This window comes from Chionomys nivalis, chromosome 18 (assembly GCF_950005125.1).
Source record: "Chionomys nivalis chromosome 18, mChiNiv1.1, whole genome shotgun sequence".
Taxonomy (NCBI): Eukaryota; Metazoa; Chordata; class Mammalia; order Rodentia; family Cricetidae; genus Chionomys; species Chionomys nivalis.
Window position 1 is genome coordinate 46,916,377 of NC_080103.1, and position 64,789 is coordinate 46,981,165.

At 42.2% G+C, this 64,789-nt stretch overlaps 1 protein-coding gene and 1 pseudogene across 2 annotated transcripts; one reads left to right on the forward strand and one right to left on the reverse strand.

Moving 5' to 3' along the window:
- Positions 1 to 565: 565 nt before the first annotated feature.
- Positions 566 to 28,874, reverse strand: Metap1 (methionyl aminopeptidase 1). Of its 2 annotated transcripts, none has more exons than XM_057793847.1 (11): positions 28,686 to 28,874; positions 22,904 to 22,955; positions 20,997 to 21,106; positions 19,529 to 19,589; positions 14,943 to 15,034; positions 13,522 to 13,605; positions 11,644 to 11,782; positions 8,696 to 8,827; positions 7,534 to 7,677; positions 4,501 to 4,566; positions 566 to 2,333 (listed from the first exon to the last, which is right to left on the reverse strand). In XM_057793847.1, the coding sequence occupies exons 1-11, from the start codon at positions 28,797 to 28,799 to the stop codon at positions 2,170 to 2,172; spliced, it is 1,158 nt and encodes a 385-aa protein (XP_057649830.1). In that variant the 5' UTR covers positions 28,800 to 28,874; the 3' UTR covers positions 566 to 2,169. The 2 variants fall into 2 exon arrangements, with proteins under 2 accessions (XP_057649830.1, XP_057649829.1); XM_057793846.1 differs by having other exon boundaries at positions 567 to 2,333; positions 20,997 to 21,109; positions 28,686 to 28,873.
- Positions 28,875 to 37,584: 8,710 nt separating this feature from the next.
- On the forward strand, positions 37,585 to 38,757 carry LOC130889364 (protein SET-like; annotated as a pseudogene).
- Positions 38,758 to 64,789: the final 26,032 nt, after the last annotated feature.

Genomic DNA, 64,789 nt, shown 5'->3' on the forward strand with positions numbered 1-64,789 from the left:
AACATCATGTGGGCTAATGTCCTAGACTGAATACAAAGAGGAAACGGAGAAAGCCAGTGAAGCACCAGCATAATCTCATCTACTTCTTGAGGACACAGGTTGATGCTCTACTGTGACGCCATTCTTCCAGGATGCACCATGTCCCTTTAAACTATAAGCCCAAATAAATATTCCCTTAGGTTGCTTCTGTTGGGAACTGTCAGTGACAAAAAAAGGCACTGATACCAAGGGCAAACATGTTTTCTTCTTTTAAATTGTAGCTACAGGAAATGCAAGACGAACAGGAGGATAAAGAACGGTCATCATACAAGTTAAACTGTGTATGTTGCAGTAGAGGAGAGCGCATGCCTACTATATACAAGGCCACCAGTTCAATCCCAGCGCAGACCAAAAAGGCTAATACATTAACTGTGGTTGTACAAAGTAGATGTTTTGTAAACTAAACCTATTAGCTGGAGATATTATAATTAGACTAGAGCCCACATTGTTTTTCTTTAAAAAAAAAATCAAACCAAGGAAAGCACTCCTACATGCATGTCTAATCTTTCCACAAACTATACCAAGGTTTCGTTCCTGAAGCTTTATTTTCTAATGATATAAGCTTAACACCACCCCACTTACTAATCCTACTGTCAGAATACAAACTGCTCCCCTAAATATACCATATTTTTGACCTTAAGAGCTCTCATAATACAGCTACATCTCAAATGGTGCTGCCTCGCTCCTGGATTAAACAACATGCAATTATGGTACAATATTATACCTGAAAAGGTATGTATGCTCCAATGGTCATGAGTTTATTAGTCTCATCCCATCAATTCCCTCTGAAACAAATGCAACTACAGTAAGTGGGATAATCATTCAAACTTTTAATCTCCCTTTACATATTATATTAACATTCATATTACAAAGCATTCCATTCACAAATATTACAGTTTGATTAAAAACTTTAAACACACACACACCCCCAGAAGTCTACACCAGATTCAATCACTTTACTAAATCATTAAAGTCGTGAAAACATTATCATTCTCTTAAAGCAATAAGGTCTGAGGCACTCTGGAAAAGATGATGTCTTAAAGTATGTGTCACTGGTATCAAATTATATTACAATAAAGTCATGAGATAGCCAGGAATCAAGGATACTCTCATGACAGCTTTATGATCTGGTGTGTCTCCACTGCACACACCAGCACAGGTGATGACTCCCATCTACAGAGTGAGGTACATTGCGACACAGGAGAGCAGCATGCCCATGGGCACTTAGAGTCCTTTCTCACTGCTGCCAGTTACTAAATGCTAAACTCTCAGTCACCGCGACTGTGCGGACACCTGGAGACACTGGAATTCTTCCCCTGTCATCTGCCTGCCACAGGACAACTGTCACTCTTCTCTGAGTACTTCGGAGGGAAACCTTAGAAAAGAAGGGTTCTGAAGAAAAGGGGTTTCTGACCTCTCACTGGCCAGACGGGTCTGAGACAGCAGTGTACTGTGAAATGACGCTGCAACGCAGCTATTTCCCCACGCCAGACCTTACACTCTGACAACCTCCCAAGTGAGCCTTCCATTCACTCACTGAGTCCACACTGCAGGAAGTCTTTCCTACACACACACAACAGTAAATAATTAGCATGAGGGTGAGTGGAGTCCAATTCCCAACCAGGAATTAACCACTAACAAATTATGGATCCACTTATGACAGCAGATATCCTGTCAAAGCAGAATCAACCCAGACCAAAGGTCAGTGTTCAATGATTTCGTATATGAAATTTAAAACGTATGCATATATATTTCCATATATACCAATATATAATTAAAAATCTGGAGCAATGTGTTGCTAGTTTCAAGATTTCTCATCTCCAACACTCTCCTGGAAAGCAGCTCATCTGTGGCAGTGATAAAGCAATGGGAAGCAGATCAGGGTCAAAGAAGACAGAGTACAGAGAACTGAGGGGTGAGGCTAGGGACCGAAGGAAGTAAGCAATGTTTCCTTTATTCTTCTCAGCTCTTTCAGACCCCAAAAAAGCTCTGAGGATGCACACCAAATGCTGCGGTCCCTCAGCCACAGTCAAAACAAACCGAGGGATTTCTAAAAGGCTCTTCATTTCTGTACTTTCAATAAAAAACACAGTACAAGATGGTGTTCAGACATTAGGCATCTTAGGAGGATTAAAACTGGGACATGAAATGAGGCCGAGAGCTATCAAGTCTCCGGGTAAGAATTTCACAGCCAGTGTCCGTGACCAGCAGGGTGTGCTCGAACTGGGCGGATCGCTTCCCGTCCCTCGTCACTGCAGTCCAGCCATCTGGCCAGGTTTCATCCTGCCATCCACCTGAAACAAGCAAAAACAGTTGCTTAGTTTTGTCATTCACTTCGCTCACAGTCTCTAGGTTAGTATGCATCAAGAAAGGAAACAGCCTACGGTGGCACACACCTTTATTCCCAGCACTTGAGAAGCAGGAGCAGGCAGATCTCTGAATGAGGCCAGCCTGATCTACAGAGTGAGTTCCACGACTGTCAAAGCTGCACAGAGAAACTGTCTCAAAAAGCAGAGAGGAAAGAGGCAGCTGAATCCCCCATCGAGATCCTCCTCAACACTGTTTCAGGTAAAGCCTTTCCATTTCATCCCATGTGCAGCACTCACTAAGGATGTAACCATGTCCAGTTTTCTTCAGAGTAACAAATTGACCATTTTTCTATTTCTCAAATCAAGGTGACATTTCCAAAATAAAGACATCAGACTTCCTTTCAGCAAACACAGGGAAACTCCTCCCCGGAGAACTGAGCAGAAACTTGAACTGGCGACTTTGCAGACTAAGGGAGTCAACTACCTCAGTGTGCACAGTGAGCACGAGTTCCCGCACTGCCACAGCATGTCACTCCAACGTGACTGCAAATGGCTGGGGACAGATTATAGTATGAAGTCCTTATAACCAGAGAAAGGAGCAAAGAGAAACAGGGTTTTTGTTTATTTGTTTGTTTCTGGTTTTTTTTTTTTTTTTTTTTTTTTGAGACAGGGTTTGTCTGTGTAACTCTGTTGTCCTGGAACTAGTTCTGTAGACCAGGCTGGCCTCTAACTCAGAGATCTGCCCGCCTCTGCCTCCTGAGTGCTGAGATTAAAAGCGTGCGCCACCACCATCTAGCCTGAGAAACAGGTTTTTTGAGGGCTAAGAAAAATCAGAGGCCTGAAGCGATGGTCCCGTTGGCAAAGCATTGAGGTCCTGAGTTTGATACCCAGCACCCATATAAAATGTTAGGTTCTGAAAGACTTAGACACAGACAGCTCTCCTGGGACTTGCTGGCAGCCAGCTTAGCCTAATTAGCAAGCCCCATGTCCCAATGAGAGACTTATTTCAAAAACAAAGTGGATGGCTCCAGAGAAATGGAGCATGAGTCTGACCTCTGGGCAATGAAGTACACGTGGGTACTCAGAGCTAGAGGGCCTAGGCAGGTGTGCTTCAACAGAGGCTCAGAGAAACCAGTCAACAGCACTGGCATGCTGCACTGCCTAAACCCAATGAAGAACTCGGAGAAGTACTTCCCAGTTACAATCTGCTAAGTGCTGACAACAAAGCTCCCACATGACAGCCCATACTGCCAGAGGAACAGAGAGAAGGGCCACGAGAGACCAGTGTCTGCGATGTGCTTACTTGTGATGCTGCAGGAAACCCCAGCTGTGAATGTTGACTGTGGAGGACTGGATGGCTCATCAGTCTGGCAAATTTTGCAACATAAGCAGCTATGCGTCCTGGGCAAGTTAGACTCTTCAAAGATCTGTTTACTATTCTACTGCCTTCTTCATTAGCTGGAATTAACTTGTGTAACTGTATCTGTCTCCTCTTCCCCTGCTATATCAGGCAAGAACTTCTACAGAGGCTTGATGTAGAATCGCATTTTGAGAACTCATCCTTTGATAAGATCTCCATGAACAGGGACCACAGACACTTACTGACATCAGAATTATAGAAGTATCTTCTTAGAAACCCTTGGATGTTCGAGTTTCTACATCTACCCATCAAGATGCAAGGGGGAGAATGAAGCAAAAGGAGGTAGGCAGAACCAGCTACTGATTTGATGGGTAACAAAAACAAATAAAAATTCAACAAATGTTACAAGGTCTGAAATATCAGCAGATAAGGGTGCTTGCCAACAGCCTGACAACCTAAATTTGGTTCCCAGGCCACACATGGTAGAGAACAAATCTCCACTCATTGCCTGCTCCACATACTATGTGTATACCTGCAAAACTTAAAGACATTCCGGGCAGCGGTGGCACATGCCTTAAATATCAGCACTTGGGGAGGCACAGACAGGTGGATCCCCGTGAGTTCGAGGCTAGCCTAATCTACAATGAGTTCCAGGATAGTCAGGACTGTTATACAGAGAAACTGTGTCTCAAAAAACAAAAATAAATAAATAAATAAATAAATAAATTTTAAAAAAGGCATAAAAATGTAAAAGAAATGTTACAAATAGAGTACAGGAACACACACACTCACCTTCACAAATCATTGGCTCAATTGTAAACACGTGGCCCGACTTCATCACACCAACTGCCTTATTTTCTGAAATTAAAAGAAAGTCTCAAAAGACACCAAAACCCAACAGCACTGAACCGAACAGCTTACAGGAACATGGGACTGACATTTCCAGCAGTTCCCCTCCATTAAATTCTCTCATAGTCTGTCATTCAGCAAAGAGGCCATCACCAGTAACCACCTGTCTGCGGGCAGATTGTATCCCAGCTTGGCTTTCTGTGATAAAAGAGGGATGTTCACAGGCTAGGCTTCAGATACAGTCACCACTGTGGAAAAGCAATCTTTATGTGCAGAGATTAGAAAAGGCAATCACTGCTGGGCGTGGAGGAGCACACTGTAATTCCCAGAACTCCGTAAATGTGGGGGGAAGGGGGTTCAAACAGAATGCCACTGCCCATCACCCATCCACTTAGGGAAGTGTGAGTGATATGTGTCAGATGCCAGAAGCCTCTCAATTCTTTGAGGAAGGGGAGGATGGTTACATAATGGAATACACACTAGGGAACAAATACACTTAGAGAAAGGTCTGTAAGTAGTCTTTTATCTCATTCTCAAAGGGAACTAAAACTGCAGAATAGGCAACTTGTTTAAATGATAAGGAGACATCTCTTTCTATATGAAAGCAAATTGGACTTTACAGTCTACATATTTACTTTGCTTTTTGTCAACTTCACAACTAATATTTTTAGGACCACCGTGAGACATAAGTAAGGCTGCCTGATCCTGCTTCGTCTCCAAAGCCAGAATTTAAAAGTAGGAACAGTCTTTTCAGAAAGGCCTCACCAATATTGAGCACAATTTTAAATTTAAAAAACGAAAGCATAAAAAGTGATCATTTATCAGCTAAATAAGCACGGCATTTACTCAGGTTGGCCACCAGAGGGCAAACATGTCAGTGGCTCCAAGGTTCTTTTGCAATCAAAGGCATCCTTCCCACTGAGTTGCTACTGTACAAATACTAACTTTTTCTACTCCAGCTGGGCAGGCAAGCGACCCACACACACACTTCCATTCCAGCCCCCTCCTGGTGAACAGCCAGCATTACTGCTCCCCACTACTTTAGGCTCTCCAACATACACTCACTGCAGATCTGCTTTTTAAAGTCATGTTAACCCTTGGAAGCAGAAAGCAACTAAGAACTCTAAGAATTAGGTTTTTCATTTCTAATATCATGAACTTGTTCTCAAAATGGCCTGCAACTTCTGATTTACAAGGAGTCATTCCCCTCAGTCTACCAAAAAGAAAATGCTAGGAATTCTTGTATGGTGCCACAGAGAACAAGAGGCATGAAGGGATCTAAAGCTGTGCTGTCGGTTGCTTCCACAGCAACAGAGATGGGTTTTAATGTTTATAAATAAATAAACAAACAAACTACAAAATTAAAAACCAGAACAATAGTTTCTTCCTCTGCGCCCATGTGAGCAGTCACGGTTGCTGTGTGTCCAGGGTTTCAACTGCTATAGCAGTGCTCTCCCAGAAGTATTTCTAAAGATGCTAACATGTGCAGTCAGAAGCTGCGTCTTTTCTTCCTCATACTGTCTGTTCCTTGCCCTCAAAAGAAACCTGCAGGCAAACTCAGAGTGGGTCTCACTTCAAAACATCTATTCAGGACTCCCTCCACCTGTAAAGTAATCTCAGGCATACTGTAGTTACTGTCCAGGGCCCAGCGACCGACTGCTTCAGTCGTTACTGTAAGAAGCACTAGACCCAGGAGAAAGACTGAATCCAGGCAGACAGACCTCAAAAGCATTTGTTCACTACTCATAGTCCCGAGCAAAGGAGCTGCCCGTGAGCATGTAGTCTGCGGAAAACCGGGCTCAAAGACACTGAAGATGGAGCTCGGTGTCAGCGCTTGCCTAGCAGGCACAGTGAACAACAAAGCTGAGGGATGATGTAGAGATGTGACCATCACATGAGATAACGCATATCATGTCACCATCATTCTAAAACAGCAGGTCACGTTTTAGGTAGGAATGTCAGGCAAACTCTAAGTGCTTCCCAGGTATCAACTCAATCCTAACAATTCCTGGATATTATCATTCCCTATTACTGTAGAATGAGAAAAATTGACACAAAGACATTGAGTATTTACATAAAAGTTCAGAGAGAGAAAGAAACGTGTCTAAGTGCATACAGTCACATGCATTAAATTCCTGCAGCTCACTGTTGTGGACAGCTTTTACTTCTAACACCAAATAACAGATGTATCCATTAATGGTTAATCTCCCAGAGAAAAGATCTCTGGAACACAATGTCTTAGACTTCCTTTGTTTTTCTTCCATACTACTCTCGACTTAAAATAACTACCTATTCTCCATTATTAAACCAATAAATAATAAACAAGGAATTAACAGCAAACCAAGTTAGGATGAACTGATCTCACCTAAGGAACCAGAAGGGTGACAGCAAGACTATGTGCGGATCACCACATCCATTTAGGTCTCTCCTAGAGTGCGCAGCCAGGTTACACTCCCTACTTCCCTATGTGCGGATCGCCACATCCATTTAGGTCTCTCCTAGAGTGCGCAGCCAGGTTACACTCCCTACTTCCCTATGTGCGGATCACCACATCCATTTGGTCTCTCCTAGAGTGCGCAGCCAGGTTACACTCCCTACTTCCCTTGCAGTTAGATATAATTAAGAAACTCAATTCCTACAAACTGGAACAAATACAGGTGATTTATGCTCGTTCCCGGCTGGTAGACTACAACTCCCAAGCAAATCCTTCCAAGCATCTCCATCCCCTCCTGACACGTTATCTGTTGACTAGGAGATGATGTCATGGTGACTGGTGACGGGAAAAGATGGGTTGAAGGAAACAGAGCCTGGATCACCCCTTCATGACCAAATACCTCCTATAGACTATCATGTAAGAAAGACTTCAAACTTGTGTTTGAACAGGTAACACTGGACGAGAAAGGGTGTACTCACAGCAAATACATTCCTTCAGTGAATACAAAATAGAAGGTCCTAAAGTATTTGAACAGTACTCACTGGCATAGTGTGGCACATTGGGGGCTGTATGGAAAAGTTTGTGGATTCCATGCCCACAATAGCTTCGAACAACTGAAAATCCATTTGCTTGGGCATGTTTCTGAATGATATTTCCCAGCTCTCTGTATCGAACACCAGGCTTCACTGAAAGAGAAAAAACCATGAGGAAGAGCAGCACTTAACTAAGCAGTTGGTTTCCATGTAGCAAGGACCTTTGTATGTATACATGGTGCCTTCGTGCCTGAATATAGAGATGAGGAAATTCAGGCACAAGAAAATCCAGACAGTCAGTAATGACAAAGCTTATTCAAACACAGAAGCACCACTAACGTAAAACAGGGAAAATGCCATGCAGAATACCAAGGGGTCAAAAAAAGCACCTTCTGTTTTCTCTAAAAACAAACATTAAATAAGAAAATGGAAAACACACTTTTTTATCCTCTTTCCCTAAGGGTATCAGGGTTCTCTAAAGGAACAGAACTTATAGAGAAAAAATGCATTTTTTGAAATACAAAAAAAGTTATATTCAAATAATATATAAAGTTGTCCTCTTAACCCCAAAAGCACAGTAGCTTGTGTGCTATGTGCACACATACATATATGTAATTTTAAATCTGCTTTAAAGAAGGTACATCTGAATACACAGGTAAAAAAACTAATTTGAAAGAATCTTTATGATATTAGCATAAAAATAGTAAATTAGCGATACTGAACAGTCTGATTTTGACCTAATTAAGTACATACACTATCTGTATATGGCTGAATACACAGCAGAGAGAAAAAGACCCTACAAGTACCAAAAACACTATGAAAAGCAAAGAGGGAGGCAAACTAAAGAAGCTCCACCCTCATCCCCCCCTCCCCCCAATCCCTATCCTTGTTTTAATTTCCTATAAGAACACAAGGCAAGTGAAAACAAAAAGCCAAATAAAGAGAAAAATGCAGGGCACTGAGCGGTGGTGCATGACTTTAATCCCAGTACTCCGGAGGTAGAACTCTGTGAGTTCAAAGCTAGCCTGGTCTATAGAGCTAGTTCCAGGACAGCCAAGACTGTTACACAGTGAAACCCGGCCTCGAAAAACCAAGAAATAAATAAGTCATATAAACGTGCATTGAACACTGGTGGTCTGTGGTGCAAGAGGGTGTCACGGCTGAAGCTGACCTGCATCAATGGCTTGCATCAGGCATTCATATGTAGTTTGGACAAGTTTCCGCGCTCCTTCATCCACATCTCCAACAAAAAAGGTCTCATTTAGATCCCCGTGATAACCATTTCGATAAAGAGTGATGTCCACTGGGAGGGGAAAAGGCAAATGTAACCAAATGAAAACAACACTGTGTGCATTGTCTAACTCCGCAGTGAGTGTGGAGCTGCCTAAGGAAAACCCTCGGGGGAAATTCACTCAACTCACTGCAGAGAACAAGAATATAGCTGTGCAGCACAAGACAGATGCGGGCTTTTATGTGAGTAATGAGATCCTTTGTGACAGAAGAAATATTACACAGAAGACAGCTGTGTAAGATAACCAGGTTACCAACACTGAGCTGACGACTTCACTAAGTTCCGAAACTAGACAGGAAACATCTCCACTATCTTTAACTCGCTCTTCCTGGGACACAAGAGCAAAGCTTATCTTATCTAGTTCTAGGTTTTTTTTAATCCCACTGGTCTTTCATCCTTCTTTAAGTATCATCTGTCTTCATCCCAGGCTTCAAATAAAGATTAAACTGTGTCACTACAATAAACTATCTAGAACACACTAGGTGAGTATCTTTACACTGCGGAGCGGACAGGTCATCCCTGAAAGCGCCATCTGCTGTCACAACAGAAAGGTAAGGTCAGTCAGGTGTGTGGTGCACGGCTTTAACCTCACACTGGGGAGGCAGTCAGGTGGAGCTCTTTGAGTTCAAGGCCAGCGAGAGCTACGTAGTGAGACCAGGTTGCAAATATTAACAATAATTAAATACTATGAAAATCAGGGCTGAACTCAGAATTTATGAAATCTTCAAGAACAACCTTAAGAAGTCAGTAACAACTATAATACTGTATTATAGTTATTTTCTTCTAGCTGTAGTCTCTACTTTGGACACTGCAAAGACTAATTTCAGGGGCTGGAGAGATGGCTCAGAGGTTAAGAGCATTGCCTGCTCTTCCAAAGGTCCTGAGTTCAATTCCCAGCAACCACATGGTGGCTCAAAACCATCTGTAATGGTGTTTGGTGTCCACTTCTGACCTTCAGCCATATAGACAGAATATTGTATACATAATAAATAAATATTAAAAAAAAGACTAATTTCATGAAGAATAAAAATGCCATGTAGGGACCTGAAGAGATGGCTCAATGGATAAAGCAGTTAACAGTAACGAGGATCTGAGTTCCTATCCCCAGCATCCACATAAATACAGTCAAGTATGGAACACATGCCTGTGACCAAGACCTGAAGGAGCAGGCACAGGAGGAGCCAGCTGTCTAGTTACAATGGTGACGCGCCAGGCTAAGTGAGAGTGCGGCAGAGGAAAACACCCCAAGTCAGCCTCTAGCTATGCACAGGTAAGCACACACACATACAAGAACACACTCAGACAAGTGCAAGCTTTACATTATACACATTTTAATGTATGGATTGAAATATATAAATATATAATACACACACATACAAGACTACATCTAGGAAGGTCTATCAGTTTTTAATTTTTATTGTTTGAGAACTTAATGCATGAATATAATGTGTTGTAATCAAATTCACCGCATTCCTTCCACTTTTCCATTCCCAACTTTATGCGTTGGTTTTAAACACACCGAGTCCTCTCAGTGCTACCTCTATATACATGGTGTAAGCCACCCACCTCCTGGAGCATGGGTCGCAACCTGACTCTCCCTCCCTCAGAAGCCACTGTTGAACCCGCTCGGCTCCACCCAATGTTAGAATCTTGGCTGGCGTGATCATGTAAAGGTCATGTGTGTCCAGTCACAGGTGCTGTGAATGTCCAGCACACACTGCTTCACTGCAGATGTCCACAGCCTCTGACTCTAAGGATCCTTCCACCCCCTCTTCTAAAATGGTCCCTGAGCCTTGGCAGGGAGTAGGGAGAGAGGATGAGGGTGTGATACAGACGCTCCACTTAGCGCTAACACGCGAGTCTCGTCTATTTCTCTGCATGTCGGCTACTTGTGAGTCCCTGGATTAATCGCCATCTACTACAAAGAGATGGTTCTCTGATCAGAGTTAAGAGCTATACTCCTCTGTGGTGCAAAAATAAGAACCTAGGGTACCATTTAATACTGGGTCCGTTTAGCAGAATAGTAGTATCACATTCTCCCCTGAAGTCTATGACTTAGATGGTTGGCCCAGTTAACAGTATCAGGCTTGAGTTTCTTAAATCAAATCAGAAAGTGTTTGGTTATCCCCATAACAACCATGTTATTATGGCAGCAGGGTCATCTCTTGCCAAGCCAGTTGTTACTGTAGCTCACAGTGTTCACAGCTAGGTAAGACAGTTGACTGCTTTTCTCTAGGGGAGCTAGCTTCCATGCTGTGGCTCAACACATGCAGTGTTTGCAAGACAGCAGAGTACAGAGCTCAAAGCCACTCCTTTAAGAAGCACTTCTATAGAGAGTTTTTCCCTGACATCTCTCCTAAAAACTCTCTTCATAACCATTAGTAAATTTTGGTAGAAGAAAATTATATAAAAAGTCCAATATTAATTTTGCATTGACATTTTTTTGCCTACTTACCAATCATATGAGAAATAGGCTATGAAGAAATAACAGGCTATATAAAACATATACTAAATGTATGCTGAAGACAACACACACGCAATTGTTAAACATAGGTTTCCTGCCAGGTGTGGTGCAGAAAATCCACCAGCAGTGGGAGGCAGAATTTTCTGAGTTCAAGGCCAGCCTGGTCTACATAGTGAATTCCAGGATAGATAGGGTTTGGTAAAGAGACCCTGTCTAAAAATAAGCAAATAAAGTGAGATTCCTTCAATTTTGAGTGAGAGTTTTAAATAGGGAAAAATCAAGTCAAGAAAACAAAAACCACCTAACAGACTCCCAAAACTTGTTTCTTTACTCACAATAAGAAATGTCACACATATTTTCTTACCATTAACAATATCACCTTCTTGCAAAGGCCGTCTGTCCGGAATCCCATGGCAGATGACTTCATTCACTGAGGTACAACAAGACTTTGGGAAATTATAGTAATTCAAGGGAGAAGGATAGCAATTTCTTGCAATGCATGCCTATGGAAATTAAAATACAAAGAAAATCATTTGGAATGGACAAAAGAAAAAAATCTATATACAATTAGTCAGATCATAAAATCTGAAGAATTTTAAGACAGATGCTACTATAAAGAACTGGTATTATATTTTACTTGAAAATAGTAATGGGTGTATAGGTATATGTGCATGTATATATGCATGAATGTGTACTGGCAAATATACACACAGACACACACCCATACTCACTCACTCTCTCTCTCTCTCTCACACACACACACACACACCATGTTTTCTTAGAACTAACAGACCAAGAAACAGTACTATAGACATATGAAGACACCATGCCAGGCCAGTAGATGTTACCTGGTCCAGTGTCTAGTATGCTACATACCAATTAAACATACTGTTTACAAACCAGTTTACTGCTCTTCATGTAAAGGAGGATCAAATTTAATTTTTAAAACATTTTTATAAACTCTGGACACACAGTCCAGTTCTTTCAGGAAGGCTGTTACCACCTACAATACCACCGTCAGTGTAACGGCGGGGGTCAGTTTCATCCTTACAAGCAATGGATGGATAGAGAGATCTTTAGAACCCACTGTCTGAAATACTTAGCACTTTTTTGTGCACAACGCAGGCACACGATGTAGACACTAGTCTACAACTAATAGACTCTAACAAGCAATCTTTATTTTAAAACAAAAGATATTGTCATGTAATATATACTACAAATTTTATCTGATCTGTTTATTGTCTTGAGAATGAGGATTTTGAAGTTATGTCATGGTTTCAATAAGATCCACAAGCTCATCTATTTGAATGCTTAGTCACCAGGGAGTAGAATTCTGGTAGGACAAACCTTTGGCTTACAAGGTTAGAAGGTGTGGCCTTGTTAGAGAAAGCACGTCGGGGGATTGGCTCTCTCCCCTCTCCTCTAACTACTCACTGTCTATCCTCCTCCCACCACCAGCCTGCACGCTGCCAAGCCCCACACCAAGATAGTAATGGACTCTCTGCAACTGTAAGCAAGGACAGATTAAGTGCTTTCTTTGTAAGAGCAACTGTGGCCACGGCATCTCTTCAGAGCAACACAACACTGACTAAGACAGGATTCTCCCATCTCATCTGTTTATTGCCTTTTTCCTGTGTATGAAAGGGAAGCTAATTTCTAGTCTAGTTTCTGCAGTTTATTCTGTATCTCAGAATACCTGGCATATGTAGTGGTATGGTTTATTCTATAAAAGTTGATAAAAGACTGAGGTTTCAGAATAACACTTCTCAAGCATCCCTGGATTTCAGCATCACATACATAGTCATGCCTCAGTACCTGTGGAGGACGGGTTCCTCAATACCCGGCTGGCTACCAAAATGTGTAGACACTCCAATCTTCAGTACAGTGTAGTGTCTATATATATGCTATCCACATCCTCCTCACACTTTAAACCATCAGTCTATTATTTACTATTACACTGTAAATATTCCTATTTAGAGAACAGTAACAAGGAATAAAAGAACACAAACATGTCTGTACAAACCTAAGTTATTTTCTTCCCAAACATTTTCAATTGCTGCTGGCCGAATGCCTAGAGGCCTAAGATCTATAGGTAGGATATACTTACCAATTAATAGCCACAGAATGCTTTCCATATTCAAAACAACACAAAAATAAGCTTTCAAATTCACTTAATAAAGTTATTTTGGACATTATAAAATGAATTTTTGAAACTTCTGATATAAAAAAGTAAAGTTCTTACTAAGTGTACAGCGTGATCAATTTCTTCAGTAGTTACACCTGCTTTAATCATCCCAGCAGCAATATCCAAGACTTCTCTAGCAAGCTGAAAAATAAGTACATTCAAGAAGAAATGAAACAACCTATACTCTACACTAGCTTTGATTTATGAAAAATCAAATAAAATCATTTGTAATTTTGGATGCAATATTTAAAAGTCAGAAACATATAAAAGTATGTAAAAATAAATGTATATAAAAATTGGGATAAACAAGTTTACTAATAACTTTTTGTTTTTGAGACAGGCTTTCTCTGTGTAACAGCTGTGACTATCCTGGAATTTGATTCGTAAACCAGGCTGGCCTTGAACTCGCAGAGATCCACCTGCTGTTGCCTCAGAGTGCTGGGATTAAAGGTATACACCACCACCATCTGGCACTAATAAGTAAGCTTAATGAAGATTTATATCCTAAATTAGGTAAACTATCAACTGACAGTCTTACATTTCTAAAATGGGGGAGCATGAAAGAAAACGTAAGAAAAACCTAATGAATTTCCTCAAAAAAATCATAGTAAGCAAAAATAAGATTCTCCAGACAATAAATAGCATCAAATCACTTTAAAATGCTGCACAAAAGCCTTAAGTGAGCATCTACATGAACAAAATCAGTTATGTTTCTAATCCCACCCATACTCCAAACACAGGTGTCTCACAAGACTTTAGTGTGTGAGCCTTGGACCTTGTCCTGTGCTATAACATTTATAAACATAGAATGATCATAAAAAATTCACTCTTAAAAATAATGCTTGGTAGCCAGGTGGTGGCGCACGCCTTTAATCCCAGCATTCGGGAGGCAGAGGCAGGTGGATCTCTGAGTTTAAGGCCAGCCTGGTCTACAGAGTGAACTGCAGAACAGCCAGGGATACACAGAGACTCTATCTCAGAAAAACAAACAAAATAAGAAGAACAACGCTGCAAAAGCTCTTGAGAAAAGTCATGCTCATCTTCCTGTCTCTGCAATTCAGTAAATATGTTTATGCAAATAAACAAACAATTCAAAACTGATCAAAGAAAATGGCAACGACAGATGAGTCGCTTAGTTTTATTCTAAAATAGATTTTTTTTTTTTTTTTTTTTTTGGTTTTTCGAGACAGGGTTTCTCTGTGGCTTTGGAGCCTGTCCTGGAACTAGCTCTTGTAGACCAGGCTGGTCTCGAACTCACAGAGATCCGCCTGCCTCTGCCTCCCAAGTGCTGGGATTAAAGGCGTGCGCCACCACCGCCCGGCTTAAAATAGATTATTTAAATATAAAAATGTTTTGAAAATAGGTAAAGGAAAGGGATGGTTAGTAAGAGTTTACAATTTACAGCTTCATAAACCGTTAATCACAGACTTCTGGGATTCCTCTTAACCCTGTCCTACGCGTGAAGAAAAACAACTTACCCTACACACAAGTCGCATCCCTTCTATATCTTCAGCTGAGAGTAATTTGATTTGAGAAGTACCTTTGAGAGCCTGTTCAGATTCAGACATTCCTGGAACGGAAAATGAGTGAGTAAAACCACAACCAACAGAAAGACAGAACTCAGTACATTATACCCTGACGACCCGGTAACCGCTGATTCTCCTTATGTACCATACAAAACTATTTCAATTTCAGAGGATCCAAGTAAGCTTTTTTTTTTTTCAAAAATATGTAGTATTTTCAACACTGCAGTGGTATATTATTTGTGTTTTAATAAATAAAGCTTGCCTGTAGATCAGAAGGCAAAGCAGCCATACTAGTCAGCCATACAAGCCAGGGAGTAGTGGCACACACCTTTAATCCCAGGACTTGTGAGACAGAGGCAGGTGGATCTCTGTGAGTTGAAGACTACACAAGATTGAATTTGCTAAAAGAAAAACAGAGCTCACACATAGGTGATCACAGCACTTGGGATCACAAACCTTAATCCCAACATTAGGGAGGCGGAGACAGGAATGATATGGCTGGGTGGAGAGAAGACTATAAGGGGAAGCAACATGAACTCAGTGGAGTATAGAGTGTGGGGTGTAGAATCTTCAGGATTGGCGGAGACAGGATCCCGCCCATTTTCAGACTGAGATAAGAGCCAGTGGCTGGCTGCTTTGCTTTTCTGATCTTCAGGTTGAACCCCAATTGGGCTTTTATTATTCATGCTATACAACACAAAAAGGAAATAAAAGAAACTGAAGAAAAATATCTACAAATTCTACTAGGAACCAGCCAATGCTTACAGAGTACTGACTGTCGTGTACTCATACACACCAGCAACTAATCATCAACTGCCTTATTGCTCTAAAACCAGACCTAAGTAGCTGTCACTCAAAATACAGTTTAGGACCTTGTCTAGGGGATTTTGTTGTTTTGTTGGGTTGGGGGGAGGGGTGTTGTTTTGTTTAAGTTTCATGTGAACTGGTATTCTGTCTGCATGGCCTGTGGTCTTAGAGGCCAGAAAGGGCATCTGGTCCCCTGGAACTGACATTACAGTGACATTACAGTAGGATGTGAGTCATCAGGAAGGTGCTGGGAATTAAACCTGGGTCCTCTTAGAGAGCAGCCAATGCTCTTAAACACTGAGTCATCTCTCCAGACTGGTTTACGACTTTTAGTAGGCTCTAACTAACATCTGAAAAGTGAAAAAGGAGTAGAAAGGACCACATTCTGTATTATAAAGCCCCAGGTAAATATGGCTGTGAAATACCTGATTATTATTTTTATGCACACAGATCATATTATAAAACCCATTTTTAACTCAGGGTCATAATTAAAAGTTTGGGAAATCCTACCCAAATAATCTTCATTAATGAAATTAGTCTAATTCAAGTTTTATATATACTTAAAACAGTCAATATAGAAATTTCAAAATCTTGAGGAGAAAATGAATCCTGTTTTCATTCTCTGAAATGGAAAATGCCCAAACAAACTTTTTTGCAATTTCTTTACATGTGTGCTGGTGTGTGGAGGTCAGTCAGAGTAAGGGACACCTAGGGCAGGAGTCAGAGGCAGCTAGGTCCTCTTAAAGGCAGAAAGTGCTGTTAACCACTGAGCTCTCTGAAGCCCCCTAAATAACTTTTCATTAACATAAATTAAGAAAAGATTCACCTGAAAAGACAGGATTATCAATTCAATATTAGAAAGTAAATGACTGTCCAGAAAGATGATCCTCATAACTTGGGTTGCTATCACCTTAAAATATAAATCTTAAAATATAAATCTCAAGTCAAAAAAAAAAAAAAGAGCATCTGGGACAATGCTACTCCAGCAATACTAGCAGACTAAGTGAAAGAAAGAAAACATAAAACGTAAAAGGAAGAACAAAGAGTTTATCAACCTCAGATTTTACATAGACACAGAACAAAAGAACCATCTGATAAATGGATGAAAATAATTTAGCAAGTTAGCAGTCAAGATGTCAAAAATCAAAAACTCTGCCTACCATAATACAAACAAGCTAAGAACTACTACAATAAAGTACCAGAACAGATGTAACAAAAAAGAGCTTCAAAAAGGAACTCTGAAAACTTCACTTTAAAGATATAAAAGGAAAACATGCCAACAATAACAATAAATAATAAACAAACAATAAATAAACAATGCCAACAAGATATTTTGGGAACCAAGACAAACTTATTATAAACTTAACACAGAAAAAGAAACATGCAGGAACACTCAGCAAATTTCTGAAAAAAACAAACAAACAAAAAACAAAGGTGACAGCAGCAAGGCCTGCAAATATGAAAACATTTCCAGTAGCCAAATTTGGAAATGGCATATGATTACACAAACGGGTCAATGAAACACCAGATCAAAGACATGAGAGTCAAATATAATAATACAAGACACATTTATCTTACTATATACAAATGCTGAAAGTCTGAATAATATAACGACCAAACATTAGTATTCAGCTGAAGAAAAAACATTTTTATCATATAATTCAGAGTGTTAATGTACAAAGAACATTTTAGAAATCAACTCTGAAAAAACTATTAGTCTAATGGGGTTAAGAATATGAACATTCAAAAGGAAAGAAAATACAATTTTTAATACATGAAAAACCTGTTAAACCTTATAATTTAAAAATATAAGCTAAAATAAAATACACAACTTCTCAACCTTTCAGACTTATAAAGGCCACACAAACTCGATAACAAATGATGCTGGCAATGCTGGTGACAATGAAAGAGAAGCAAGGTGTTTCCTCTTAAAGTCTGGACCATTCCCTGAAGTTGTGTGCCATCCCCAAAGAGGACGCTAGTCTTCACTGTGTCGTCCAAATTCAGTGTACGTTCTGTCAGAGCAAGCATGCCCATGTTTTATTTGTTTGTTTTTTGGAGGGGTTTTGTTTGGTTTTTCAAGACAGGGTTTCTCTGTGTGGCTCTGGAGCCTGTCCTGGCTCTAGCTCTGCAGACCAGGCTGGTCTCAAACTCACAGAGATCTGCCTGCCTCTGCCCCCCCAAGGCCTGGGATTAAAGGTCTGCGCACCACCGAGGCTCATGCTCACGTTTTTATGAGAGTAATGATTGGCAAAATACTCTGATATTTCTAATATCTCAAAATAAAAATGAATATATCCTTTGATTCAAACCATTAGACAATTAACCTAAAAAGACATTCCTAATTATGAACAAAGATGAAACTACAAGAATAGAAGCCTATAATCAAATTCACAGAAGCAAAACCCTGCAAATAATCTAATCTAACCATTCATGAGTAGAGGCCTGGTTGATAATTATGATACGCCCACACAATGAAATTAAAATTAGAACTAAAGAACTTATATGAACTCATATAGAGCACATCACAATATATTAACACATTAAGAAAGGACAAAAAGGTGAAGAGATGTATTGGTGTGTGTATTTGTATATAAACTCACGGAATATCTTGGGAATGTTCTTAAACCTCTACAGAGTAGGACTTCTTTTCAATGTAAAACATTCTACTCTGTTAAAAGTATATTTATTTCTTAAAATATTAATACTACATTCAAAGGAGAATAAAATTACATGTTTCCAAGGTATCACTATACTGTATTCCTTAAATTTATTCACAATGAATTTAACTAAATTTTAAAATTACATATAGAAAAGTAATGCCATGGCTCCGCACATCTTAAAAGCAAAGCAGCTATCTAAGCTCCCATTCAGCGGTACAAGCTGTCCACAGAGGCAGCAGACATGGAATCCCACGCTCAGAAGGCTGAGCCAGGAGGACTGTCCAGGAGGCCAATTTGGGCTAGGTAGTTAGATCATGTCAAGAATAAAAAATGTTAAATATTTTAAATTTAAAAATAAACAAATGATGTAAAAACCACTGGTATTCAACCATTGTCATTTTTGACATGCAAAGCCAGTCAACACCTAGTCCAACCTAAATACTGTACAAGTTCAAAGGTCAGAGACTAAGTCCACTGACCTGTGTGGCAAATTACTCATCTTCTCTGCATGTCTCACTATTATTATCTATAAAATAGAGAAGACAACAGAACCTACCTCAGAAATGTTGAAAGTATTAAATGGAGTAACACGCGCAAAGAACTTAGCACAGTGCCTGACACATGCTAAGCAGAAATAAATATCAGTTACTGCCGCAGTCATCCCCGCCATGCTCACAACACTACCTCCAGCACCACCACTGCCATCCTCTGCGCTGCTACAGCCCCGACTGAGTGAGGATTCACTCGGGCCTTCACAATCGACTTTTGCCTTAATTTAGGTTAAGAGCAAAAAGAAAACCAAAGCCTTTCCCTCCCAACTGGCAGTTCATTTAACACAAAATACAACATTTTTCTCAATGTTGTCTTTAATAGCCACATAAACACTGTTTTCAGAACTGGACAGATTCCTAAAGAGGGAGAAAAAAACCTTTATCTTAAATATTCTAATGTGGCTTTTAAAAAAGGAACCATGTTTACATTTACATGTCCAGCACTGAAAACTCTCTACACAGAGCATTCCTTCCTCTGCAGTGATAACCAAGCCCACAAACGGAAAAGTGAACTTACCTAAAGGATGGTCAGCGTAGTCTGGCCTCTGAATGTAACTGGGCACTGGCCTCGTTGGCATCTAAAAACATTAACAAAATCAGTTCAGCACCTACTAACTAGTAACAAAATTAACCTGGGAAGATTGAAGAGTGGGGTTCAGGCAAAAGTTTTTAATAAGTCAATTCTAAACCAGGCTGGTGGTGGCAAACGGCTTTAATCCCATCAGTAGGGAGGCAGAGGCAGGATCTCTGTGCGCTCAAGGTCAGTCTAGTCTACAGAGTGAGTTCTGGGAGAGGTTCCAAAGCTACAGAGAAACTCTATCTCAAAAACCCAAATGAATGAATGAATGAATGAAAAAAATGAAAGAAGTTAATTCTAGTTGACATGTTAATGCTGTAAGACCCCTAGCTCACTCACTGACGCTAAGCTTACTTTCTGTGCCAGTGCCACACATGTCTGAGAAAGGAGAGCTCATATATATGAGGCTGGAGAAACGGCCAGTGTTCATCAGGTGGCTCCAGGGAGACCCGACTCCTCTGGTATCTGCTGGCACACGAACTCATGTGCAAATACCCACACAGAGATAGAAACACAGAATTTAAACAATAAAAGGAGTAAATCTTTAAAAAAAATAAAAATAAAAATCACCAGGCTCTTGCTCCAAACTGGAACAAAGTGGCGTCTCCGAGCTAAAAAGGAACAAGTACACATTCCTAGACACAATCACTGGAAGGGAATACAGAAATGTTCTATGGTTCTGGTAGCTTTCCAAGTTTTATATTAAATACATATTCATTTTATTAAAAGTACAAGACAAGTCAATTTAAATATTCAAGGGTAGCAAATTTCAACTTAAGTGAATTATCATGTTAAAACTCTTGAGTCCAGAAGGTATAGCTGCACATGCCTTTAATCCCAGAATTTGGGAGGCATAGGCAGGTAGATCCCTGTAAATTTGAGGCAAGCCTGGTGTACAGAGGGAGTTCCAGGACAGCCAGAGCTACAAAGGGAAACCCTGTCTTGAAAAACCAAAGCCAGGGGGGCTGGAGAGATGGCTCAGCAGTTAAGAGCACTGACTGCTCTTCCTGAGGACCCGGGTTCAAATCCCAGCACCCACATGGCAGCTCACAACTGTCTGAAAATCCAGTTCCAGGGGATCTGACACCTTCACACCAATGCACATAAAATAAAGCTAAATAAACCATAAAAGAAAAAAAGAAAAACCAAAGCCAGAGAGAGAGAATATTTATCCCATTCTTATTTAAAATTTATAAAGTTTTAGTCTTTATATCTAAAATCTTCTCCACTTCTTCCACAACTGCCAACTGTCCTACTAGCTCCCAAACAAAATACCCTGAGCTTTAGAATGTTCACTGTTCCTTCCTGTTCGTGCCCCACTACTGGAATACAAATTACAAGCATTAATTTCAGGAAATTGAAAACTGGTTAAAGACAGTGATACAACCCAGTTACTTGACATACTCACCAGTGGGTAATGTGGTCTGAGTTTACCAGTGTACCGGTAGCCTGCCCATGGATCAGTGTTCACATCTCCTTCTAGGGTCCAGGAACACACTTCCCGTTTTGCCTTTTCATCTTCTGGGAGAGAGATGGACAGATGTGAAGGACAAACAAGATCCAGGCTTTTGCTGAGCAGAGTGGCGCGCATCTGTCATCCCAGCAGTTGGAAGACTAAGGTAGGAGGGTCATTAAGTTCAGGTCACACAGAGTACTCCATCACTAGGCTCAGGGCTATCCAGATGGCTGGCTCAGTGAATAAAAGAGGCACCAACACCCCACAAGGCAAAAGGAGAAAACTATATCCCCCAAAAGTCCTGACTTCCTTCCAACCGTGTAGCATGTATCTATTCCTGCACATGCAAGCACAAATACAAATAAAATGGTAAATGAAATTTTTAAAAAACCTAGATTCTGTCTCAAAACAAATTCAAAAAGGCTGTGCTTTACCAACCTCCTAAGAAGGGAACAAGGAAAAAGGAAAGGCAGCCTTTCAAATCTCCCTGCTGATCTGCATTCCTGCCCGTCTACAAACAGTATTTTCAAAGAAGAACTGAAAGCAGACCTCAAACAAATAACACAAAAGCTATCAAGACAAACAAAGCTGAAACACAAGTTCTTTTCTAATCTTTATACAGAACTCACTTACTAGAAATTTACACCTGAAAATTTAAGTAAGCTGACATTTCAGGATCCATTTAATCCTCGACAAGTACTAGGTTCCTAATAATCCTGATGAGCTGAGGCTGGTAGCAAAACCTTAAACAGCTGGGAAAGCAAAGGACGCTTATCTATTTTTCAAAAACCACAATGCATTAGGTTCAGATAAGATACAGGCACAGTGCCAAGGAACATCAGACTTCACGTACTATAAGGCCCAAAATATATGATCTCCAAGCTGTACACTTTCATTCAAGGATCAAAACAAAAGCAGCAAATCTCTTCCTTTATGCTTTGGTAAACTTTCACTGACAGTATTTCCCACTGGCAGACTACATTTCCTCCCGTGGATAACCCAACACTCCCATTAAGCACAAATAATCACTTTATACCGCCACAAAAAATTTATCTTTTAAAAATTGTATTCCCTTTTCCTTCAAAGATGGTTTGGTTAACCTCAGATGCTTTGGTAAAGCAATCTAACAAACTTCATTAAGACCAACGACCTCCTAGAAAACAGAGGCAGATGAGTACAAGGTACCAAAATCACCAAGACAGAAAGTTTTCAGCAACTACCACACTACCTGCTTAAACCGTATGCATCAGAGGGCAGTGCTTTATGCATAAAAGTACTTGTCAATTGCCAGGAAACCATGGCAGGTCAGCCACACTAATAACTACATTTACAGGATGAGGAGCTATCTGAAGAACAGCCACACCAGTGTGGCTGACAATGGCTAAGAAACAGTTAATAGTCTGTGGGGTAATACAAGATACCCCCAAAACCAATAGGGTTTGGTAATACATGCCTATAATCCAGCACTTGGGAGGTAGAGATAGGGAGGTCGGGATTTAAAATCATCATCAGCTACAGAGTAACAGAGATCTGACCAAATAAAATCAAACAGCCCCTGTATCCTCCACCTACAATGTGCAGACACTTTTAGCAAAGACAAGAGGATGCCAAGAGATTAGGGCATTATCAGGTACTAGCCAAGTTAGAGCCATCTACCCTAACAAAGACCTCATGTTTTCATATTAAACAAATGAAACAAGATAAACCAGATGTAATTCTATGTATTTTATTACAAATTATCAAAGAATAATAATTCCAGATGTCAGAATTATACTTTCAGAACTAGGAGAAGTTCTAATGCTGGCTCATCAGCTGCATCCAAGGCAAAGGGTATAAGGATAAGCAGCAGTGTTACTTACTTGCTTTCTTATGTAGTAACTTGTGAGTAGCCCAACTTCCTTTAAAGCATTCCTAAAAGAAAAAACAAGGAAATCAGTTTTAGGTCTTCCTTAATCAGAAACAGTTTTAAGGACTGTTCCACAGAAGAAACAGTTATTGGCCGGGTATGATGGTACATGTCATTAATCCCACCCCTCTAGAGGCAGCAGCATGCAGGTGGGATCCAGGACAGTCAGGACTACACATTGAAAGACTACCTCAAAAAATAACAAAATAAAATAAAATAAAATAAAAAGACTAAAACACAAATACTTGAAAAATAAATATTTATAAAAAGCTTAAGAAATGATATCAGCCAGGCAGTAGTGGCAATACACACCTTTAATTCCAGCACTCAGGAGGTAGAGGAAGGCAGATCTCTCTGAGTTTGAGGGCAGCCTGGTCTACAGAGCAAGTTCTAGGACAGCCAAGGCTGTTAACAGAGAAAGCCTGTCTCAAAAACCCAAAAAGAGGGGGAGGGGATAGGAGAGGGAGGAAAAGAAGGAAGGAGGGAGGGAGAGAGGGAGGGAAGGAGAGTGGGCGGGCGGGCAGGCAGGCCATCAACTCAAGAAATCTTAAGTTAGGGTTATAGTTATAGTTCAGCCTGACTGAGTAGTGCCTTCAATAGTCCTAGGGAAGCCCTGCCCCAGCCCACCCTGCACTGTGTTTGAATATTACTCCCTAGATGGCAGTGTTGTTTGGAAAGGTTGTAGAGCTTTAAGGAAGGAACCCGCTGATGTAGGTGGGTCTTCTGTCTATGTGTTACTTTCACTGGTTAATAAAGAAACTGCCTTGGTCTTTTGATAGGGCAGAATTTAGATAGGCGGAGTAGACCTAACAGAATGCTGGGAGAAAGAAGGCAGTGAGGCAGATGCCAGGAGTCAGCCGCCAGGTCAGACATGCTGAATCTTTCCCGGTAAGTCACCACTTTGTGGTGGTACACAGATTATTAGAAATGGGTTAATCAAGATGTGAGAGTTAGCCAATAAGAGGCTAGAACTAATGAGCCAGGCAATGTTTAAATGAATACAATTTGTGTGTTGTTATTTCGGGTGTAAAGCTAGCCGTGCGGAAGCCGGGGGGACAAAAAGCAGGCCTGCTCTCCTTTCACTACACCCTGCTAGAAGAGGTGGTTATTGGAGCTAGCCTTGAGATCTAATGTCTGTCCCTGCATCCTGACTACAGACAATGTGACCAGCAGCCTCATGCTTGGCCCATCAGCTTTCCTCACTACAATGAGCCATAAATTCCTCCTTAAACTCTAAGTCAAAACAGTCATTCTTCCTGAGTTTTTTCTCCTCAGGAAGTTGGCCAGAGCAATGAAAACAGTAACCAAGAGTTGGAGAGTTCCCAATGTTTTAACCACCCCCCAAAAAAGTAGTGGGTATAAAAAACTTAAGTTTTCCTATTGGCTGTAAAGATTATTTTATATAGAATCAGCTCCCATTATAGTCCACCCTATCATTCACAGCAAAGCAAGAACTGTCTGTCTTAAAAGCCAGTTCTATGTAGTTCAGGACCTCATGGATCATTACAAATGTGGACAGAGATAGCTCAGCAGTCACAAGCTTCAAGGGACACAAGTTCTGTTCCTGGCACCCTCATAAGAAGCTTACAACTGCCTGTAACTCTAGCTCCAGGGGATCCAATGCCCTCTTCTGTACTCTGTGGACATTACACACACATCCACAAACCCACATACACACAATTTTTTTAAATCTTAAAAAAAAAAAATCTGGTGACAGTCACATGCTCAACTCGGTATTGGCCGTTCCCTAGGCTGAAAGTCTTTTTGATATCTACTATTGTTAAATAGTCATCCTTAACATAATCTGACCCCCCCTTATCTCCCCCTTTGCATAACACTGTGTCTTTTTATTAGTCTTTATAGCTTAAGTTATGCAGCTAGTTACATAATATTTGTCTCAAACGGTAAGGAACCATCTTATATTTACTGTCTATCTCCTGCTTTGTGAAAAAGTCTGCTGGATACTATAGGTAGGTCAAAGTTGGATCCCTCAATGGTACAGAAAAACTTTGGGTGACTATCCAGGCAGCAAAATGTCTCTGTCAATTCTAGAGTTTTGGAGGTTGCTTACAATGCACTTCCTGTTTACTTAGGTAATATTATATCCTTCTGGAGTCTTTGATGGAGTTGAAGAATAGATAGTTATAGTTTTCCTTTGTTATAATAAGATAAAATAGATATAAATATTTTAACGGTAATTCTTGTTTGATAACTGTTTTTTATATATAATTTTACTATGTTAAAGCTTTCCTTTTTGTTTAAACAGAAAAGGGGAAATGGTGTAGGAGGTCCTTCTGTCTAAATGTTACTTTCATTGGTTAATGAATAGAAACTGCCTTGGCCTAGTTGACAGGGCAGAACCTAGGTAGGTGGGAAAAACTGGACTGACTGCTGGAAGAAGGAAGGCGGAGTCAGAGAGAGCCGCCAGAGTCAGACATGCTGAATCTTTCCCGGTAAGCCACTGACACGTGGCGATATACAGATTAATAGAAATGGGTTAAATCAAGATGTGAGAGTTAGCCAATAAAAGACTAGAACAAATGGCCAAGCAGTAATTTAATTATACAGTTTCTGTGTGGTTATTTCAGGGCTAAGCTAGCCAGGCGGCTGAATGAACAAGCAGCCTCTCCCTACAACAGTACATACAATTATTATTAATTTAGTAAGAAAGGATACCCATCAAGACACTCAAAATAGTACAACCTTTGGAAAGATCAATTTTAAAGATAACAAGTCTTATTCCATTAAAGGAAAAATTCCCTTAAAATAAAACAACTCAGATAAAAATATTTTTATGTTTTAACAATAAAATGAGATATTATATAGTTTATTTTTCTGGTCAGTGCCTTATCTACTCATTTCATCTACCAAAACTATTTGGTAGGAACTATTTGTGTCCCCATTTTCCAAAAGAAAGGAAGCCAGAAGTAACAGCAGAGGAGCCTCTCTCCGCCTTTTCAGACACTTACTCATCCATCCAAACGTGCTGACCATTTGCTGCACAGTTCAAGGAAATGAGCATTCAGCCAGGAAAATGATAGCTCACCTTCTGATCAAAGATACTGTTTTCTAACAAATAAGGTAACTGCAGGTCATTAAAATGTTGTAAGAGTTATGGTATTATAATAGGGGTCTCTGTAGTTTGGTTTAGTTTGGTTCCAAAAACAAGGGGGCTGGTATTAGGAAAAGGAAGAGTGAGAGGCAGAGGGAAACAAACCACTGTGAAAAGAACATGCCCAATAGCAAGGAAATGTCTTAGCCTCACACTTATGTAAAACACTGTGTTTAGGAAAAGTTACAGTGACTTGATCGAGGTCTTTACCAAGGCTGAAAGAACAGCTGCGATTTCGCAGGACAAGCGACATTCAGAGTCAGTAAAGAGTATAAACACAGCCATGACTACATCAAGACAATCTGCTTAGCCTGAGAAAAGCTACCCTAATTGTGGAGTCAGAACACCAAAAGTAGTGACAATCTCATCACTAAAATAAGCATGATCCAACTGTGGGGAAAAGTGACTTTTATACATAAGATCCGGTCTGGTTTGGTTTGAGCGGTGTCTTATGAAGTGAAGAATTACAGTGGAGAAATGAATGAACCACTACAACTAACTGGTGACAAATTTTACAAAGTGGCCAAGGCAGCTAATAACAGGGATGAAGAGACTGCATAAGCCACTCTGAGTGTCTGATGACAGTAGAGCAGCAATACTAGCAACACACCTACAGACGCCAGCACAGGCTACACTCTTCCTACCATAAGCAAGTTAAGGTGTTCCAACAAATGCCACCTAGACTTGATGAACAGTTTTCCAAAACCTTTTAAGCATTTATATAGATATAGATATTTACATCATTTCCCTCTTCCTTTTCTTCCCTCCAAACCTTCCCATAATCCTCTTGTTCTTTCTTAAACCCATGGCCTCTATTTCTTTGTAATTACATGTAAGACTCTTATCTCAAAAAAGAGAGATGGAGGAGAGGGAGGGAGAAAGAAAAAGAAAAAGAGAGCAAGAGAGAGAGAGATGAAGAAAGAACGACAGTAGTAGCTGAGCTGGGAGAGATGCCTCAATGGTTAAGAGCACTGACTGCTCTTCCAGAGGACCCAGGCTCAATTTCCAGCCCATATGATGGCCCTGAACTCACTATATAAACCAGGTTGGCCTAGTAGAGATCTACCAGCCTCTGCCTCCCGAGTGCTGGAATTAAAGGGGTGTGCTACTACACCTCCCAACTTTTAAACACTGTGTAGACTACACTAATCTACTCAGATGGGTCACAATTTTCAGAGGAAATTTTTGTTTTTAAGTCCCAGTTCCACCCAGAACTCAGTAAGTTAGAATTGTAAAATATTAAAGCCACGAGAGGCCCTGTACCGGGTTGGTAGCCCTAATGCTATTTTTAGATCAAGAACCACTTCTCCACGTGCATCGTTTTGCAAAATGACAGCAGCAACAAGGTCAAAGATCATATACTTTCTAAAAACAAGACCCATACAACAGTGGCGATCTCTTGCAATGGCTTATCTATAATTGTGAAGGCTTTTAAACATAAGTTTTAATTTTACATTTATTTTTGCAAGTACTTTATATTGAAGATAGTTGGTCTTGCTCTTTTCACATAACTATCTTCCCCCAGACAGGGTTTCTGGAAGTCAAGAGATCCGACTGCCTCTGCCTCCCAAAGTGCTGGGATTAGAGGCGTGCCACCACCGCCTGGTCACATAACTATTCTTATTCAACTGTATTTAGATATCAGTATTAAATTGAACTGGAATCCTTTAAAAGACAAAACGCCTTACATTGTAGGGCTACACGGCCTTACCTTAATTTCAGTGCAAAAAATACAGAAGGAAAACTGTCCACATTCTCTCTATGCAGGCTCACACTGGAACTCGGGAAATTAAGTAATTTAACTTACTCAAGATCTCGCAGGAATTAGCATACTAAGACCTCTGGACTATTAATTCACCTCTCCCAGGAACCCGTCAGTTTAGCATCAAAATATTGATATGCCCCTCATCAGCAAACTGCAACTAAGAGCCTAATAACTACCTCTTACTGCCTTGCCATCATTCTGAGTCTCGAAACGCAAAGAACACAAACACTGTTCAGTAAACACACACTTCTGTCAGGGCCCATTCAGTACTGGGTTTGCTCAGCTGCACAAAACTTCGAATACATCAGAGCCTTAAAGCATAACCCTTGAGGGAACTGTCCCTTCACTCCATGGGAACTTCAGTAACACAAGTGACTCATCTCTTTAACTCACCGGTTCTCTCCATTAATAATCTGAGATGCCAACGGAAAAGAATGAATTACACAGACCCCTCTCTACTCCCACATCCGAAGTTGCTGAAATGTCAAAGCACGGTAGTAAAACACGAGAGGCATGAGGCTGAAACTAGCTCCCCTCTTCAGGAGCCTGCGGCCCTAAGGCTCGCTTCCGTCTCAGTCCGGGATGGCACAGGCACCGGAGAGAAGCCCCCGGAGCGCGGCCCGCGGCGTCCAGACCCGACCCCTGCTCCGGCGGAGGTCGCGAGCCACCGCATCCCGCGCGTTCCCACCTGCCCACAACCTGGCCGCCCTCCCCGGCGCCGAAGCGCGGCCCAAACCCGCCGCGGGTCAGCTTCCGCTCCCGCGAGCGCCGGCGGGGCTCCCGAGGCCCGGGCCGCTGAGAGGCCCGTGGGGGAGGCGGCAGGGCCCGGAGACGAAGGGGCGCGGAGTGGGCGGCTACCTGCGAGCAGAAGTACGAGCCCTGGATGCCCAGCTTGATGCAGGTGGGACACTGGAGCTTGGCCTCGCTGCTGCAGCCGTCCGTCTCGCAGACCCGCGTCTCCACCGCCGCCATGCTGCCTGCCTGCCGGAGGAGGAGGAGAGATGAACGGCCGAGGGAGGGGACAGAGCCAGCCCGGGAGGAGCTCGGCCCGTAAACCCAGGCGCCGGACTGGGAGGAGTCGGGTCCGCCCCTACGCTGCGCGCTCCGCCCCCGCCGCGCACGCGCAGCCAACGCCCCGCCCTCTCTCTCCAGGCGCGCGCTCCCCTGCTGCCCCGCCCCTCGCCGCGCACGCGTAGTGGCGCCCCGCCCAGCAGCTCGCCCTGCCTCTCCAGGCTCTCCTAACCTAGCTTCGCCGGCGGCGCCACGTGGAGTCCGAGGAGACCCTGCTGCCCACTTCCGTTGTCTGGGCGCCTTCTGGCGGCGGGCGTGACGTCGGGACGCTGACCGCGAAATTCCTGAGCCCTCGGTGTTTCCCATTCATTCTCGCAGGTGGTTGGAAAGGGCGTGGATCCCACTGCTTGGTTCACCTGGCGCTTCCTGGGAATTTAATTCCCTTTTCTGAGTTGCGCTTCTCTCTGGCAGTGCTTGCCCAAGACTGATCCTCGAATGAATGAATGAATGAATGAATGAATGAATGAATGAATGAATGAATGATAAAGCTCATTCTCAAAAAAAAGATCAATGAAACAGAGATAGGACTGAAATCAGTTCTTCCTCGAGCATTGCTCCTTCACACCCTGCCATTGAAATAAATAGTGCTAGTAACTGTCAGATTGTTCAATACCAACGATTTTTTTTATGAATCTGATTTTATAGTTTGAGAGAATTCTGCTAATCAAGCAACGTGGAAGCTAAAAAGCTTTTAGAGTTTATCAGATACAAACCTGTCGCCTACATCATTCAACTACACATAATCATTACGTTCCAGAGCTGCTCTGTTCTAACTTGTGTTTGCCACTAGAAGAAAACAAAAAGCAAAAACCTGGTATTTATTTGATCATCAACTAAATGCTGTGAGTTTTGTTATTTTTCATTTTTTCCACCTTAACAGAGCAAAAAAGCTCATATTTTCTTTAATAACTTTTGCTGTATAACCACTCTAACTTCTAATAAAAATGTATACATTTAACCAAAAAAAAATCAGTGACTGCATATATGTATGTTTGTATATGACATATGACTACAAACCCCAGCTTCCGAAACTATGGCCCGTGACTTCTAATGTGGGGGTCGCGAAGTATGTGGCGATAGTGAAAGGTTTTTGAAAGCCTAACAACCAAAAGTCATTCAAAATTAAACACGAAATGCATCGCAAGTTTTTCCGGCAGCACTTAACATGTGCATCAGGACTTCTCTGCTGAGCTCATTCTGAGCCCACTGCATGCCCGCTCTGCCACGGGCACCCAGCAAACGCTGCCTGAACCCCGCTGCAGCAGACTTCTGGAATGTTGTGAATTGCAGTGTTTGTTTTGTTTGTTTTACCATACTTGGTGTTTTGCTCTTAAGCATAATGGTTTCATTACAGAAAACAATGACTTCTGGTATTTTCCTACCATCATTCGTCATGTATCAAAACAGTCTATCTTTGGATTAACTTTAAGAAGCTGTGACTGAGGCTGGAGAGAAGGCTCAGTGGTTAAGACCACTGCCTGCTCGTCTAAAGGTCCTAAATTCAATTGCTGGCCTGTAGGCATGCATGTAGACAGAACACAATAAATAAATCTTTAAAAAAAAAAAAGAGGAAGAAGGAGAAGGAGAAGGAGGAGGAGGAGGAGGAGGAGGAGGAGGAGGAGGAGGAGGAGGAGGAGGAGGAGGAGGAGAAGGAGAAGAAGAAGAAGAAGAAGAAGAAGAAGAAGAAGAAGAAGAAGAAGAAGAAGAAGAAGAAGAAGAAGAAGAGGCTGTGACTGTAGTGACTAGAACTCTGCATAGCGAATTGAATGTTTCTATAGATTGCTGTTAGAGATGTTGACTTAAATTTCATTTTTAAAAATTATTCAGTAGATTTTGGCTTGGATTAGACAGAATTTCCAATAATTTCTAAAATGGAACAAAACATTTTGTACTATGTTTTTATACAAAGCAGTATTCTCAGCATTGACAATTATAAATCAGGATATTATCAATTATGGAAAACATTAAATATACTCTATGACCAATAGTGTCAAATATTCAACCAAGATTTTTCTTTGCTTCTTTTTTTTAGTTTTTCTAGACAGGGTTTCTCTGTGTAGTCCTCATCCCAGCTGGACTTGTTCTGTAGACCAGGCTGGCCTCAAACTCAGCCTCGCTAGTTCTAGGGTTAAAGGCACACACCACAACAACCTGTTCATTTTTTTTTAGTTTTTAGAGACAGGGTTTCACTGTTTAGCTCTGACTTTCCAGGAACTCACTCTGTAGACCATGCTAACCTTGAACTCAGAGATCCACCTGCCTCTGCCTCCCTAGTGCTGGGGGGAACAAGCCCATAGGTCTCATTAGTAATGCAAATTTACTTTAGTTGGCAATAAAAAATATTATGTTAAAATTATGCTAGAGACCAGAGAGACAGCTTTGTAGTTAAGAGAGCATATTGATCTTGCAGAGGACCTGAACGCAGTTCTTAGCACCCAGACCGAGTAGCTCGCAATCACCTATAAGCCTGGAAATCTCACTTCCTCTTCTGACTTCCATAGAGTCATTAGTTGTTCTTTACTTTTTTGACTCTTTGCTCTTTTGGGGAGCCCACCACGCAGTTCCCAAGTAAATCACACATGGGGGCTTATTATTGGCCTTGGCTTGGCTTATTTCTAGCCAGCTTTTCTTAAATCATCCTGTCTACCTTTTGTCTCTGGGCTTTTACCTTTCTCTATTTCTCTATACTTTTTACTTCTTACTCTGTATCTTGCTGTGTAGCTGGGTGACTGTCCCCTCAAATCCTCCTCTCCTTTTCCTCTTCCTTCATCTGTCCTCCCAGATTTCTCCTCTTCTTTTATTCTCTCTGCCTGCTAGCCCTGCCTTTCCTTTCTCCAGTCTTGCTATTGGCTGTTCAGCTCTTTATTAAACCAATCAGATGTTTTCAGGCAAAGTAACACAGCTTCATAGAGTTAAACAAATGCAACATAAAGGGATGCAACACATTTTTTTTCACCATTAAGCAAATATTCCATAGCATAAACAAATGTAATACATGCTAAAATAATATTCTACACCACCATGGTCATCTGTACACATGGCAGAAACTCACACAGACACATACACATAAATACATAAATAAAAATAAAATTCATACCAAAGAATTGTTTTCTTTTTTACAGGGGTGTGTGTGTGTGTGTGTGTGTGTGTGTGTGTGTGTGTGTTGGCCCATGAATACTGTAGCAGGCATTCGGAGGTCAGAGGACAAGTTGCACAGTCCTCTCTTTCCACCATGTGAGTCCCAAGGATAGAACACACAGTGGATGATTTGGCATCAAGTGTCTTTACCAGCTGAGCCAACTCACTGGTCTCAAAGAATTAAAATAAATTTCCATGTGATGTGTGATCAGTGAATGTCTGATTTATGTGCCACTGTATGTACCTCTGGACTTAGGATTGTGTCAATATTTCTCGGGCAGAAACGCTCACAACTGGGAAAGATTTAGAATGTCCTGGTATGTATAAAGTGCTTGCCCCTTTAATTCCCAGAACATATGTAAGGGTAGAGGAAAGAAATAACTGCCCAAATGCAGGCAAATTTTTCTTTCCTGCCCACCAGTTCCCAAATAACCAACATGGAAACTTAAAACTAATTATAAATTCTTGGTCTATAGCTCAGACTTATTAATAACTAGTTCTTAGAACTTAACACATTTATATTAATATACATTCTGCCACGTGGCATTATCTCTCTTTCATCTTGCACCTCCTGTTTCCTCTCCATGTCTCACTTGACTCTTCTGACTCCAGCCCTCTTCATCCCAGCATTCTCTCTTCCCCTATAATCCTGCCAAAATCTCAGTCAATTTGCTTTTTATTAAAAGTGAGAGAAATACATTTTTACAATGTACAGAAAGATTATTCCACGGCACACAATCCTCTAATCCCCAACATGAGTCCCATGGCACAAATGGACACATAGAATAATAATAAAAAACTTTAAAATATACTTTTAATATATATATATAATATAATGCAATATAGCTACTTGCTTTCTTTAATATATTGCAAACTTATTTATTGTTACTAATATACTTATCTCATACTTTATTGACTACATGTATTCTAGTATATGAATAACTTGCTAAACCAAATCCACTAATAATAGAAATACGGACTATTTCTAATTGCTATTTACTGTAAAAGGATCAATAAGCATCCTTTTAGCTAGAACTTTGCGTGTCTCCTCTTTCACTTGCTAAATCAAAGGGCTTTCTAGAGTTCACCATATCTTTATACAGCTCATTATATAACTCCCTAAATAACATTAAAGGGAAGACATTAATTTACAGTGGAGAAACACGTTGTCAAGGTGAAAATCACCTGTAAAGAACAAATCAATTTTGTACATTTTCTTAAACTATGAAGAAGTTGGGGTATCTTTTCTGGTTATCCTACCCAAAAATGCATAGCTGATCCTAATCAGAAGGAAATATCAGACAAACCCAAACTGGAGAGTCTATATGGTATACCCTTCAAAATTCTCATATTTCAAAAGACAGAAAGCTATTGAAGATTCACCTGCAATATGAAGTTCAAAACATGTTTGTGCTTTGAGCTCTGGCTCAGTTTATGAGCCTCTTATGTCACAATTCTTTATGTTGGGACTTCGCCCTCTTGCAATAGCTAATGCCTGGTTGCTGAACGAGCACACCACTGTTCCATCCTTGCAGTTTCTTACCATGCCATGTCCCCCAACCCAAAGTGCCTTTTCCCACTACCTCATCATTATTTTAAATGGCAAGTCAGTGTTTACTTTTGTAAAGACTGTGCATTTCACTCAAGCAGCAAGCACATAGCAGGAAAGGAAAGACTTTTATTCTTACTCTGAGCCCTGTGTCTTTTCCCCACTGGGCGGAATCCAATCATACATGCTTACGGGGTTGCCTAGTTTTCAGGGGGAAGGAAGTGAAGAAAGTGGGTACCAGGTCAGCCACTCCAGGCCACCGAGTTTCAGGAATGCAGCCAGGCCTTTGTGGAAACACCATTTTTCAGGGTGGTGAGGTTACAAAACAGCCTTCCAAAAATTAAGTTCGCGCCATCATCCTTCTTTTGATAGAAAATATTTAGATTACTTCCACCGCCCTGAGTGGGATCTTAGTCTCATTAATAAAAGTCTTTAAAAACAGGCTCAACGGAAAAGAGAACAGCTTTATTAGAGTTGAGAGGAAAACCAGGCAGGAAAGCTGGAAATGCTGCCAGAAGGGGAAGAGAGACAGTCACACCATTTTCATCTGAGGATACTTGATCAGTAGTACTGGGGTTCGGGATGCGGGCTAAAGAAATGTAACATGAGTTCGAGGCCAGCCTGGTCTACAAGAGCTAGTTCCAGGACAGGCTCCAAAACCACAGAGAAACCCTGTCTCGAAAAACCAAAAAAAAAAAAAAAAAAAGAAAGAAAGAAATGTAACATAAAAAGTTACATTCTTCTGAGTTAGGACTCAGAAAAGCCTTGCCATAATGAGATCTGCAGGCAGCTGCTCTATTTGATCATTTATGAAATGACTGATGAATAGGGTTTTTGTTTGTTTGTTTGTTTGTTTAGATAGGTTTTTTTCACTCCAGCTCAATCTGCCCTTGAATTGTGTGTGACAGTCCTACCTCAGCCTCTCAAGTGGTAGTATTCAGACACGAGCCACCACACCTGATTCTATTTCTGATTCTAAGATCCAACCCCAACACCAGTTAACTCATTAAAATGTTGCTGACCTCCTAGGTTCTAGTTAATATCTAATAGCGCTACTTCTAAGCCTAATATAAAGTACTATTGCCACAATTAACAACAATTTTTAGATAACATTTATTAAAAGGTGATGGGGCCAAGGAGATGACTGCACAGCTAAGAATACTTAAAACTCTCGCGGAAGACCAAGTTTATGTCCCAACACCCACTTGAGGTGACTCACAATTGCCTGTAACCTTTAGCAGGTCCTGATACGAGAGAAATCAGGGTCCTCTGGGGGTTCTCAGTCTCTAATAAAAAAAAAAAAGGAATTTGCAGTGAACTCAAATGGAAGCTCAAGGGCAATTGTATTAGAGTTTAAAAGAGAAAAACCTAAAATAAAAAAAAGTAAAAAAAAAAATGGAACAATTAAACGAAGGGATAATCAACTTAAAAAAAAAATAAAAAAATAAAAGAGAAAAACCCCAAGGTAAACTTCAGCGACTTCAGCGACTGTGTCCCATAGGTGACACAGCTGCCCGTAAGAGAGAGAAGAGAAGGAAAAAGGCCCTGCCATTTAAGCTGGCAAGTCAGACATGTGACCAGCAAGCAGATACATGGGGGGGGGGCACTCTAGAGAAAGAGTAAGGAAGCCCAGCATCTTGGAAAACCCAAGGTCTTAGGGAAGGTATGTTTGCTATAGAGATAGGAGAAAAGGAGAAGTTACACTTTGCTGGAAAATTCTTTTTCAGAAAAGGGGACAGAGTTATAAAGCTAAATAGCTGCACCCTGTAAGTTAGGAAGGAGAAGTAGCAAATCCGATCTTTCCATCCCTGATTTCCTCTTTGAACTCTTCTACTTTGTTCAAATACGCTATCCTGGCACTTTGCGTGGAAGTTCCTTTCAGCTGATTCCACCCATCCCACGCGGCCTTGTGTTGAGATCCCACGACCCTGGCAGGTCTATATTTAAGTCTTCCATGGTGGCTTGAGGTGTTTGTGAAGTAGACTCTCTTCACTTAGCCTCGAGGGACTCCACCTCGCAGGCTGACACTGTCCGTGAGACTCCCTGAAGTCCAAGCACAATGGTACAAGAAGGGAGCAGGCAGCAACCCTAGACTGAACTTTTAAAGACTTCGGGACTTTTAAAGTAATTCATGGTTTATATTGTGAGATTAGTTTTTAAAATTTATTTTATGTGTGGGTGTTTTGTGCCCACAGAGGTCAGAAGAGGGCATCAGATCCCACAGAACTGGAGTTACAGGTAGGTGTGAACAACTGACTTAGAGTTTCTACTATGATGATCATGGCAACTTTTCTTAATAAGATTTATTTTTTTTAAATATTTATTTATTTATTATGTATACAATATTCTGTCTGTGTGTATGCCTGAAGGCCAGAAGAGGGCGCCAGACCTCTTTACAGATGGTTGTGAACCACCATGTGGTTGCTGGGAATTGAACTCAGGACCTTTGGAAGAGCAGGCAATGGTCTTAACCACTGAGCCATCTCTCCAGCCCAAGATTTATTTATTTTATGTATGTTATGCCCAGTCCATCTGGATCCCAAAAGACCACCAAGGAGATTGACTCACAGAAATGCAAAAAAGCAAGGTTTATTGTGTGCACAATACAAGCCAGCAGGGACCTCATCAAAGCAACTGGCAAGAGGAGGTACCCACCTTTGTAGAGGTTATTATTTAAAGGCAAAAACCAGAAAAATTACATTAGCAGGTGTTAAGTTGGGAGTGTAGCCCCAGCCCCTGACCTGGGAGTTGCTTTGCTCTGAACTCCAAATTCCAGCATGCCAGGTCCTGACACCCCTGGGGGAGCGGGGGTCAGGACCACTCCCACAGGGTATTTAAGTGAGCTCCCAGAGGAAAAACAGGTGGTTTTGGGGTCTGCATGGGCTCCCTACTGTCCTGTCTTCCCGCCATGCGTTCAGCCACCAGAGAGACTCATTCTTAATAAAACAATGGGCATTTTGATTTGGTTTGATTCGACTTAATTGGATTTCTTGTGCCAGTGGAGGGCCCTTTTCTTATTAATTTTTACTTATCAGTAGGATGTTGGGTAATGGGTTCAATCCTGATTGGCTCATGGCTAGGGACTTCTCAGAAATTTTATTTTTGAACCTCGCCTGTTGCTTGTGAAGTTTTTTTATCGGCTGACCTTGGGGTGAGGACATTCTGCGGCTATCTGTACTTTTCAGAGGGCTACCCTGTTACTTTTGCCTCTAGCCATTTCTGGGGACTGGAATGTTTTATGGGAAATAGTTTACACAAGACACAAGATGGAGGCAGAGGACAAAATGGAGGAACTTTGGTTCTTCAATGTATAAGGTGCTCTATCTGTATGTATACCTGCATGCCAGAAGTGGGTATCAGATTCCATTGCAGACAGTTGTGAGCCACCATGTAGTTGCTGAGAATTGAACTCAGGACCTCCTCTAGAAGAGCAGCCACTGCTCTTAACCTCTGAGCCATCTCTTCAGGACCTGACCACAGCAACTCTTATAAAGGAAAACATTTAATTGGGGGGAGGGAGTCTTACAATTTTAATGGTTTAGTCCACTATCTTCATGATGGTACACAGGCAGACATGGTGCTGGAGGAGCTGAGAGTCCTACACCTCGATCTATAGGCAACAGGAAGTGAACTGAACTAGGCATACCTTGAGCATAGGAGACCTCAAAGCCCACCCCCACAGTGACACACTTCCTCCAACAAGGTCACACCTCCAGATAGTGCCATTCACTTGGGGGACCATTTTCTTTCAAACTGCCACAACTACTATGAAGATATTGAGAATTGAATCCTGGTCCTCTGCAAGAGTAGCAAGTACTTTTAACTCCTGAGCCACCTCTCCAGCCCACTGACGTTGATATTGATAATGATATAAATATTGAGATCTTGGGGATGAACAAAAAAAGTGAAAATCTTATGAATTAAAAAGTAATGTATCCCTGCAAATTTCTTCCTGCTGTGTGCATCTGGCCTCTGGCTTCTAGTCACTTTCCTCATGCCATGGCCCAAAAACGGCAATGTGCACTCCTGCCTCAGCCCAAAAAACCCAAATAGCTCCTTCCCCAAAATTTAAAGGATAATTCAGCCTCTCCTAGAATGCCAAAGGAAGAAAAATAAACAGCAAGAAGCAATTGAACACATTGACGGAGAACAAAATGAAGTGAACAGACTTAATGAATAAGCCAGAGAGGAAACTCTGAAAGTAGAACAAAAATATAACAAACTCGGCCAACCATTTTTTTCAGAAAAGATCAGAACTGATGGCCAAAATCCCAGATTTTGGGATGACAAGGTGTGTCAGCCATCCACAAGTGTCTGTGCTGCTCGGTGAGGAAGACGAAGGGGCTCTGCTGAAGCGACAGAATTTGAAGACATTAAGTCAGGTTACAGAATAGATTTTTATCTTGATAAACAATTAGGCGATGAAAGGAGGCAGAGACAAAGACCCACATTGGAGCACCGGACTGAAATCTCAAGGTCCAAATCAAGAGCAGGAGACAGAGCACGAGCAAGGAACTCAGGACCGCGAGGGGTGCCCCCACACACTGAGACAATGGGGATGTTCTATTAGGAACTCACCAAGGCCAGCTGGCCTGGGTCTGAAAAAGCATGGGATAAAACCGGACTTGCTGAACATAATGGACAATGAGGACTACTGAGAACTCAAGAACAATGGCAATGGGTTTTTGATCCTACTGCACGTACTGGCTTTGTGGGAGCCTAGGCAGTTTGGATGCTCACCTTATTAGACCTGGATGGAGGTGGGTGGTCCTTGGACTTCCCACAGGGCAGGGAACCCGGATTACTCTTAGGGATGATGAGAAAGGGGGACTTGATGGGGGAGGGGGAGGGAAATGGAAGGTGGTGGCAGGGAGAAGCAGAAATCTTTAATAAAAAAATTAAAAAAAAAAAAGAAAAGAAAATCCTTACTTTGAAAACAAAGTTCTCTCCGAAGAATTTCATCTGAATGAGAGTGGTGACCCATCTTCAAAATCCACTGAAATCAAATGGAAATCTGGAAAGGGTTTGACAAAACGCTGGAGTCAAACGCAGAATAAGGCCGGCAGGAAGAGGCAACATAAAGAGAGCCGCTTTACCTGGCTTCCTGACGACTCTGATTCAGGGGCAGATGGGTTAGGAGAGGTCATCGGATTACACTGTGTCTCTATGTGAATACCAGACAGTTAGCATCTACCAACATGTATCTGTTTATTTTCTCTTGTTTAATAAAAGGAAAAACAAAGAAAAAAAGGAGAGTATAGAAGATCAGCAAGGGTGGGTTTGAGGTGTCTGGGAAGGTAAGTAGGCATTGTGACAACATGGCTTCTCCTTTGGCATGTGTAATTGGGATGGTAAAGACATCCTTGCAGTTTAAGATGACACTTCCGACGTAAAATTTTCTCCTAACAATGACTTGTGCCCTGTCACTCAATAGAGGAATCAGCAGACCTTGCAGGGTTTTATTTAGAGTTGACATTCTCTGTTGTAACTTTATTTTGAGTGTTTTTATTTTTAGTTTTTTGGTTTTTACTGGAAGGAAAAAGATGCCCATTGTAAATGTTGAAGTGTACAAGTTGCTTTGGTTGTTACAATAAAACCAATGTGTAACAAAGGACCTGATGCTTTTCTGTCAGAGGAGAGGCTCAGCATAAACTTCCCGGTTTGTCCTGCAGAATGACATCATGTCAAACTTTGTCTCCCTAACTTCGTATTTTTTGATACGTACTTTGCAGGAAGACCACAGGGCTGTGCAGATTGAGTTAAAGGGATGTGAATCATGTCTTAATGTCTCGGTAACTGAGTGATGTGGGTACAGTTTGCTGTAACGAACTTGTACCCTTGATTTTTATCTCCATTTGGCATTTTTAAATGGGCCTTTAGTTACCTGGATATTATGATAGCACCTGCTCCCATCATGTCACAGACCTGTTGCTCTAATGCCATCTGTACAAAGGTGTCTTCAGCAATAGGGTCTTACTGTCAGGTTTAGAGGATAGCATTGGCATTAGCCTGCAATATTTCAGGGGCCTATGGGATACCTTTGGCCATCAACTCATGAAGATATAACCCAAGCAGGACAGTGGTGGTGCACACCCCTAATCCCAGCACTTGGGAGGTAGAGGTGGGTGGATTTCTGTGAGTTTGAGGTCAGTCTGGTCTACAGGAGCTAGGTTCAGGACAGCCAGAGCTGTTACAAAAAGAAACCCTGTCTTGCCGGGCAGAGGTGGCGCACGCCTTTAATCCCAGCACTCAGGAGGCAGAGGCAGGCGGATCTCCATGAGTTCGAGGCCAGCCTGGTCTACAAGAGCTAGTTCCAGGACAGGAACCAAAAACTACGGAGAAACCTTGTCTCAAAAAATCCAAAAAAAAAAAAGAGAGAGAGAGAGAGAGAAACCCTGTCTTACAAAAGAACAAAAAAATATTTTCTTTTCTTTTAATGTCTAAAACAGAATTCTGGACTCACAAGTCAAATAAGCACAATAAACATTTGCCTCTACTTTTCTCAAAAAAAAATGTTTTGTTCTATAATTCAGCCTTAAAATTAACTGACTCAACTTTTGTGTTCTATGCAACTCTACTATCCGAAATGCAATGCTGAAGATATCAGTCAAGCACTTCAAAGTTTAATTGGAAATACGTGTTCGCATCTGGTTTTCCTCAATACCATTAAGCAAATTAAAATGGCAAGTAGCATCATCTGCCCCCCTGTGAGGTTAGCAAGAGGCCCCAAGGGTTTGTTTCCTCCCCACTGACACAGTCTACAATGTATTACAACATGCTTCTAAGATTGATTGCAGTCAAGTGAACTAAAAGTAATTTTTCAAGTGGGTCTGTAGCTGAGGAATGAACTCACCCTGCTCCAGTTTTCTGTCTTGAGAACTGTGATAAAGATGAGACAGTCTGAGTCACTGGAGTTAGGCAAGTATGCAGAAATTGTAGGCTATTTGTCATACACATTGCAAAATTCAAACTTTCTCATTTTAAATCTGAAAGACTTATAGGGGAGAGGAGGAGGTAGTATTAGGAGGTGGACCTCATTACCCAGAATGAAAGCATTTACACGTGAGGAAATAGCCTTTTACAGTTATGTATATTCACAGCAGTCTTTTTTTTTTAATTTATTTATTATGTATACAGTGTTCTGTCTGTCTGTCTGTATGCTTGCTGGCCAGAAGAGGGCACCAGATCTTATTACAGATGGCTGTGAGCCACCATGTGGTTGCTGGGAATTGAACTCAGGACCTCTGGAAGAGCAGTCAGTGCTCTCAACCTTCTGAGCCATCTCTCCAGCCCCTCATAGCAGTCTTATAGCAAAGAGAGGCCCAGGAAAAAGGAGAGAGGAAACACTATGCCCTTTCATACTTCCAACAGGACTACAAACTGCATCAAGGGTTCCAGGTAGACAGAATAGATAACTATACAATATTGAGTCCGTTTGGAAATAAAAGGCAAGCATATATTTGGCATAGACATTTATCAGCTCTCCGCAGACTCCGCAGTCACCGCCCAACACTGTGGTAGCATGGTGCTTGCTGAGTTCTGATGCATCTTTTCTTAGCCAAGTGGTCCTCTTCTACCATCACTTTCTGGGAAGTATTTGCATAGCTTTACATCTTTCCAAAGAGCACACACCAGGTAGCATGTAAATTAGGAGTTTTAGAGTAGGCATTTTCATAGGCATTGATTTATGACAGGATTCCTTTTCAGCTTTATTCTGGGCATGTCTCAAAGCAGTGCAAGAGTTGAGATCCCTGGGGGGCTGGCAAAGAGAGTTGGAAGGAGAGGTCAAGCGTGCTACCAAGGTCAGGACGCCTTTGTGGCAATGTGACTTCGGCCAGCTGTGAGTACAGCTGCTCTTGTGAGAACGGCCTTGGTGGCTCTGCTGTGCCGTTTAATCAAATGCTCTTGGTGATTCAAAAGCCAGGAACGTGCAGCCTTGGATGGCACAGGCCATCTATCTACTCAGCTTTGTTTTATGCAGCCTCATCAACATCACAATGAATAATTCAATTCCAGCTCCTTCTCCATCTTACAGTAAAATCGTATTTCTCGTTAAAACACTTGCTACGTTTAGCCAAGTTCCTTTTCAATAATTGTCTTTGGAACAAGAATATCAGTAATGCATTTCCAGAGATTCCCAAGTGACTCTGTATTCATTATTGTTGATTCTATGTATTTGGATTTTTTTTATAAAGACAAAGAGAATTGGATTCTAAGTCCTAGCATCATTTTTTATTTAAACCATTGGCATTATTTATAAGTACTTGATCCTTTATTCCTATCAACTAAACAGGACAAGATGATAAAATGCTTTTGCAACACTCTGGAAAGTCCAATATTAATGAAACAGCCTTCCTAAGACTTTCATTCTTCTTGAAAGGAAATAAAGAGAGATGTCCCTGAACAGAAGAGTGGCAAGCTCTTGACAGTCTGGTATGGTGAGTGACAGGGAATGAAAACATTGAGAGGAATCAAATCGCTGTCTCCTATTTCTCTCAAGAAGGAGGTGTTTGATGAATCTATGGCTTATTAGCAGAACCTTCCTGTTAACACTGTCAGCAACAGGCACAGACTGAAAGAGTCAGCGGGCTCAGTGGGGAGACTCCCGGCTTAACTGAGGAGGTCAATATCTGTCTCAGCTCAGAAAATCAAGCAGCAGCGTCCGCTGGAAATGGATTCCTGGGAGACAAGCAGAGACCACTTGCCTCTGGAATTGACACAATAGAATGTCTGTGTTTCCAATTTTGAGAGTGGTTAAGATACCAAAACCCTACTGTCTGTGCTCCGCCAGTTACAGCTGTGCTGACTCAGGACTGAGTGTATATTAGTGTGTATTAGTTTGCTAACAACGCCATAACAAAACACTACTGACTGAAGTACTTAAACAACACAAGCTTATGTCTCATAGACTTAGGTGATAGGAATTCACAATTATGGTGTTGGCAGGTTTGGTTTCTTCTGAAGCCTTCCCTTTTAGGCTGGTAGATAACTACCTTCCAACTGGATCCTTAATCATTCCTCAGTCTGCACTGTCTACATTTGAATCTCTTTATAAGGGCACCTGACATATGATATGAAGGCCAGTTTCTAGGACCTTGTCTTACCTTCCCTTACTTCTTTGGAGGCCACGTATTTAAATGCAGCCATATTGTGAAGTGCTGGAGAAGAAGAATTCAGTGCATGAATTTTCACTGCAACACAATTCAGTCTACAACACTGGAAGATGCGCTATCTAGATCTGTCAGAGTCTGGACCCAGCAAATGTGGAAGTGGTCCTCACCTCCCAATGGATGATCCTTATTATCCAGACAAGGTACTGGGAGAGCTGAGGAAAGATTCTCTAGTATATTTTTTCCAAATACAACACACTCATGTAACTGCACACATGGAAGAGAAGAGCCCATTACCAGTGCAATCTATTCATCTTTAGTGGAGACCCGTGCGTATTTGCAGTATTTCCTTCCCAGCGTTTTTTGTCAAAGTTGTTGAAGGCATTTCAGTGTCTATAACATTTACATAATTAGAACAACTCTATTTGTCAACAAATTGTTATGTTATTCAAGGAGGAGGAGTTTTCATCTTACATTTATTGGTTTATCCTGACTGATACAGCAATCTTTAAATCTCAGTGCTTTAAATATTGTGCCAGGCATGGTGATGCTCACTTTTAAGCCCAGCACTTAGAAAACAGAGACAGGGAGTGGGGGTGCAGGAAGGAACAACTCTGTGAGTTCAGGGTCAGATTGGTCTACAGTGAGTTCCAGGGCTGCATAACAGAGAGACCATTTATAAATGATTATGAATTTTTAAGAATTAATTTTTCCTTACTGAAGACTGGTAGATGTCCCTGCTTGAGCAATCTTCTGGGCAGGTCTTTAGAGTAGCCATTCAGAGAAGCAGGCACTTTGAATTTTATGCAGTAGCAATCTTTTTTTTTCCCCAAGACAGGGGTTCTCGTTGCCCTGACTGTCCTCAAACTCACTTTGTACACCAGGCTGAGCTCAAATTCGCAAAGATCTGCCCGCCTCTGCCTCTAGAGTGCAGGTACCTGGTTAGAGGTTGCAATCTTAAATCTGATGGGCTCTAAGGTTTCTGTGTAAGAACAGAACATAAGCAAATCACACCCTTGGCTCGCAGGTGAAGCACACCAGCCTTGTCCCCATGGGTTAGAAGCAATATTCCTCCTACTTAGATCCTAAGAGAAACCAATGATGAGTCTCTCAGCTCTCAACTTTTGTCTTTAAAAGAAAAAATAAAAACAAACAAAAAAAAAATGGGTGCTCGCCTAGCATACAAGAGGCCCTGGACTTTGTTCTCTGTATCAGAATAAAGAAAAGGAACAATGAAAACAATAATGCTGACCTTACAGGGAGAAAATTCAGTGAAACAACCAAGCACTTACTCTAACTTACAGTAAGTGCTCAATTAATACTCATTTACCCTCTGAGCTATGCTGTCAACAGTAACAGTAGCAACAGGCCTATCTACCCAACCCTCCTTACAAGGGAGTAAAAGCCCCTGGCCTCCTCTGGGAAAGTCCCCAGCTGGAGAAACACTTCCTAGTTACAACTGGACACAACCAACATAGAATTAGAGTCATTGGTGTTCTCCTATGCCCATTCTCTGCCATACACAAAAGCTCCAACAGAGGTTTCTTAAAGTTCATTTGCATCAGAGATGCAGTGGTGAAAAACTAGATTAATAAAACTAAAATCCTGGGGTTGCACTGCTGGGTAGGTGATCCTGGAAACACTGCTCCATGCTAACCAGTTTACCCTTCTTGTCTTTGAAATGGGAGTGTCATTTAGAAGTTTGAAGAGACTAATGCTAAAGTACTTGAAACAGTTCTGGCCCACGGCTACCACTCCATAGAAGCTGTCGGTTTTGAAATCATCACTAACACGTCCATTGAGTTGACCACAAAAACAGCCCCTTGTGAGATGGGCTCAGAAAGCTTGAAAGCCCTTCCCTAGCCACAGTGTAGTTTGGGGACAAGCGTATTATCTGGGGTAATGACTTTGCTTACCAGACGTGGCCAGAGTGAAGCGAACACACCAGTGTTCGCTCTGACAAAGCTGAGCAGGTCACACACAAAGAAAGCCAGCTGTTTGCTGAGTGGAGCTCAGAAAGCGAAATGCCAGAGAAAAGGCAACGATCAGAAGCTATGGGACAATGAAAGTCAAGAGTAGTCAGAAACTATGAATGGCCAGAGCTAAGACAGACAATGGACAGAAGCCAGTTCCCTGCACGGCAGCAGGAACAGCAGCTAGAGAAAGTAGCTGAGTTGCCAGAATGGTATAGGATGGCATCAGGGACTCACAACAGCAAGAGACCACTGTTATGCCCAAATCCATGAAGTCCTTTCAAGGCCAACAAGGAAACCAAGTCCCATATGTAAAAGCAAAGAGCCTTTATTTTAATCGTTTGCAAACTCGGTCTCTCCACATGTCCAATGTATTGGAATAACCAGAGAGCCCCAAGCTCAATTAGAAATGGGTTTTTATAGTAGTAAAGGTGGGGGTGAGGGGTAGCTGAGGTTCAAGACCCCTGATTGGCTGACATTTGTCTAGGGGTGTCCTAGTGAATGTGCACTGGCAGGTGTTTCTATCTACAGAGCTTGGAATGTCAGGTATTCCCTTTGAATGGTCTGCTCTTGGGTGGAGGTAGGGTAATCTCAGCTTGTGGTTCTTTCCTGCTACCAGATATTGCTTCAGGGTAAACTCCTGAGACTTGGGCCTCTTATTAAACTTATCAAGGGCCAGAGTTCTACTCTGTCAGGTGATAATGGTTGGAAATAAAGAACTTCCTTTGGCTGACCTGTTTATTCTTAGCTTATCATGGCTGGCCCCCACAACCACGTGACAAAGACTGGTAACCAACCGTTCATGTGATCTTCTGGATTGGCCCCAGTCGTGGAAGGGACAGGCTCTAATACAGATATTTGAGATATTTGTTTTTTTATTAAGGAAGAATAAGATTCTCCCATCATGCCTCTAAGGTTTGTGATGTAAAAGAGCCTGCCATTACAGCCCCGGTGATTCATCTGAGACTCAGAAGTGACCTTGGCTCTTTTTCTGTTATTGACAACGTGAACGCAGAGGATTTGAGCCTCAGGGCTCAGATACAAATGTACAAAAGATGTTCGGAACCTCAATGTACTTTTGAGTCCTGTCCGCTCTCTAATTCAACCGGATATGTGGGAATTTAACTTTGGTCATTCTCAGAGTTTGACTGAAACCTCTCCAGGATCACTCATTGCGCCGGACTCATCTATCACCTCCAGGAGATGGGTAACAAAGAGCCCGCTGGTCACTGGTCATCTTTCCACAGCCCTGGCCATGCCCTGTCTATGTCGTCCCTTCAGGATCAACGACTCTTAACGTGTCTGTACCAGGGTTGCTCACAGGTTATTTTTGTTGTGGTTGAGGAGTCCATGCTTGGGATTTCATTCACCTTCCACCCATCCCTTGTTTCAGTCTGTGCCCTGACTCCTAAGGCTGCAGATAAAGCACAGAGCTTCATACGTGTAAAGCAAGACCTCTTCCACTGAGCTACACCTTACAATCAGTCTTACTCACCCTTACTAGAATTATTACCTGAAAGCATCGTTTGAGCCTCAAAGCCCAACACTCAATCTCTTTGCCCCATGTTGATTTGGTAGAATCTTATTTTTCTTTAATTGAACTGATTTCTTTGACTGCAACTTTCCTGAGTCACTTTTTCTACATGAGTGTTCTCTTCTTTGCTGAAGTTTGCCCTTCGAAATAAGAGCCAGAAGGTTTTCCGTAGGGTTCTCTGCAAAATCGGGCTGCAGAGCAATGATCCACATGAGGCAAGAAGGGAGTCTGGTCCATCAGGAATCAGTAGCCAGTGCTGGTTCAGACCTCTAGAGTCTGATACTGGGTAGTTTATTTTTGACATATTTAAGTGGAATACAGCTTTGGAAATTTTCCTGGTGACAATTATCACGATAATGCTTAAGGTATGACTACATCGAAATCTTTTGCAAAGTACATGTTGTGACCTCTCCCATAAGAATGGGTTCTATAGCTTAAGAGTCCAGGAGGGGATCTAGAATGGTCTCCAAGCAACAAAGCACATGAGACATCTTCCATAAGAATGGATTCTTTTTTTTAGATTTTGTTTGTTTGAGCCAGGGTTTCACTGTATAGGACTTGCTGTATTGGAACTCACTCTGTAGACCAGGCTGGCTTTGAACTCAGAAATCTGCCTGCTTCTGCCTCCCGAGTGCTGGGATTAAAGGTGTGCACCACCACCATCCAACATCAAATTCAATTTCTATGCCCAGAATCCAGAATCTGAATATTTACTACTAACTTATCTTTAAAGAAAAAAAAGAACATAATTTTTTATTGATTCTTTGGGAATTTCACATCATGCATCCCAATCCCACCCATTTCCCAGGCATCCATGTCTGCCCTCCACCCACCCACCCCCAAAAAAAAAGAACACAAGAGCCAGGCAGTGGTGTCATACACCTTTAATCCCAGCACTTGGGAGGCAGAGGCAGGCATATTTCTGAGTTCAAAGCCAGCCTGGTCTACAGAGTGAGTTTCAAGACAGCCGGGACTACACAGTGAAACCCTGTCTCAAAAAACCAGAAAGAGAGAGAGAGAGAGAGAGAGAGAGAGAGAGAGAGAGAGAGAGAGAGAGAGAGAGAGAGACACGGAGGGAGGGAGGGAGGGAGGGAGGGAGGGAGGGAGGGAGGGAGGGAGGGAGAGGGAGGGAGGGAGGGAGAAAGGAAGGAAGGAAGGAAGGAAGGAAGGAAGGAAGGAAGGAAGGAAGGAAGGAAGGAAGGAAGGAAGGAAGAAGGAAAGGAGGAGCCTATGGCAGAAATCCATAGCTAGAAGAACAATCTATCTTTTCTATTGTTTGGGTTTGTTGTTGTTGAAACAAGATCTCACTGGAAATTCCTAGGTAGACCAGACGACCTGGGGGCAGGGCTGTGAAACCTCCCCAAAGAAAAGTAACTCTCCCTTTCTCAACAACCAACAACTACCAAGAGCTCCTTGGTTAGGGATGGGACCTTGGGAGCCCCTCCATCCTCTATGCTGGAATTTTTAACTGATTTAATCTTGTGCAGGTAGCCATAGCTGCTGTGAGGCCATGCGTGTGATAGCCACGCCCTGCCCAGAAGCTAACATTTCATAACACTTGTCCACATCTACTGGCTCTTAATTCTTCTCACTCCTCTTCTGTTGATATTCCATGAGCTATGGTGAGGTGGGGGTGAGCGCTCACAACCCTATTCTCAGCACTGTGAATATTAACCGTTACCCACTGCAATAAGAAGCATCTCCGACCAACATTGAGAGTAGCACATTTTTAAAAAACACAGTCTGCTTTCTCTTGGAATCCTTCCAGGTGCTGGGTCTCTTTTTCACATCTAGTAAATCCAGCAAATTTCAGCATTTCCTTTTATGTTCTTTTTTTTTTTTTTTTTTTTTGGTTTTTCGAGACAGGGTTTCTCTGTGGTTTTGGAGCCTGTCCTGGAACTAACTCTTATAGACCAGGCTGGTCTCGAACTCACAGAGATCCGCCTGCCTCTGCCTCCCGAGTGCTGGGATTAAAGGCGTGCGCCACCATCGCCCGGCTTCCTTTTATGTTCTTGTCTCCATATTTGTAACAATTAACTCAGCTTTTCTGAGTAACCACAATTCTCATCTTTCGAGGGTCTCCTCCCTTCTTATTCTACCCATGTGGCCCTCTCACAGCACCCTTAACCCGGCCTCACAGGATCTAGGTCCGGAAGGTAGAGAGGGAAACATACGTGAAAATGTGCGTGCAGAAAAGTGACCGCATGCCAGTCAAGGTATTCCCGGTCACAGCGGATGATGTCCCAGAAGGAGTTGCTCACCAGTCTATGGCAGTGAAGTGTTTGGATGTAGGGACGGCTCAGCAGACGCCAGGCACACCCTTTCCCTAAGATGTGACAACTGAGGAAATCTCCAGCTGCTGCTCACTATTCTCTAGAGAGGACAAAAGCAAGCAAAACAAATAAAAAACAAAACCTACACCAGGTTGAAACCTACCAGTCTGGTGAGTTTGGTAAGCGGCCTAAGCTTGGTGCGTTTGGTAAGCGGCCTAAGCTTGCGGTGAATTTAAGACTGAGCAGGAGCAACATCTAGAGGATGTCCACTAGAGGGCCACTGGTAAGAAAGAGTTCCTTACTCCAAGAGTGGAATTGGCAGAAGAGCATCCTTTTCTTTCTAGAGGTTGTCTGTGAATGTATCTACTTAACTGTTACGGCCACCATGTTTCGGAATATTCTTTTATGCCGTGTGAAGTTATATCACTGTGATTGGTTTAGGAAAGAGCTGAGTGGCCAATAGCTAGTCAAGAAGAGTTTAGACAGGACTTCTGGGTACAGAGAGGCTCAGGGAACATAGGTGAAGTAGCCAGCAGGCACAGGAAACAGGCTACGCACTACAGAGTGAAGGTAACCAAATGGCATAAAAGAACATAGATTAAAAGATATGGGTTAATTTAAGTGATAAGAACTAGTTAGGGCCGGGCGGTGGTGGCGCACGCCTTTAATCCCAGCACTCGGGAGGCAGAGGCAGGCGGATCTCCGGGAGTTCGAGGCCAGCCTGGTCTACAAGAGCTAGTTCCGGGACGGGCACCAAAGCTACAGAGAAACCCTGTCTCGAAAAATCAAAAAAAAAAAAAAAAAAAAAAGAACTAGTTAGGAACAAGCCTAAACTAAGACCAAGAATTCATAATTAATAGTCTCGTGTGATTATTTGTGAGCTGGCACACACTGAGTTGATGATCTCCTATCTACAGCAATTTGTATTGACTGCTGTGTGTATGTGTGTGTGTGTGTAGGCACCCAGTACATATGTTACTTAAATGTGACTATACTGTAGTTGTAAGTTGTACTGCTTTATGCATAATATTTATAATATCTAACACAAAATACTGAGAGCTGTCTCATTTAACATTTTTATTTATTTTGCATCTTCACTTTGTTTATTTATCATTTATTTTGTGTGTACGTGTTTATTTAGTATGTAGAGGTCACAATACAACTTGTGAGAGTCAGTTCACTCCTTCTACCCTAGGGGTTCCAAAGATTAAAATCAGTTTGTCAGACTTGGTAGCAATTGCCTTCATACATGGGGTCATCCTATCGGCTGAGAACTAGCTCCCTCTTTTTTGTTTGTTTGTTTATTTTTTTCAAGACGGGGTTTCTCTGTGTTGCTTTGGAGCCAGTCCTGGAACTAGCTCTTGTAGACCAGTCTAGCCTTTAACTCACAAAGATCCGCCTGCCTCTGCCTCCCATGTGCTGGGTTTAAAGGCGTGTGCCACCACCGCCCAGCTATCTCACTTTTTGTATTGACCATAAATAATTCTGTTTTGTGGGTGAAGAATAGTTTATGACCAGTACCTTTCTATGTGCTTAAGAAAACCATTTTTTAGCTGGGCCATGATGGCGCATGCCTTTAATCTCAGCACTCGGGAGGCAGAGGCAGGCAGATCTCTGTGTGTTCAAGACCAGCCTAGTCTATAGAGTGAGTTCTGGGACAGCCAGGGCTACACTCGAAACCACCCCCCCCCCCCCAAAAAGAAAAGATTTTAATGGACAGAGTGGCCCAATATACATGTGTTGTCTTTGCATGCGAGTCTGTTGGATAGACTCCATAAGAAGTCTTAGGTAAAAGCTTCAGTGTACATGTGATTTTCCCAGAGACTGTAAAACATTCAGGGCAGGCATATTTTTTATTATTTATTTAAGTACCTAGTGCTCTATCTACATGTACGCCTTTGTTTCAGAAGAGGGTACCAGGACCTCTGGAAGAGCAGCCAGTGCTCTTCACTCCCGAGCCATCTCTCCAGCTCAGGGCAGACATCTTCCTCACTAGCACACTTCCGACTGTGCCACACTGTCAGAGGAAGCAGATGGTCAATCTCTTTGTACTCTAGGAATTTTAAGAAATATGTCATTCTAGCTTTCGTATTTTCTGATAAATGGGGTTCAGTCCTTCATGGTGTTTAAGAATTTGTAATTTCGCCGGGCGGTGGTGGCGCACGCCTTTAATCCCAGCACTCGGGAGGCAGAGGCAGGCGGATCTCTGTGAGTTCGAGGCCAGCCTGGTCTACAAGAGCTAGTTCCAGGACAGGCTCCAAAGCTACAGAGAAACCCTGTCTCGAAAAACCAAAAAAAAAAAAAAAAAAAAAAAAAAAAGAATTTGTAATTTCTTCCCCTTCCCTCTCCTTGTTTTCCTTTTCTCTCCATGTCTTGGTCTATTTTTTTAATTACATTTATTTATTTATTTATTTATTTCCCATATATGCAAATTGTGGTGTGACAGTGTCCAAATGGAGGTCGCTGAGCAAATTTGCAGAAGTTGGTTTTGTTCTTTGTCAGGTGGGTCCTCAGTTTGTCAGGCCTGGCAGCAAGCACTTTTCCCCACTGAGCCATTTTGCCAGCTCAATGTTTTGGTTTATTTACTTCTGGGTATTTCATTTCTTTGCCCATGTTTCTATGACTAGTGGTCATTTTTACATGGCTTGAGAAACTTCTTATATGTTAAGGGAACTTTTTGTATTGTATTGTCTCTATTTTTTTTTTACACTTGATTGTATGTTTTGTAAGGAATTGAAGCATGCTGCAGTGTTATGTGGCTATCAAAGGGCAATTCGAAAGAACCAATTCTCTCTTTCTCACCCTGAGGGCTCTGGGGATCCAATGGGCTGTCATGTTTGGCAACAAGTTCTTTATCCACTGAGCTGTCTCACAGGTTCCCCCTTTAAATTTTTTCTTAATGTTTATCAGTTTCCTCATGAAAGTGCATATGATTTATTTTATACTTGGGCTGACTTGAGTGTATATATTAGCCTCTCTTTCAGGTACTAGTAAGTTTTAACTACTGGCCTATTTAGAATATCTTAGCAAGGTTTTGAAACTATTCTCTCATTATATTATATGCTTTAATATGTAAAAAAAGATTTAGTTTATTTTATGTGCATGTGTGTTTTGCCTGCCTGCATGTGTGTGCACTATATGTATGCCTGCTGCCCTTAGAGATAGAAAGAGGGTGCAGATCCCCTGGAACTGGGGTTCAGGTGATTGTGAGCCAACATATGGGTGCTGGAAGCGAAACTTTGGTCCTCTCTAAGGGTAGACAGTGCTTTTAGTGACTGAGCCATCTCTCCAGCCTCCGTAGCATGCTCATTCACTTCTACTTTGTATGTTTATTTCTTATTTTCCTGGTTCCATCTATGAGCAATGACATACAAATCTGAGTTTCTCCCCAAAGGCATTGTTGGTGAATTCTTGACTACCCACAGTCTCTTCACTGTCCCCTAATGTCAAGGATAGACACTTAATTTCTCATAATGGCCACTGCAGCATGTTACCACAGATAGTGCACACAAAACCGACTTCTGAAACCAGAATGTCTGGTTGTCTTGTTGCCTGTCAGTTGTGTGCCCTTGGGCTTCCTTAACTTCCTTATCTGCAAAGCAAAACAGTTAGGACTGACTGAGTTAATCGTTGTAGCTGACTTGAGGAGTTTAGGTTTAGCACGTGGCTGAGCTCTGCAACCCTGGGCTGTTAGCATAACTGCCTCTGTGAGGCTGGGAAGAGAGGAGAGAGAAGGGCTGAGACTCAGGCAAATGGAGCTCTTAGCACATGGCCGAGGCTCTGCAACCATGGGCTGTTAGCATAATTGCCTCTGTGAGGCTGGGAAGAGAGGGAAGGGATGAGATCTGGGCCATTAGAAGAGAATCCTGTAGGCCTTGGCATGTAATTTAGAAATCATCTCAGACAGTCTTGCTTAGAGATTGCTTTCATAACCACTAATGCTTTCGTCTACTCTTTCTCCAGTTTAGTCTAAGCGAATCTATGCTTGGAAAACATTTTGAAAGTTAAAAATATCATTTTTAATGTGGAAAATTCTAAATAGTACTTTAAAACTTCTATAATACAACAATAAAGCATATTTACCACATCCCAGTTGTAACTATCATGTTCTTACGGCCATCACAATTTTTTTCAAGATTTATTATTATTTTTTACAAAATTATTTTTATTCTATGTGCATAAGTATTTGACCTTCATGAATGCATGATCAACATGTGTACTTGGTTGATGCCATAGGAGGTCAGGATGTGGGCCTCAGATACCCGAGAACTAGCGCCTTCCATGTGGATGCTGGGAACTAAACCCAGGTCCTCTGTAAGAACATGGAATAATCTTAACTTAGGAGCCATCTCTTCAGTCCCTGTTTTTAAAATGGTGTGTATATGTGTATCTTGTGTGTGTGGAGGGGAGGGTATGCGCTCTTGAGTGCAGGTGCCTGTGGACTCCAGAAGATGGCGCCAGAGCCCCTGTGTCTGGAGTTACAGGTCTCTATAGCCTCCTGACATAGGCAGTGGGAACCCAACTCTGGTCCTCTGGAAGAGCAGTACATCCTCTTAACCTCAGAGTCACCTCTCCAGCCCCTCCCTCCTTCACAGTTTTTGAAGGAGTTTGATGAGATCCCTGGAAAGGAGGAGAAGGTGGGTCTGGGGTCAGCTCTAGTTCATTCCGGAGTCCCTGCACCTCCTAGGCAGGTCTTGGGCTGTTCAGACCCAGCTTGTTTTTACGGCAGCAATAACAGCCTGCGATACCTATCCTGTCCTCTTTATTTCGACTCTAATTGCACTTTTGGACCTTCATCGCGTTCATCTAAATTATAGCAACAGCAGCCTAATTGGCCTTCCTGTATTCAGCCCTCCTTCACACCCTGCAAGTGTGTTCTTAGATCACACGCCTAATTATGACACTCCACTCAGAGGCTCAACAATTGCTCTCGGTTGACTATAGAATAGAATTCAAATTGCCGATTTTCTACTGAATCCAAGGTAAGTTTGCTCACTAGAGTATCTTTTACTGTATCGTGCTAGTTTTTCAATGCCAAGACGCCACCAACTGTGAAAATAGCATTGTTTTAACAGAGACCAAGAGAGAGGATGGAACCTATAAATATGGATAAAATGCATTGTGATTTCACAGTTATTAAAATGAAAGGCTATGTTACCTGCTGCTTACAGTCACCCCTACAATATCAGGGTAACAACAAGAAATAGGTGGCATGTTAACCTGAGTAACTAGGGGAGATGGTAATAAGGGAATTCCTTACAGATATGGGCAAGGCTGACTTTGGAAAAAGGGGTGGGCATTAAAGCCTCTGTGTCTGAGAGATATCAACCACTTTTCTCCTTGCTGTACCAAACTACCTAAGCAAAACCACTTAAGATAGGAAAGGCTTATTTTGGCTTACCATGTACACCAGTGGTCCTCAACCTGTGGGTCACGACCTCTCTGGGAGTTGCATACCAGATATCCTGTGCATCGGATATTCACATAATGATTCATAACAGTAGCAACGTTACAGTTATGAAGTAGTTACAAAATAATTTTGTGGTTGGGACCCCCTATGCTATGAAAAACTGTGTTAAAGGCCACAGCATTGGGAAAGTTGAGAACCACTGTTTTACCTGTCCTTCATTGTAGGGAAGGCCTGGTGGGCAGAGTGGCTCTGCCTAGAAGCAGAAGCATGAGGCAGCTTGTAAGACGTGGTGAGACGCCTCTCCCACCAGGGAAGACGTTGGTGGGTCCCACTGCAGGAGAGACCTTGGTGGGTCCCACTAACGGTGGGAGATTGCAGCGGGTAACAGAATACACCATGCAGAAAGAGCTTGAGTGTGGGGTTATTGTATGTGTTGAGAGGACACAGGAGAGGGAAGGGAAAGAGACAGAGAGGAGGGGGGGGAGAGGAGGTGGAGACAGAGACAGAGAACTGCCTCTTCAGAAGAATGAGGGAAAAGAGAGAGAGAGAGAGAGAGAGAGAGAGAGAGAGAGAGAGAGAGGAGGGGAGAGGAGAGGAGGAGGGGGAGAGAGAGACAGAAACAGAGACAGACAGACAGACAGACAGACAGACAGACAGAGAGAGAGAGAGAGAGAGAGAGAGACTGAGAGTGGGTGGAGCTTGTCTCTTAAAGAGACCTGCTATACAGGCAGGTGCAGGGCGTGAGGTGCTGTGCCAGGGTGTGCCAGAATACTAAGACAGCTGGTCACAGAATCGCCAGTCTTTGTGCAGAGGCAGGTGAATGCTGCTTAGTGCTCTCTTTCTGTTTTTTTTTCTTTTCTTTTAAAAGTTACGTTTATTTATTTATTTTGAGTGTGTTTGTGTGTGCACACACATGCATGCATGTTCACATGTATGCATACAAGGCACACTTTTGCGTATGCCAGAAGACAACTGGAGCAAGTCAGTTCTCTCCTTCTATCTCAAGGGTCCTGGGGACTGAGTTCAGGTTGCCAGTTTGCTGGCAAGCCCGGGGCCATCTCACCTGCCCTCCTTTCTCCCTTCTTATTCAGTTCAGGATCCCGGCTGATAGAATGGTCCCGTGCACACGAGGTTAGGCCTTCCCTCCTCAGTCAAACCAGTTTGGACACATCCAGAGAAGTGTAACCTAGGTCATTCTAAATCCAGTTCAGTTGATGGTGAAGATTAAGCATGCCAAGGAGGAAATATCAGAACCCAAAGAAGGAAGTGTATGGAACAGGCTCCAGACCCGTGGTCCTCATCCTGTGGGCCGTGACCCCTGTGGGGGCCGAACGACCCTTTCATAGGGTCATCTAAGACCACTGGGAAAAAGATATTCACATTACAATTCACGACACTAGCAAAGTTAGTTATGAAGCAGCAGAAGGTTGAGAACCACCGCTCTAGACCTTCAGTGGAGGGAACAAGCCATCCTAAGGCCTGCTTTGCTGTCCTTTTTCTCCTTTACCTACAGCTTAGCTGGAACCACCCAGAAGTCAGTAGGCATATATGTCAACCAGAGCAAGAGAGCCTCCCCGGAGCCAGAGCTGGAGGGAACAGAGCGGACAGAGGTGAAGTGGGGGTCAAAGGGCCACACTGACATTTGATCTTAAATCATTGGTTAAATCTCCATGTGTCTGAATCCCCTCCCCTCCATGACCCTGTTCTAGCCCAGCTTAATTTCTGTCTTTCCCGTGAAGCCTTCTCTGACTATGTTGGTCAGTTTGTCCACAGAAATCTACTCAGGGGGTTTAAAATGTACACTGAAGTCTTGTTTTGAGTGTACACTTATTTTGAGTGTGCTTGTGTGTGCACACACATGCATGCATGTTCACATGCATACATACAAGGCACACTTGAGTATGCCAAAAGACAATTTTCTCCATTTTTATAAACTCTTCCATGGCAAAGGAGGTGCACAATCTTTTCCCCCATCCTCTCTCCCCCTGACTCAACACTGCTATAGCTTCTTCTCCGAAGAATCATTTCAAAGGTAGAAAAAAACCTTAGAACCCCTACTGAAGCTATTCCACTTTATAGGTGAAGAAACTGTTCCCTTAAACAGTGTTGGTAAATACTCAATAAACCCTACTTCAAGTAAAGAGAAGACGAACAAACCAGGTCAATGAGTAGCTTCAGAGTGGTGGTTTGAAAGAAAATGTCCCCCAAAGGGAGTGACACTATTAGGAGGTGTGACCTTGTCAGAGGAAGTGTGTCACTGTGAGGGCAGACTTTGAGGTCTCTTTTTTCTTAAACTTCCCTCAGTGTGACGGTTAACTGACTTCCTGTTGCGCGGAGTCAAGATGTAGGACTTGCATGACGCCATGCTCCTCACCATGATAATAATGGACTGAACCTCTGAAGCTGTAAGCCAGGGTCTCAGTTAAATGTTTTCATTCATAAGAGTGGCCATGGTCATGGTGCCTCTTCATAGCAATAAAAACCTAAGACAAAAGGACTCTGAGAATCGGTGGAAAGAAACGGCCTCTAGTGAAAGTCTGTGGTACCTGTGACCCAGAGTGCTGGAGACGACTGTGTCTTTCACTCAAGTTATTGACTCTTAATAAGAATTCACTTTAGTAAGAATGAAATGATAAGTTAGAGCACCTGTTTTACCAGAAAGCTTGAAAACTGGGTATTAAGAATATTTTCCTAACTAAGCCTCTTGCAAAATAATCCCAACCAAACCAGATCAGACCAGATTAGACACCTGCGCTCCTGGGTGGCCCGGAGGGGAAATGGGAAGCCCACCCCAAAGGAAGAGGGGAAACCACGAGTTTATTTTCTGGGGAGCAGTTTAAGTAGCCCGAGGGAGTGGTCTTGACCTTTCCTCGAGGAGGGGTCAAGGTTTGAGGGGCACAGGGGAGGCCAAGGCTGGGATTACACTAGGTAGTTGCTTTGTGGGGCATTATTTTACTATAACTTTCAAGAATTTGAAAATAAGGGAAATGGCAGGGTGTGTTGGCACATGTTTTAAGTCTCAGCGCTCTGGAGTCAGGGGTAGGAGGATCTCTGAGTTAGAAGTCAGCTTGGTCTACAAAGGGAGTTCCAGAACAGAAAGGGCTACACAGAGAAACTCCTGAATCAAAAGCAAAAAAAAAAAAAAAAAAAAAATCACAATCCACAATCCAATAGTCTACCAAAAGGTGATAATTTTTAATTTAACTTTGACAATCTCTAATTATCAGGGAGAAAACTTTACACTTTACTTTGGAAATTTCCGTTCAATTATTAAAAAGCCTACAAAACTTGCCAGTGTGGGGGCGAGGCTGCTTTAGTCCCAGGATATTAGCTGCTCAGAGAGACCCAGGGAAGTAAAACCATTCAGGGTACTGCAGATAGTGGAGCTTCTGGCATTGTGCTAGATCAGTCGTGCCGTCCCGGGGGACATGGGGCTCTAAAGCTGCAGCATTATGACTTTTATTGGAGAACAAATCCCCCAAGGCGAGTAGAAAGTGAAGTGATGAACAGCGTTTGGTCCACTGTGTGCTGAATCACCTAGGCGCGCCACTCCTCTCCAGATGTTTCTTCTTGATTAATTCCTGTGAATTACTGCTCTTTTCGGCCCCATGACACCCCTTAGGTCCATCTAATCAGATAGATCTAATAAATTGGAATTACCAGAAAGGAAGGGGTCAAGGTCTTGGCTTCTTTTCACTTAGGGGTCTCGGTGCTTTCTATGAACATTTGCATGCCCGGAAATATTGGGAGGAGTAGACTTTGCCAGATGCAGGGAAAGGAACCAGCGGCTCTGGACTTCTTACTCTCACTTAATGAAAAGCAATCACGTTAGTGCTTCTTAGGAAAAAGGAGGGAGGGTGTCACTCTGAAGCGAGATTTTTGTCTCAGTTTGGAGTAGCAGCTGACAGGCTGCAAGCTTGTAAACCAAGCGTCTATTTCCTCCTAGCCAGGCAGCGCTTTTCCTTAAGCGCTCCACCCCCGTGCTCCTGCTTCCTCGCATCATGCCTTGTTCCGTAGTTCTATAAATTCTACATTTCTGCCTCCAACATTTCGGTGATGATGAGTTAAATTATTTGCTATAGGTCTATATCAAGAACCACAGAAATATTTTTACTGGTTTCCAGTCAAATTTTTTATTTATATTTTATTTATTGTAATAAGTTTATTACACTTATTGTGTAATTTTCTCTTATCTGTCCAGATTGCATGGAACCACCTTACCTATGGTATCCGCTTGGGTGCCTTTTCTTTTTTTAAAAGAGTAGAACACCCCTCCCCCATTTCAAAGAACGCACGACATTACATTCTCTGTGTTACCCATGACATCTGTTATGTTCTCAGTACACCGTATTCCCCTTTACCACTGCTTACAATACTTTTAAGGAATTTTGGGCTTTGCTGTTTACTTGTTTCTCTATATTACAAATGCATGTATCTACATATTTGTAAAAAGTTTAAACGTTTATACAAGCACAGAATGTCAGTATCTTTCCATGGCCCCCTCCCCTGCTTATTTCTCAGACGTCATCATTGCTGAAGCATTGATGCGTATCTTTCTGGTGGTCTCCCATTACCGCTTGGAAAAGTGTTTCTGTTGTTACTTATTGTCAGAGCTCATTCATGTTATGATGTCTTATTTGGTCAAGCTGGTTAGTTACTGCGTGCTGTTAGTCAAGGGTTTGTCCGGCGTTATCTATTGTGGCAAACACTACACTGTTGGCAATGTGTCATTCCTCCGCTTTCCTGTAATCAGCTCCTCCCTCTTCCTACACCTACTCGTAGGGAAGGTTTTCAGTGATCACAAATGTCCGGTCTCGCTTTCAGGCAGAACTGGCTGGGCCAAAAATCTGACCAGTCTTGTCACCCATTCCTGCCATGTGTCATTGATTAGCCCAGGTGTGAGTACCTGGAGCTCTTCCTTTAATTGGACGGCTTTAAGAAGGATCCATGGACCATGTGAATCAGGACAAATGTAGTGGTAAAGATGTCAGTGAGGTTCAGAATCCCTGGGAGCTGGGTTTCCTGCAGTTTGGAGAAAGCCAGTTTTCACTGAGAGTGCAACATAGACACACAGAGCGTAGGGAAGAGGGGAATTTCTGGAGTCGCTCAAGCTCTCTGTCCCTAAGATCCACTCACGCTACTGTCTTTGTTTAGTTATTTCCACGAAGAGACTCATGGGCAATTTCTCTTGTGCTGATGCTTACCTCGGAAAGGTAAATCTTCCGTTGAAGGAATATTGCTTTGTTTAGATGATAACAATTCCAATTATCAGGGAGGAAACTTTACTTTGGAAATTTCCCTTGAATTAGTAAAAGCCTACAAAACTTACCAGTGGCAGAGGGGGACGCTGTTTCAATCTCAGGATATTAGCTGCTCAGAGAGAACCAGGGACATAAAAACCGTGTATTCAGGGTGCTCCAGATAGTGGAGCTTCTGGCTCCATTGGGCTAGAGCAGTCGTGCCGTCCCGAGGGACACGGGGCTCTAATATTTTATTATTTTGTGCCATTGCAGGAATATCTCTGGAGTAAGTACTCTTAGCACTAGTGAGAGTGGAAGATATCAGATATGATATACCACGAGTGGAGCCACGTCAGGAGCCCTGACAGCTCCAGAAAGTTTCGGTCCCGGGTCCAGTTTTTACTCTCATGTTATACCCTAAAATCATAAGGTTGGGGTGAGTAAGAAAGATTTGACAGAACTGTATGCGACAGTCAGCAGGTTATTAAGGGCAATGATCCATCATTTCGGCTGTTTCTCCAGGTCATTTTGTTCCAGGTAGCGAGGGAAGTCATGCCTGACAAATAAGTAATACAAACCATGCTTTATGTAAATCACTAAATGAATCACAAAATCAGTATCTGGCCTAATAACTGGTCTTCTCTACCTTATTCTGCTTCAGTGTGTGTATGTGCGCATATGTGTGTACCCACATCCCAAAGTGTGCATGTGGGGAACAGAAAACAAATTCTGGGTGTCTGTTCTCTCTCAGAACCTTGTCAAGACAGGGTATCTTTTGTTCTTTTGTTTCTGTCACTTTGAGCACTCAAGGTTAGCTGGCTGGAAGGCTTCTGGGTCATTCTCTTATCTCTATTTCCTGTCTCCCCATAGGAATGCAGGAAGTAGAGCTGCGACCTACCACATCTGGCTTTTCATGGGTTCAAAGACCAAGTCGGGTTGTGGGGCTTGCACAACAAGGACTTGGACTTGTTCAGCCACATAGGTGGCCCAGGAACAAAAAATGTCCAATTTTTGTTGTCCAATTTTCATAACTGTTCAGAGCTCTGTTTTTACTGTTTACTCTCAAAAGATGTAAACCCAGGGTGCAGTTTATTCAAGGGCTAACCGTGCATGATCAGGTGGGTTGGACCCAAGGACACAATGAGAATACAAATTCTCCGTCCCTAAGCACCTGATGGGCAGTGTGCAGGGAGCAGAGTCATAGATGAAATATTTGGGGCCAGAAGTCGATAACACTGGTTTAAAAAATTCTATTTTCAAGCCGGGCGATGGTGGCACATGCCTTTAATCCCAGCACTCAGGAGGCAGAGGCAGGCGGATCTCTGTGAGTTCGAGACCAGCCTGGTCTACAGAGCTAGTTCCAGGACAGGCTCCAAAGCCACAGAGAAACCCTGTCTTGAAAAACCAAAAAAAAAAAAAATTCTATTTTCAGTGTAAGGAAAGAGAGGAAGAGAGCGAGAAAGAGAATCACACCTAGTCCCTCCTTGCATAGTGGACATATTTTCATAGTTTAAAAAATATACCTTTCACCAATTCTGTTTGCATTCTCCTGGTGAGCTATAAATCAAATTAATTAGTATTCTTTTATTTGTCTTTATTTTTTTGTTTGTTTGTTTGTTTTTTGAGACAGGCTCTCTGTGTAACAGCTCTGGCTGTCCTGGAACTCACTTCGTAGACCAGGTTGGCCTCGAACTCAGAGATCTACCTGCCTCTGCCTCCCAAGTGCTGGGATTAAAGGCGTGCGACACCAACGCCTGGTTTATTTAGTTGTTTTTGAGACAGGGTCTCATTAAATAGCCTTGCCATGCCTGGATCTCAACACGCACACCAGGATGGCCTCGGACTCAGAAATCTGCCTGCCTTGACCTACCAAGAGCTGGGATTAAGAGTATGCATCATAACACCCAGTTCTAATTTAAAGATTAAAAACTTTAAATTCTATGTATGTATGTGTCAGGTACGTGCATGTCAGTGAGGACTCCTGTGGAGGCTGGCAGGGTCAGTGGTACTGGTGCCTGTAGAGGCCGGAAGTGCCAACATCCTGGAACAGGAGACAATCAGTTGCCAGCCATTTGGTGTGGGTGCTGGGAACTGAACTCAAGTCCTCTGCAAGAGCACACGTGCTCGTGCTCTTAGCCACCACGCCATTTCTATAGCCCTCAACATTAACGTCTTGAAATTTTTCTTAAATTGAGCATGGAGGTACCTGTAATCCTACACAGTGAGCACCAGACCAAAACCTCATAATAAAACCCATTATCATTTATAATTAATCTATGCTAAGTAAAAAAAAGTCATGCCAGAGATAATGAAGTACCTAAGTATACACTTTTAAAAAAGCATGTATAGGATGTTTGATAATACAGAACATATGGACTTCCATATACACCGAGAGTAGCCGTGTTCAAAAGTACGCAGTGGTTGGGCTGTGGCGGTGCACGCCTTTAATTCCAGAAGTCTCTGGGAGACAGAGGCAGGCGTGGTCGATTACAATAAAGTAATCCCACACTAGCTCAGAATGGAGTTTAATAAAAAGGTCTCTTTCTTGACGAGTAGACTCACAGATCAGCAGTCCTCTGCATGAGCAGGGAACAGGAACCGAATCCAGCAGCCAAGGGGCTGCACACTTTTTTTTTTTTTAATATCTGTATATATAGTACAGGTAGCCACACCCAGAATGAGCCAGTATCTTAAAAGCTATTGGCTGAAGGAGTTCCCACAGCAGACAGGTGGATCTCTGAGTTCAAGGCCAGTCAGGTCTACTACAGAGGAAGTTCCAGGACAGCCAGGGCTACACAGAGAAACCCTGTCTCAAAAAACTAAAAAGCGAAGAAAAGTACATAGTATAGAACTGCACTTGCTCGAAACAGTAGAACTATCCCAACTGACTGCGAAGGAGTCAGAACAGTGGGGGCTGTTGGGGAAAAGAGCTGTATTTGCTTAGGAAAGAGGGCTAGTCAAAATACCTTACATGTTCTTGACTCTTTCTTGTGTTTTTATAACATTTTCATCTTGATAATGTCTTGCGTTGTACAACTCTATTATCTGCTAAAATTCTTTCAATGCATTACTAGTATTTGTACATTTTATTTTGTATAAATTTAGTCTAAAGAAGCATGCTGCAAACAACTAGTGAGCCCTCCTTAGTGACGGGCATTTTGAAGTGTTTAGTAGTAAGAATACTGACAATTTGTTTTAAAATCATCAAAGGGATGAAAAGAGCTGAGTATGATCAAGGTGCATAGAATATACATATATATTGTATGCTTATTTTTCCAGTCAAAACCAGTTACAAAACTACAAAGTAATCTTGGGGGCAACAAGCACATTCTTCATATCTTAGCCCATTTTCTGTTGCTAATATAACACCACTAACCAGGCCGTTTATAGCAAAAGCAGCTTATTTCGGCTCACATTACCCCCCACCCCCACCCCGCCAAGGTCATAGAGTCACATCTATGTAGCCTTCATACTGGTAGAGTCCCCAGGTGCACAAGCATTACATTTAGAGAGGCAGGAATGGGCACAGCTCTAGCTAAACTGGCTTTTCTAGCATACCTATTCTGTTTTGTTTTGTTTTTTGAGACAGGGTCTCACTATGTAGACCAGGCTGACCTCAAACTCATAGAGAGTCACATGCATCTGCCTACTGAGTGCTGGGATTAAAGGTGTGCACCGCTATGCCCAGTGCAAACCTATTCTTGAAATAAACCATTAATTGATTAATTAATCGCATCCATGAATGAGTCCATTCATAAGGGCAGGGCCTCACATATGGGGTCTGATAAGGCATGATGTCAGACTCCTGAGAGATGAGGAAGTGTGTTCCAAGTTCTTATCATCCTTAAGCACATATCGCTCAGCAAAGGACGAAAGTGGAACAATTTTAAACTATATAGCATGTTTCCTTGATATGACAATCACTTATATTTACTCTTGTTTTTCAAATTTTGAGACAGAGTTGTAGTGATATTTTGTCTGTAATCTACATCTAAAGCTTGCCTGAAGATCAGTGTGCAGAGCTAAGTCACTAGTTAGCCTTAGAGGTCAGGCAGTGGTGGCACACACCTCTAATCCATGCAGACACCTCTAATCCTGCACTCAGGAGACAGGCAGACAGATCTCTGTGAGCTCAAGGCCACCCTGGGCTACACTAGACTGATCCAGTCTCAAAGAGAAACAGAGCCAGGTGGTGGTGGCTCACACCTTTAATCCCAGCACCAGGGCGGTGGAGATGAGAAAGAATATGGCTGGGTGGAGAGAGGAATATAAGGAGGGAGGAGACAGGCGCTCAGATGCAGTCTGGAGATGCAGTCTGAGGATTAGTAGAGACAGGATCGCCCCTTCGGTCTGAGCATTGGTAGAGGTAAGTGGCTCGCCACTCTGCTTCTCTGATCTTCAGCATTAACCCCTATAGCTGACTCCAGGCTTTTATTATTAAGACCAATAAGAATTCACCCTACATTTGGCACCCAACTTTTGGGGCACAAATTCATAAAAAAGTCGTTGGTCTGTGGTTTTGCAGCCACAGGCATAGGTTGGAGCCACACAGGGCTGGAGTCACCACCCTGTGGTTTTCCTTTCTTCTTTCCTGATGTCCTTCCCCTGGACCCCTTCTCTGGCTGCTGCCACACTAGGTCACTGTCTTGCAATCCAGTCAGGCTTGTACTGTTCTACACAGCAGCAGCCAGCCCCACGCTTCATTGGCAGCATCGGTGGCAGGTTTGCTGAGAAAATTGGGAATTCTTAAAGGGAGGACTTAAGAAGTTTTTTCTCCCACATTAAAAAAAAATGGGAAACAGAATTACAATAGAGTTAGGTCTCTGTATGATTATGTGATGCATGATTTAAAAATGAAAAAATTGAAATGAAGGAATAATCAACTGTGATTGACATAATGTTAATTATCAGCTTGATAATTCTTAGTTTTCTCTAAAAATGTTGTTTGATACAAGTGCCAAGATACAGGCCTTAGAAAAACTTAATAAACAGATCATAGAAATATTCAAATCCAGACAGAGAAATTTAATGGAGAAATAATTTCAGCATTGTATTATAAGGTAAGATAGGAACAGCCTGAGGTTTTCAAACAACCAACCTTAATATTTCCAGTAACCTTACAGGAATCGCCAAATTATAGACATCCCCAAGGCTCTGTAAGAGCTGACTGGACTGCTGTGGCAATGTTGGATTTAAGGAGATTCAAGGAAGCAATAGTCTCATATGGCATGCATTCACCATTTTGAAGCAGATGTTAAACTAATGGTCAACTTGTAATAGAATTATCCCTCAAGACTTGGTTACAGCAATCTTGGAGCCTGGTCCACAATTACAGTAGAGGACCTGGTGGAAAGAAGAGGCTAAGACCATTGAATAACGGAGTAGAGCTAGAGGTATGGAAATCTCCCCAGGTCAACTTCTTGGAGAAGGAAATTATACTAATATAAAAAGGCAATCTCTATGTGATGGCCACACCCTGACTTTGTTGGGCAGCCGCTTTGAATGCTTGGGACATTAGTTCTTTGAGCATATCTTGGTTTTTAAGCAGTGTTGTGAATACACAGTGGAAGGCAGAATATCTCAAACTCTGAAATTAAGGATACAGGTACTCATTGTGATGGGTAGTTTCAATTGTCAGCTTGACACATTCTAGAATCACCTGGG

What these genes read in the sequence shown, in the direction of transcription:
- Metap1 (XM_057793846.1), bottom strand. Translation starts at nt 28,799, where the DNA reads ATGGCGGCGGTGGAGACGCGGGTCTGCGAGACGGACGGCTGCAGCAGC. An exon ending in CTACGCTGACCATCCTTTAG is followed by an intron (nt 15,035 to 19,528) that starts GTAAGTTCACTT and finishes TTTCCGTTCCAG; the next exon opens with GAATGTCTGAATCTGAACAG. An exon ending in GGATGCGACTTGTGTGTAGG is followed by an intron (nt 13,606 to 14,942) that starts GTAAGTTGTTTT and finishes CTTATTTTTCAG; the next exon opens with CTTGCTAGAGAAGTCTTGGA.